This window comes from Panicum virgatum, chromosome 9N (assembly GCF_016808335.1).
Source record: "Panicum virgatum strain AP13 chromosome 9N, P.virgatum_v5, whole genome shotgun sequence".
NCBI classification, from domain to species: Eukaryota; Viridiplantae; Streptophyta; class Magnoliopsida; order Poales; family Poaceae; genus Panicum; species Panicum virgatum.
In genome coordinates this window covers 46,627,792-46,692,613 of record NC_053153.1, presented here as the reverse complement: position 1 = coordinate 46,692,613, position 64,822 = coordinate 46,627,792, and the positions used below count along the sequence as shown (strand labels likewise).

At 46.2% G+C, this 64,822-nt stretch overlaps 3 protein-coding genes, 1 long non-coding RNA gene and 2 pseudogenes across 15 annotated transcripts; 3 read left to right on the top strand and 3 right to left on the bottom strand.

Moving 5' to 3' along the window:
• Positions 1–3,782: 3,782 nt before the first annotated feature.
• Positions 3,783–9,404, bottom strand: LOC120691564 (U1 small nuclear ribonucleoprotein 70 kDa-like). The gene is made up of 11 exons (XM_039974659.1): positions 9,172–9,404; positions 8,973–9,087; positions 8,743–8,822; positions 8,159–8,234; positions 8,006–8,070; positions 7,835–7,897; positions 6,005–6,086; positions 5,746–5,908; positions 4,887–4,952; positions 4,119–4,802; positions 3,783–4,031 (listed from the first exon to the last, which is right to left on the bottom strand). Exons 1-10 carry the CDS (start codon positions 9,268–9,270, stop codon positions 4,127–4,129), a joined length of 1,485 nt encoding a protein of 494 aa, XP_039830593.1. The 5' UTR covers positions 9,271–9,404; the 3' UTR covers positions 3,783–4,031; positions 4,119–4,126.
• Positions 9,405–11,655: 2,251 nt separating this feature from the next.
• LOC120690861 lies at positions 11,656–14,619 on the top strand. Of its 10 annotated transcripts, none has more exons than XR_005681979.1 (6): positions 11,715–12,535; positions 12,657–12,786; positions 12,920–13,018; positions 13,837–13,904; positions 14,048–14,142; positions 14,293–14,619. XR_005681979.1 is itself a non-coding variant. In XM_039973721.1 (6 exons), exons 1-5 carry the CDS (start codon positions 12,499–12,501, stop codon positions 14,082–14,084), a joined length of 279 nt encoding a protein of 92 aa, XP_039829655.1. In that variant the 5' UTR covers positions 12,335–12,498; the 3' UTR covers positions 14,085–14,142; positions 14,293–14,619. The 10 variants fall into 10 exon arrangements, 2 of the variants coding, with proteins under 2 accessions (XP_039829654.1, XP_039829655.1); XM_039973721.1 differs by having other exon boundaries at positions 12,335–12,535; positions 12,657–12,694; XR_005681978.1 differs by having other exon boundaries at positions 11,718–12,535; positions 12,657–13,018; positions 13,837–13,959.
• A 5,865-nt stretch (positions 14,620–20,484) lies between these two features.
• On the top strand, positions 20,485–28,399 carry LOC120691677 (annotated as a pseudogene).
• A 9,950-nt stretch (positions 28,400–38,349) lies between these two features.
• Positions 38,350–39,836, bottom strand: LOC120689049 (annotated as a pseudogene).
• A 2,583-nt stretch (positions 39,837–42,419) lies between these two features.
• LOC120693078 lies at positions 42,420–55,384 on the bottom strand. 3 transcript variants are annotated; one of them, XM_039976482.1, is made up of 10 exons: positions 55,140–55,384; positions 52,046–53,896; positions 51,839–51,957; positions 50,944–51,739; positions 43,754–44,074; positions 43,533–43,628; positions 43,182–43,347; positions 43,005–43,092; positions 42,836–42,929; positions 42,420–42,753 (listed from the first exon to the last, which is right to left on the bottom strand). In XM_039976482.1, the coding sequence occupies exons 2-4, from the start codon at positions 53,886–53,888 to the stop codon at positions 51,278–51,280; spliced, it is 2,424 nt and encodes an 807-aa protein (XP_039832416.1). In that variant the 5' UTR covers positions 53,889–53,896; positions 55,140–55,384; the 3' UTR covers positions 42,420–42,753; positions 42,836–42,929; positions 43,005–43,092; positions 43,182–43,347; positions 43,533–43,628; positions 43,754–44,074; positions 50,944–51,277. The 3 variants fall into 3 exon arrangements, with proteins under 3 accessions (XP_039832416.1, XP_039832415.1, XP_039832417.1); XM_039976481.1 differs by having other exon boundaries at positions 43,182–43,332; XM_039976483.1 differs by lacking the exon at positions 43,182–43,347.
• On the top strand, positions 55,282–57,205 carry LOC120693081. Its single transcript, XR_005682858.1, has 2 exons — positions 55,282–55,419; positions 56,594–57,205. It is a non-coding gene; the product is annotated as an uncharacterized LOC120693081 (long non-coding RNA).
• The last annotated feature ends 7,617 nt before the right edge of the window (positions 57,206–64,822 follow it).

The window sequence follows — 64,822 nt, the reverse complement described above, 5'->3', positions numbered from 1 at the left end:
GCACACGCCACCCCTCGCAGCCCCAAACCGAGCCGCAGCCACCCCACAACCTCGACGCCCGGAGCAGAGCCCTGCGCCGCCGCGGCCACGCCGCTCCGCCGCGCCGGAGCCCCAGCCAAGTCGCGCAGGAGCATCGCTGTGGGACAAGCGACTTCCCCGAGCCCGCTGCCCTCCGCTCCGACCTCGGCATCGATCTCGTCACCAAGCTCCGTCGTGCGCCACCGCGGGATCTCATCGCCGGCGCCGCCACATCACCTCCCCGTCCGATTCCACGCCCGGTGAGCACTGCCCGGACCTCCTACTCCTTTTGCGCTAGATATCCTGGAACTTGGCGCGCTCTAGGTGCTAGGACACCGATCACCGGCGACCCTCGCCGCGAGCCCGCCATGGCGGACCGTGCTGCAGCACAGTTGGCCCGCACGAACCTTGCCTTGGCTTGCACTAGCTCGGCGCACACACGCAGAAGCCACAGCCCCAGTTCCTAGCCCGGAGCAGCACGCCCGAGCGCGCATGCCGGCGGGTCACGCCACGCAGACCAGCCGCCACCCATGCAACCGCGTCTCAGGGCACCCCCGAGCCCAGATGAGTGCTCAGGTGGATTACACATACCGCTCCGAGCACCCCTGACCCAAACCTTGGTCTAAATGACCCTCGGAGCATCGAATATGATGAAGTCCGGCGAGGAATCGACGAGCGCCGCCGCAGAAACCCCAAGTCCGGCGACTCGCGCTGCCGCCTGCGCGCCCTTCCTTCCAGAACCGTCCGATCCGTGGCCAACGGATCAGATTAGATCCCGATCCCATCCGCTCCGAGCCACTAGATCAAGATCCAACGGCCCACGCGCGTAGATACCGGTTCGCCCTGGACATTTTGTTAAAGACCCCCCAGTTTTCCTAGAATCAATCCGCGCTCCGTCCAGTTCAAAAGAAATTCCAACCAGGCCCAGTTTTTAGCTTTTAGACCCCTGACTTTCTTGGTTTTTGTACCCGCCGTCCAGACTGGTAGATTTTGCGAGTTAGACCCCAGAACTAAGGTTTAATTATGTTTTAGTCCTCGGTTTTGCCCAGAAACCCCCTGAAACTCTAGTTTTCTTACAAATAGGTCCCTGGATCTTGTTTTTGGCCTAGATTATGCGTTTTAGCTCCGTTTTAGGCGTTCTTTATGTCCACGCGATCGTTGTAACGCGTAGAATAGTTCTAGCTTAGTTTTGTCTGCTGTTTTCATGTATTGTTATACTGTTTCTTAGTTTTTGCTATTGTTTGCATGTATGTTTGGTTATGTTGTGCCTTGTTTTTGGCCATGTGTTCGTGAGTAGACGTTGATCCATCTGAGGAGCCTCAGTACCAGTACCAGGAGCCATCTTCTGAGCAGTTTGAGCAGCAGGAACAGTTTGAGGAAGACAAGTATAACATGAACACCACCTATCACTTTAATTACAATTTCATACTGCATTTTAATATTGTATGCCTATAAGGACTTTCCTAGCCACTTTATATCCTTTATATATATCCTTGGGTTGCATTTTGGTTAGTTGTGCTAGGTGCCGCGCTATAACACACTTGGTCCTTTTTAATTAATTTGATTAATGGTACATGCAACTTAATTCTGGGAGTGGCCCGTTTGAGGGGCTCACGTCTCGTTATAAAATGGTTTTGTTAGAAACATAGTTTAGGAGGCCAGCACGGTGCTTACTGTTGGGTTGGCCACTCTCCATAAGGACCGGTTCATAGAGCGACAACCTGGGACAACAGCGCTACCACAAGACTGGAATGGGACGGTCTTGGCGTAATAATTAAGTCTTTTTGGTTTGGAGTAACTTACCTGCGGGGCAAGGGTGGTAAGCTTCTATGTCCCTCGTACTGAGTGGCCTCGTCTGTGGTATTCTTGACGCCCACTAGACCTGCTCCATAGTCGCCGATCCAACCCTCGCGGTTATTCCTTACCAACGAGATTCTTTTTAAAGGCCTCGTAGTGAGTCTGCTAGTCATCTCACCTAAGGAAGTGTGATGAACAACTAGCGTAGCTCACGACTTGTGGGTAAAGATGTACAATCTCTGCAGAGTGTAAAACTGGTATACTAGCCGTGCTCACGGTCATGAGCGGCCCAGATCCTCCTTTTGATTAGTGGGGTTATCTTCCTTTGACGAGGCGGGTTTCCCCGGGTGGCTTGGTTTGGTTTGGATCTCAGTAGTTTTATAATTTAATTCTGATTAATTACTATGTAACTGGGGTATGGTAACTCATCCACTTGTAGTAATTAGATTTAATAAAATTTTGCCAAGATTAAAAGCTAATGCAGTTAAGCCAACCTTAGAGCCTCATAGTTTGTGTTATACTTATTGAGTACAAGTTGTGTACTCACTCTTGCCTACTCTACTCTTTTTCCTCTTGGGACACTCTACTGCTGCTCAGTTCCTGCCGACGCGAGGGAGTTCGCTCAGCGCTACCAGGACTACGAGGACTTCTAGGTGTTCGTCTCCCAGTCGACGTCCCTGTGGCGCCCTGCTCAGCTTCGGAGAGTATTTATCGTATTTTGTACTTCGCTTCCGCTGTATCAGACATTTTTGTCATTAATATATTAAATAACATCTGTATTCGCTTTATTATAACTTTTACGTGATATGTGCTGTGATATATTGTTCATTCTGTTATATATACGTGTGACTTGATCCTAGCACGTATATGATTGCTCGGTTTATGTCCTTTTATAAACCGGGTGTTACAATTTGGCACGTCCGGTAACAAGAGTGCTCTGCTACAGAAGCATCAATGTTTGGAAACCGCGTGTATCATTACCATCTGGTACACAATCATCTCGACATCATTGCATATACATTCTCGGAGTTGGTATCCTCAATATGGGTCAATTTTCAGTCCTTGTAATGCTGTTTGTTATGTTATAATGCTACTTTGCAAACTGGGTGTACCCCATCTAGTAAGGTTTCTTATGGTGAAACCTGTGTACTTGAGTTTAAGTCCTCAACTTGGCACAGATTTTTGCATTTTTCTGAATTTATTCTAGAATTTAACCGGTGCTATTTTTTCAGTGGTTGTCTACTCAGTAAAGGGAAACTTGATTTGGTTGCCCAAGTGAATCCCTTTAGATCGTTTAGAGCATCTCCAAGAGTATTTCTAATTTTCACTCTTTAAATTATCATTTGGAGAGTCATGTACATAAAACTCGCTCTCTATACATCTTCACCCTCCAGCAGCTTTTCTATATCTTGTTTACACTCTAGAGAGCCATTTTCACTATCTATCTTTGGCTAACAAGAAATTTGGAATAGATGATGGTTATATTCGAATAACCACTTAGAGAAGTTCTTGAAAGCTATGTTTCCATCAAAATCTCTATTTCTAACAATTAGGATGAATATAGTCTCTTGGAGTTGCTCTTACTTATGGAATGAGTCCTTTGCAAAGTTCAAACACTTCTTTTTCATATAAATTTTGCAATACAATGCTATTGGCGGCTTCACCGACGTGACATAGGTTTCGGACGTCAATTTGCATGATTTAGTCTTTTATCTATATACATGCAGACTAAATCTTTGTTTAAAAGATGGACACCGAGAAAGCTTCTTTACATCTTAATATATAAGCTTTATTTCAAAGTTGAGCACCTATGACAAGGTATGTGGCACTTCAAATCGACTTTTGAAACTCATGTCAGTAGAAGTGTGCGACACAATGATCTTTCCTGATGCATTTACGAGCGAATTCCCACGAAACTGCTAACGTCGAGCAAGGGATCAATGTAAACGTATACCAAGCTCCACATCTTGCGACAAGATGAAACAGTTTTTAAGTATTGAAAAACAAATTGTACTAATAAAATTTAAAACATTCCATAGAAAACTTAAACACACAAGAGTACAAAGCGAGGCAATCATACTGCCCTCCCCCAATCTGATTACAAAAACATCTTATTATTCCGGAATAAACTGACTGACAGTCACGTCCACACTTCATGCGTAAAGCCATGCTTTTGCTTCTGAGGTTTGGCCAACATGGAGAAACATTCCCTGAAACTAAATTATACAAAGAACCAACTGAGAAATCATTAGCGTTTTGAAAAAGAATCTCAGAATATAAAGCTGCAAGTTTGCCAATCTTACCGCTGCAATCAAGCCTCGTTCATGTGCTCACCAGCTCGGTGGTACTGATAGTCGCCTTCCTCATATGCCTCACCTTCCTCAGGCCCTTCAGGTTCTGCATTGTTAGGCTGCACCTGATAGTTGGTTTCCATTTTACTGTACGAGTCAACACGATAGTACTCATGGTCATGCCTCTTTGAGTGCTCAGATTCATGCCCACGTCCATCTTGACCATAACCATATGCCTCATGACCTTTGTGTTGCTCATAATGTCCATAGTCATAATCCTGCCCGTAACTGGACATACTTTTGTCATGTTTTGGCCCACCATTGCCATAGTCTGCATCCCTCTCATGATGCATGTGGCCACGTTCCCGCTCGTGACTGGTGCGCTCATAATCTCTTTCACCACGGTCCCTGCCCCTCTCACGATGGCGATCATGAGAGCGGGCACGATCCCTTTCTCTATCATAGTCCCTACTACGATCCCTGTCCCTATCCCTGTCACGACGATCACGGTCACGGTCACGGCCATGCTCCCTTTCCCGATCTTTCCCTCTCTCCCTGTCACGAGTCCTCTCACGGTCTCTATGGTGGTGCTTCTCTTCTCGTGAATCACGATCACGAGTCCGGTCATGTGAACGTTCACGGGGTCTCTCATCACGTTCTCTTTCTCGTACCCTTTCACGAGACTTCTCCCGATCCCTGCAGTGAAAATTATTTGCACAAAGAAGCAACTAAGCATCAAAGACACCAATTCAATAATCCCTCCTATTTGACATGGCTTACCTTTCAGCACGCCTATCATCCCTCCTAGGCTCCTCTGATCTGGGACGCCCACCATGCTGTTGCTCCCTGATAACAAGAATCACACAAGTGTTAACACGACAACCAGATGACAAAAAATAACTTAAAGGCCCTCAAAATTTTCAACATCAACATTGAGATGTCAATGCATCAGATGGCAATGTTTTCCTAAACGTTAAACGGTAAACAGTCGGTCACCCTTTGTTTAGTGTTTAGACCATTTAAACAGTGTTTAAACGGAGTTAAACGGTCTAAACGGTTTGGCATATTAATGTTAAAATATGCATATTTATGTACGTAAATGTCAAATATACTAGAAAATCTACATATTTGCACATGTAAAAAGTAACTATTCTGCTAAATAATTTTTTGGAAGAAATCTAAATCCCACAACATTTCATACACTTATGATGATACTTGGTTCGGTATTGATTGTGGTAGTTGTAATCCTCCTATTGACTAAATTATGAATTAAATGATCATTTAGCTCATTTAATCATGATTAACTCGACTCTGTTTAAATGATTTAGACGAATCTTAACGGTTTAAACGGGTTTAAACGGTCCAACCGTTCAATTCACCGTTTAGGGCCTAAACGACACGGGTGACCTCTGTTTACCGTTTAAACGCTGTTTAAATGGACTAAACGGCCGTTTAGGCGAACAGAGTCAGATGGTATGAAGGGCGTCACTACAGAAAATCACAAAATATAAAAGGAACAGAAAAACATTGTAGCTAACAAAGTGCCAGAATAAGCATTATTGACAAGTTGTATAGTGCCTCTTTCTAAAAGATTAAATAACTTTTTATAAAGGTGATCAAAATGAGAAAATGAATGTACCTAGCAGAATCCTTTTTGTCAGTATCCGCACCACCCATCCTGCTTGATCCCAGTCCACCACCCAATCTCCTGGGACGCCAATTTGGAACTGTTCTACCACGCTCAACATCAACTAATACCCTTTTATTGTCCACTTTTCTCCCATCTGCTTGCTTGTACGCATCTGGTGAAAACACAAGATAGCAGAGAAAATGTAAGTTATGAGGAGAGTTAAACACTACCAAGTGGAAAACATGCAACAAACAAAAAAGAACCTTACTTTTCATGTCACGTGTGTGCATGTACTCTATGAAAGCATATCCTCTAGGTTTACTTGTATCCTTCTCAGTTACAAGCCGAACCTGAAAAGACCAAATAAATCAAGGAAAGTTCAGTAAGAAAGGTCCACTGAACTTGACAAGATATGTTAGTTGTCATTGTGTTTGTTGTTTGTCTATTTTTAGCATATTCTATACTGCACGACAGACAGGCACAAAGCCTAAAACAGCCGTGCTAACCTTGCATATGTAGAGCTTCCACACGAGGAGTGAAATCCAGCACAGATCAACACAGTTGGAGGAAAAAGCGCTGTCTGGCCGGTTGGCATATGTTGGGAAATACATTGGATATCCCCTTACCAGGGAACTTACACTAAAGAAAAAGGGTGTACGATAGCACTAAATACTATACCAAGTCGCGCCTCCACTGGTGAAATTTGTTCAGCTTCGTATTCCAAACGAACAAAACAAAATTACAGAAATTAAGGTGATAAATACCAAGTGAGTGATGTATACCCCTTGTGCACAAATTGACGAATCCTCAACTCTAGGAGTTGAGAGAAGCACTTAGCATTGTATTGTGTTGTCATTTCCTCCATAGAAGAAGAGTTTGGCAGTGCCACTACCTTTAACAGATCAATGAGAGTAACTACAAATGCTATACTCACCAGTGAACCTACCTAATTAAGCCCAGAATGTAGAAATTGTTGCTCAGACAAGCTGCTTTTTTAAAAAAAAAATACAAAGTGATCTATGATTGCTTGTGCCACAGTCAGCATTTTCCAAGCTTGTTTACACCAGTTAATCATTATGGGAATTGGAAGTGTGTGGAATGAGAACCAACTCAACCTTTTACTACCTTTGTTTGGAGAAATGGTTTGCTCTGCTCCCCAAAAGATTTCTCAACAACAAAAATGAATTATACTAGGAAATAGAGCACCTGGGCAACACGCAGGTGCAGCCAAAGTTACCTGTTTGTGCACATTTGTGTTCCCAATAATGCCTTGTAATTGGTTGTACAACTATGCAAACATTAAAATGGCTTACCAAAGAATCAGAGCAAAAGAATAACTAATTTACCACGAAGCATACATGTATGCCTGTCCCATCTAACCCCCAAAAGGTATAAAGATGGCTTACAAAGAGAACATAATGTGTGGAACTTCTCGCAGAGATGATTGATATTTCCTAAGTTTAGCATAACACAGCTGACAAGAGTAAACAGACACCCCACGTCCCCACCAAATTCTTTTCTTGTCTGATGTTTTTATACCCTAAACAATCTAAAATTTGACATCAATGTGTTTAAGTGATTAAAATTACTGAAAATATTTTATGCTATAATTAATTTCATATTATCATAATCTTATGAAAAATAAAGTACCCATAAAAGGTTAACAGAGAAGTATTTAAGAGCAAACAGTGTGTTCTCCAATGTGTGAAACAGAGCAAAAAAGTCATTAACTCCGAAAACTAGAGTTCAAGTAAAATACCAATACCATGTTTACCAAACAATGACTGAAAATACAGAAAAGGTGCTTCCTAATTTTCATTAAAAAACATCTGCACGAAAATTCAGAACCCACAAAGAAAACAAAACAGTGCAGTTTTCAGGAAATTCTAGGTCAGAAATGGCGCAACAGAGACACATAATGACCCCAGATGTCGCAAACACTTTTCAGAGGAAGTGAGGAACATAAAGGGAGCCATATACTAGTGAGGCAACTATTCCCCACAGTTTTGGCCAACGATGGTTTGCATTTAAAATGACTGAAAAACCTTACCAAAGTGCAATAACTTCACCTGCACAGGAATTTGCCACATATACTTACCCTCTTAATAGGCCCATAAGCTTCAAACTCCCGTTTAATCTTGTGTTCAGACGTCTCATAGTTCTGCAAGAATTTGGCACAAAGTAAATTAGCATTGTGCAACAAAGATAACTTCCCATCTAATGATTTTCTTGAGTAAAGAATGTGTCAATTAGTAACAAAATAACTTACAAGTCTTGCAACAAAGAGTGTTTTGTATGGGTCACCAGTAGCATTGGGATCACTTTGCGGGTCATCTACACAAAAGCAAATCGAAACAACAATGTTACTACATCCATCATTTTGAAAGAAACAATGAGAAGCATGCCTTAAGAAAAAACTTACACTTCTGAAGCTCTTCAGCAACCTTAGCTGCACCTTGTTCAAGCTTATTATTGCGAATCCTAGCCTTCTTTTCAGCCTGTATACAGAGCATACAATACTGAGACAGGAGGTAGAATAATAATACATTATGCCTCCAGAATGCATTAATATATTATCCAATGAATAGTAAAAGGGGCAGAATTTGAGCAGTTGAAGCATGTTCTTCACACAATCAGAAACATGATAACATTTCTCAAAACATTAAGACATAGTTATCAAACTGGAACAAATTCAAATATAGGGCGTTTTTTTAGTAGAAATAAATATCAACGTTTACATGTAAGAATGCCCCTAAAATATTCTCCCAGAGTGATTTGAATTACAAGCAGGGTTTGGAAGCTATTCTTTTAACCAGATACAATTCTTTGTAAACAAACACTACACCCCGTAACAGACTCCAGCTACCTCAGAAACCCAATCCAAAAAAAAACTGTAAAAACCAATCCCAAGCACATCAATAACATACACAGCTACGTCAGGTAACTCAGAGCACAGGGAAAAATTCATGGCAGCATGAACAGGCAATAGAGAAAAAGAGAGCACACCCTTGTCTCACAGGTGGGCACGGGCGGAGCATATTCCGGATCCCCAGGCTCGGCAAATTGCGACACAAACTGCGCCATCCCTGCAGCCATATCAACAGCCAGAACATCCATCAGTCGGTCAGTAAGCAAATACCTTCGGAACATCTACTAAGACAAACCCTTCAAAACATGTATATAGTGTAGTAGAGAAAATAATGAAAGAAGATAATCCCCAGATTCGACGGATTCACCTGTGTATGCCGGCAATTTGCGCTTCTCGAGCGGGGGCTTGTACTCGAGCGGCGGCCGCGGCTCAAAGAGCTTGAGCAGGTTGGGCGTGAGCCCCGTCGGGTGGATCTGCCCCATCTGCGAGAGAAGCGAAATCAAAGCTCGGATCGGGCAGCTAGGGTTAGGGTTTAGCGCGGGGTAGAGGAGGGGATCGTGACTTACGAGCTTGAGCTGCTGAACGTTGGGGCGCTGCCCCTGGCCCCTGGGGCGAGAGTCCGGGTTGCCCCGCATCTGCCCCCCGCCGTGGCCGTAGTCGCCCATCGTCGACGCCGGCGAGGAAGGCGGCGGCGGCGGCTCGTGAGAGAGGTGCGAGGCAACCCCTCTTTGTTGCGGTGGAGGCGGGGCAGGGGACAGAGGACTAGGTCAAGACTCGAGACCGGCGCGGGGCCCACGCGGCAGCGTCCGAGTCGATATCCCTCCTCGGCACCGACCAATCCCCGAGTTCGAAACCGAACAGCTATGGCCGTCACTGACGAGACGGACCCATAACGTCCGCATTGCGTGGGACCCACCTGACGGTGACCGTGTGGGAGGCTGCGAGCTCCCACCTCACCGCCCCCGGGTGCGTTCTGTACGGCGGGCAACCAGACGCAGACGCTGCAGGCTTGTGGCTGTTAATAGCTCACTCGGCTCGGCTCGCCTCGTTGTATTTAGGGTGTGTTTAGATTATTTTGTATTTTATATTTTTGTGTTTTTAGAAGAGAATTTTCAATATTTTTAATATTAAATATAGACTAATTACAAAAGTAATTACAGATCTCATCTATAAACTACGAGACAAATCTAATTAGTCTAATTAATTAATCATTATAGCATATTTACTCTAGCACTGCTGTAGCAATTTAGTGTCTAATCACGTCATAATTAGACTCATTAGATTCGTCTCGCAATTTACAGTCTATTTATGTAATGCGATTTATTTTTTTACTACATTTAGTATACTATGCAAGTAATTTATAAAAATTTTGTATTTTACGTTTTGGGATTTAAACAAGACCTTAGTTAACAAGCTGAGTTTGATTTTTAGCTCAATTATTATAACGTTATTATATCTCGAGCTGCTCGAGCTCAACGGGCCGAGGAAGTATAACAGATTAGAACCCAACAACAGCCCACGAGCAAAGCAGCTGGAGCCCAAAAGTCGACATCTCCATCCGGAAGAAACCTTATCCATTCGCTCACTCCAAACTTGCATCGTCGGATCCGCATCGGCATGGGCCGCTGCTCCCAGCTTTGCTCGTGGCGTTTTTTCTATTTTTATATTTTTTAAAAACATTTTTTTACAGAAATATATTTTTAGTTTCACAATTTACAGTTTTATACCACCACCGCCCGGCAGGGGGCGGCAGTCGGCCGGCCACCTGTCGCCCCCTGCCGGGCGGTAGGGACCTATATATAATTAAAATTTAAATTTTATCGCATGGAGGCCCCTACCGCCCGGTGGAGGGGCGGCAGGCAGGCCGACCGCCTGGCAGGGGGGCGGCAGGCAGGCCGACCGCCTGGCAGGGGGGCGGCAGGCTCCCCCAATATAAAAGCTGAGGTCCCCCCACCTACATTTGCAGCAAACAACATCCCGAGGCTGGACCTTCCGAGAATCTGACGGATGGATCGGCTCCACCTATAAGAATTCGCCGCATCTAGTTGTGCACGCAACAACTTGCAATGTATTTGTGTGTACGAAACTAAGTATATTATGTATATACTATATCTAGATGTTTTGTTTAATTAGTTGGCAGTGCGTATTTCTCTCGAATTTGGTTGTAACGAATGAAACCTTCAATGTAATATGTTATGTGGTATTTTGTTTAACGTTCTATTTATATTTCGTTCATTGTATCTTATGTGGTATTGTATCATAGAGGCACACGAGGTTCAAGATTCACAAATAAATATAATCATTACAATCAAACATAGCAAACATGTAAGTATTGCAATTAAAGGTACAGGAGGTCTGACGTCCCGTCACAATTTACATCACATTCTAAAACCGATGAACATCATATGTTATAGATCATGTCATGAAATCATTTAGGTCGTCATCCCAGTTAACAGATGGTGGTGCTGCAGGTGGTGTAGCGTGACTTGACGAACCTCTCGACTTTCCATTTCTCTCTTTTTCTGGTTCTAGGTTCATGTACAGGGGGGACAAACATCATGTGTTGGAGGCCATGGTTTTGGGGGCATGAAGTCATCCATATCGTGTGGGTAATACCTCGAAATAATGTGAAATCTTTAAACTCAACTTTTAATTACATATAGGTCCCTACCTGCTGTGCGGTCGGCCTGCCTGCCGCCCCTCCACCGGGCGGTAGGGGTCTCCATGCAATAGAACTCAAATTTTAATTACATATAGGTCTCTACCGCCCGGTTGGGGGGCGGCAGGGGGCCGGCCGCCCCGCAGACGGGGGGTAGGGGTATAGAACTGTAAATTGTGAAACCAAAAATATATTTCTGTAAAAAAAATTTTTAAAAATATAAAAAATGCTTCCTCGCGTAGCAGGCTAGTAGCTCAATGTCAATTTCCCCATCCACAAAGTTAACAAGAGCAGCGGAGGAGGCAGCGTATACTCTAATACTCTAGTTACTATGCACCCTGGATAATCCGGCTTCTTAGCGCTCCAGCCCCCCGCGGTCGACACGTGCACGGGTGGGGCAAAACCGACGCAGGTCGTCGAATCCCAGGCCCCGCCTACGCTGAGGTTCCGCGCCACCTTCCTTCCTGTGGGGCAAACCGGCCCGCTTGGCTCTCCTCCGCGGCCTGCTCCCCTATCGCGCTGCGGTTCCTTCCCTTTCCGCCGCCCTGTTGCCCTCCGCCCCCGCCGTCGGTCGCCGTCCTTGGCCGCTGCCCCCTACCGGGCTCCCCACGTCTCGACCCCCGCCGTCGCCGCCCCTCCGACCCCCGTCGTCCGCTCTGCCCCTCCGACCGGCGGCGTGCGGGTGACGGATCTGGTCCGCTCCGCCCTCCGGCGACGTCGTCCTCCGATCTAAGCTGGCGACGTTGAGGCGAAGCAATGGGTGGTGGATCCGGTCCAGCGGCGTCGAGGTGGATCGCGGGTGGCGTCGTCGAGGCGATGCAGCGGCTGGCAGATCCGGGCGGCGGCATGGAGCGGGCGGCGGATCCAAACGCTGGTGTTGAAGAGGCGGCGTCGGCGATGGCGGTGCTGTCGAGGCGTCAGCGCGAACGGCGGCGGGAGCAAGACGAACGGAGGCGACATCCAGGCAGAGGCGCGGGTGGCGAGAACGCCGGTGCCGTGCACCGGCTGTCCGGGAAGACCGCAACCACCCTCCTGCAGGTGCGCTCCCCACGTTTTTCGTTTTCGTTCCTCATGCGCGGAAGCGGTGGAGGGATTGGGGAGAAGCCTCGGCGTCGTTGGAGGGGGGGTCAGGCCGACGGGGTCGACCGGCCGCGGCCGGGGCCGGAGGCCGCCAGCACAGGGCAGGGCAGGTGCGGCTCCTGTGCCGTGCCGAAGTCGAGATTTCCCTGCCGCCATGGCCGACCTACAGCCCCACGCCCTCTTCTTCTCAGGTTAGTTCATTCCCTGCTTAGTTCGTCGCCATTCCTACACCCCTCTCCAGATCCGCAGCTGATTCAGCTTCCCTCGCACTTTTTTTTCTTTTTGCCTCTTGCTTCATGTTGCTGCACGCAGCTCCGGCCTGTCCCGCAGGTCATCTTGCTTCTTTTGTGGTGAGATCCTGTTCCCCATTCCTTTATTGTTTCTGAGATTCCAGAGCTGGAGCTCACCTGCTGGTACTGGGGCACCTCATCACGAATGAATCGTAGGAGCCTGATACTCCTTGCATCTTGCAATCTTTGTTCTGTGTTCGGCTCGAAATTCAACTCTGATTGAATGCATGTTCCAGTCAGAGAGGTAACATTTCAGTTGTTAATTGCTAACTGTGCTTCCTTTAGGTTGAACTACTGGTGCTACGCCAGCCAATCAATAATCTCCTAAGTGATTCCTACCCGTTTCCACACCTGGGCATTCTTCAATTTAACAATTATGCCTCGGTTTGTCTTTCTAAGCCTTAAACTTGCATTACTCAAAATGTTTGAGTAGTAGTCTGATGCAGTTCAGCGGTGGCGGTGAGCTAAACCCCAAACTAATTAGTAGCTTCCTAATCTATTTGTCTCCATGCCCCCAAACTGTTATGAAATGCATTGTCAGCAAACAAAATCATTTTTTTTATTCATTGGCAATCTGGTTCACACTTAATACATCTTATCTATACTAGCTTCACTTCACCAGATTAGTAGTGGTTGGTTATTTGTCGATGTTTACTTTCAAGGTTTGTGCAGACAAGTTTTAATGTTTGCACTTAATCACCCTACATAATTTCTTTTTTGGCGAGAAGAACCCTACCTGATTTTGTTACTATGATGACAGTCTCACTAGATGAATGTTATCTCAACTGAACTCTTAACTGTGTTGCAGATTTAAATTTAAATTGCCATGCTTCTTTATCTCCAAAATATCTTTTTATTGCTTCCCTCCATTTCACAAAGTACAGGTTGATACAACTTGATACTTTTAGAATAGTAGTCAGCTGTACTTTATTGGTGATGATGAGCCAAACTAATTTCAATGAACAAGCTATCAAGATGTAGTTTCCTAATCTATTTTTCTCCATGCCTCCGCACCAAACAATAATTAACATTGCCTTTTGTCCCCCGTTTCCTAAGTGAGAGATAACTTTTAATACTTTAAGGGTGTAGAATTATTAGACAGAATAGTAACCTTGACAGCAGGTTTTGTAATTGAATCTGTTTCTTTCAACTGAACTTTTCATTAACTTGCGCTGTGTTGGTTCTTCCATTTGGTGACCAAGGGTGGCTTCGTTCAAATAGCTAGCTGCATCTTCGGAGGGATTGTTTGCAAGATTCTGCTAGCAGCTTGGTTAGTAACTCCGATTTCTTCCCCCTTGTGCTGGCATAACTGATGACCCGTCAAGGTTGAGTTTGTATGTTTCACTACTATGCATGTAACTATGGCGTTATTATGTATCATTTACCCATGATTTGTTTGTTATTGCGTTGTAGGTTAAGGCTAAAACAAGTTGTAATGGGTGTGCTTTAAGTGGCATGTGTTCATATTGTCAGGTTAGTTGAAGCCCAACGATGAACAATGGGAAAAGGTAAGTGGACACGAATATGTTCATCAAAATGTAATGACTGGCTATTCAGCTCTGTCTTGGCAAATAGCAAGTAGATATTTTATCTTCAGTTTTTTCTTTACATGGTATACAATTAATATTGGAACTTGCATTGTCGCTCCCAATATTCAGGTGAATATTTATCTACATTGAAGCATTCACATGGATGAGGGCCCATGATTGTCCTGAGGTTGCTTTTAAAGCACTACCGAGCTGCCTTACATGGAAAGAGAAAACATTTCTCCAGCCTTTTTCCTACTGTTACTTCATCTTGCAAATTTCTCATCTCTAACTTGAAAAAACAAGTAGTAGGAGGGGTTTAATCATGAGTCCTTCGATATTTTCAATATTGCAGAGGCTTATCATGGAGAGTTGTGACATCAGAGGCCTCCTTAAAACTATTACGAATTATTCATAGTAATAATGCATATGGTGATTATAATTTGTTAGTCATCTTTATGATGCTTCTTGTCAATTCTGTATTGGCTCATCTTTTGACTGGAAGAGCAGTGACAATGCTAAAAATATATAAATTTACTATCTGAGCGACATTGGAATAAGTATGCAAATTTATATAGAAGTGATTTATTAGTGCCCTGCACTGCAATGTTTTTATTTGTTCTTTTGTTTAGTGACCATGCTCAGTCGATTGTATCTGTACATATTGACCAATCATTCCTACTATGTTATAAAAATAAGCTATACCAGCATTTCAGAAAAAAAAACTAATAGCCTTTCATCTGCTTATCATTTTTGCTGTTCTGCTTGCCTTGCGCCCTATCACGATGCACAGCAGCACAGAACCAGAACGAGCGCGGCGAAGCGCGCTATTTACCTAGTTGATGTTTAGCTCTCCTCGCCTCCTCGGTGGGGCTATAGAGCTAGAGGTGGCAATGGTTGGATTCGGATTGGATGGAGTCTATGTGCGTTGAAATACGAAACCTGAAGTTGGAATCCAAAACCGCCCGGTGATAATCCATCACCATAATCAAATCCGCGGATCTCCGGAACCCAATTGGATATCCGAAACTACTTAACGACATAGTTGAAGTAATAAATCCATTCTACAAACATACATATATATATATATATATATATATATATATATATATATATATAATAAACTAGCTTCTGCCTTGTTATATATTTTGCAATAATCTCAATATTTTTAGCTCGAATTTTCATGTGTACCGGTAAGGTAGGGCATACACATAGGTGACGAACCATAAACGTAATGCGTCACCTTTCAAGGATTATAGGTTAAAGCGTTTAGGGTTTAGGTGATCTATGTGCTCTAAAAAGGTGACCGACTTCATTAAGGACCGTCACTTGTACCTACGAGAACAACACCTATCACCTATGACACAATTACAAGTGAAAAAACAAATATAGCCCGTCACTTATATTATAGGTGACGGGCTTCATGAGCCACGTCACCTTACCTCTATCAAAGGTGATGGGCCACTTTTTGCGGTGGTATAATCGGGGGCCTAGGAGAATAAAAGGTGACGTGCCTCACCTTTGCATGTCATCTTTCATATTAGGGTAACGCGGGACATAGTGGTGTCACCTTTGTGCGCGTCACTATAGAGCGGTTCTTACATAGTGGCAGTGCGGGAAAGCCTACGACACTGGGTGTGCCCTTTTCCAAGTTAAAGACAAGAGGTCCTATGTTGAGTCTAATATTTTCCTACACTGGCTTTCTATGTTGAGTCTAATATTTGTTCATTGATGATAAGCTCTGTTCAAGAGACACCCTATGTTCTGCCAAGTTTGTAAGATTAATGTTGTTGTATTGATCATCTGCGCACAGGCTCAAGGTGCACATGCGGGACTCACCTTCCCTCATTTAACTCTTGGGGGGTTGGGGCTGACTACTTCATATCATAGCAACTTGCATTGCATTGATATTTCATCATATATATGATTTAAACAGAAGGAAGACTTCTTATTGAACAAGCAGTGGCGGATCTACAAGGGGGGCTGGGGGGCTCCAGCCCCTATAGAGCAGCTACTCACTTTTTAATTACTATAGCAAAAGCCTCAAATCACCATTAAATCTTCATGCAAATTAACATCTCTATTGTTTTAGCCCTCTGGTCTCCCATTCTGCATCCGCCACTGTGAACAAGTGATATGCATATGTAGAATATTGTCCAAATGGAATTAAGAGTGTTGTATCGTGTACATAAGATAAGATGCCAATGGTTGATCAAAAAGACACAGCCCAAAGTGTGCATGCATCCAATTCCAGATTTCTTATACGGCGCTCATGCGCTGCTACAGGAAGCAGCGCACGGCCCGTCTTCAACCTCGTGCCGGGATGGCGGAGCGGCGGCGGTGAGCTAGGGGAGGGGAGGGGTGGCCCGGAGGGGTGGTAGGTGGCCGGAGCGGCCGGCGGCGAGGTCGCCGCCGGCCGGGGTGGCGGTGGAGGCGGTGGATTTTAGGGTTCGGGGTTGTCGGCGTCGGGGGAGCTCTATGTCCGCCGGCCTTAGAGGAGGGCCGGGGGTGGCGGCGGCTCGGCGGTGGAGGTGGATTGGCCGGCGGAGGGCGCGGGAGCGCTGCCGGCCGGCCGGGGCCGGACAGCCGATGGGCGGTGGTCGGCGGCGGGGGCGACGGGACGGCGCGACGGCGGCGCGGTGGCGGGCTCAGTTAGGGAGGGCGGCGGCAGGGGCGGCGGAGGCCGGCGGAGCCGGAGGAGGCGGTCGGCGGCGGGGGCGAAGAAGAAAGAAGGAGGAAGAAGAAGAACAGTACCGTTCGCTGCGACGGGGTCCTGGCGAACGGGCGCCGTCCAGTGTCCCCCATCCAATTCGGACCCTACGTCCAAACTGCCAATTCTGAACTATGTATTAGATATTTCAATGAAGCCCCGTACAATGATCTTTCAGTCACTGTGGTTTATTCCTTATTCATATCAAAAGATAGCCCTAGTACCAGGGCTGAGATTCTTACATGCTACGGGCATAGAAAATTATACATTGGTAGAATGCTAATAACAATTGGTAGAACATGCTAATAAACAAGTGGCTGAAAGTGAGCCTAATATCTTGCATGTGAAATTCTTACGCTGGTAGAACATGCTATTCCATGCAATAATAAATGATGATTCAACAATACCATCATGGAAAAACATATAAAGGGCGCTCAAAAAACAGGCATCGGGATTATCATGGAAAAACATGTCGGGCTCAAAAATAGGCATAGAATGGTTCTGTACCATTGCACTTAATGGCACAGAACTGAACTTCATTCAAATATGTGCAATCCTATGAGTTAAGATAGTGAGTCGCCTATAAAACTTTCTTATTTTCGAGGGAGTCTTCAAAGATACTCAGAGATATAAGGGCATGTACAATGCTTATTAAGGAGCCGTCTGCAGCCGGTTTATTCCTTTTATCGAGGCTAATTAATCTCATTTTCCATTCGAACCGGACGTTGCCGTCGTCTCACGAGACGACGACGCCGGCTCGTTGCCCGAGTTGTTGCCGACGACCGGTGACGCGTTGTAGGAGGCGCTGCGGGTGGGCGACGACAGCGTAGATCCGATGCTCCCGCTCCCCTTCTCCACGCGCATGTGCTCCTGGCTGGAATCCGTTGATGGCGGCAAAGTTCCCTGCGCGCATTTTTGCCTCCTGCAGCGGCGGCAGAGCAGGAGAAGCAATGGGGGCGGAGCAGCAGTCCGACGCGGCGGCGCGGGACATCCTTAGTGCGGACGCGGCGCGCGAGCGCAAGACTGCGGCGGCGTGAGCTCGGAAGCTTGCGACGGCGACGACGAATGTGGCACGGGGCAGGAAGCAGACGACGGCAGCGTGGGGCGCCAAGGCCGTGATGGCGCAGGAGGCGGCGAGCGGAGGTCCAGATGATGGTGAAGTGAAGACCTCCTCGATATCGACGCCTTCAAGCTTGCTGATTTTTTTCTTTCATTTTAATATTGCAAGCTGTAATTGTTATGGCCTTCCTAATTGATATGGCCTCACCGGTGGTCATCCGGCCATCGGAACAGCCGAGCAGGGCTGTTTACAGAGTACTATTTCATAGATGCAACAAAAAGGCATACAGAGATCCAATTTGAATTTGATCACCTTATGTTATGTGCTCATCCATGTATTAAATAGTTAACAGGCACACTATAGACACCCCACTGTATGAATTGTCTATTCTGTTATCTGTGTGCAGTGTTCTAAATACTTTACAGACATCAAGCCTTCTATGCATTATACATGCTCTAATTTATGTATGTATGTTTATATGAATGAGCGTACGCATGTTGTTGTGAGTATCCAAGGCATAGAAATTTCACTCGTTATGCGTATCCCGGAGGTCCGTAGCATTGCGCCCCGGACAAGCAGGTCCCGGAGGTCCGAAGCATTGCACCCCGACATGTGGGCCCTGCCTAGGAACAAGGACGGGATGGCAATTGCACCTGCGGATTTCAGACCCGGTGGATGCGGGTGCGGATCTCAAATTTAACCTACGGGTGCACCCGCAATATGCGGGTGCGGATCTTGACTTTCACCCGCGGATGAACCCGCACCCACACCATACCTAAACTCTAGCCCATATAACATTTTGGCCCAGCCCATTTATCCAACATATAAATACCAACATGCAATCCTAACTTTCATTTTTCAATCTTCACCAGTGCCTCATTCCTCAGCCGCCACACACAGGCAGGAGGCTACCCGCCACACACAGGCAGGAGGTAGCCTGCAGGCTGCAAGCATCAGGGCAGTCCCAACCCATGGTGTCTACGGGTAGTGTCTAGAGAAGAAAGAGAATAATTAATGTTCAACTAGACACTACCTCCCCAATGCAAAGTGTCTACAGTAGTTTCCATAGAGAAGAAAATTTAATGGCTCTTTGCATGTCAACTAAACAGTGAAGGATCAAGTGTGGCATGCATTCTGTACACCAAAAAATTAACAAAAGCAAATCAGCACACGTACGGATTTTAGCATGAATAGATAAGAGATGGCTTGTTGCAATCATCATTGTGAAGACACATGAACAAAACAGAAGCTAATCTAGTAGATATTGATTAATTAGTAAAGAGACTAGTTTGTACGAGCAACTAAACTTGGAGAAGGCAGCACCTACCAATTTGAGCTACCAGGAGACCCCTCCTAGCCATAATGGATCAATGCTAGCATCTGGAGCAGGAACTGCTCCTGGAGCACCACTACGGATGGTCGGAGGATGGAAGACTGGAGCTCTAGCGGTGGAAGAAACACCGGCGATTGGAACACCGTCGGCTCTTGGAGCTCCACCGGCGGCCGGACTTGACCTCCGCTTCCTTCTTGGGCACTACTTGGGTACGGTTCTTTACTCGGGAATGATGGATTGAGAATGGATTTATCAGATTGTAGCTGGGGAGTATAGGGATTTGGATCTATCAGATTGTAGCTGGGGAGGAGGATGGATTTATCAGATTGCAAGCACCTCGCGCGTAGGCGTGGGTGCAAGGGATCGGGATGGCAAGGGAATCGCTGGGGGAAGAAACGACGCGTCTCTCCAACCCTCTTTTCGTTGGTTTCCATCGTCTTGGTGCGAGCGACGAGCTAGTTTTCTACATGCGACTCGGTATCCTTGTTTTTTCTTCTCTTCCCTCTTTAATTTTCTTGCCACATCAGATTTTTGCTGAGATGACACCTTTATTAATTCTATGGATACCAGCTGACTAAGAGGGTTGGGACTACCCTCAGCAGCCCGCCCCCTCCGGTCACAGCCATCCCTGGCCCTCCCCAAAAGGGATGGCCCTCCCCAAACCAGACCTCATCCCCGCGACCGGCGGTCCAGGCGGCAGGCCGCAGGCGCCCAGGTGGGCAGGCGCCAACCCTCGTGTCCTGTGCCTCATGGCCTGACCAGAGCCCCTCTCCCTCCCTCGCCACTTCGATCTTGCCCCCTAGTTGCTTCGTTCGCTGTCGCAGGCTCGCAGCCAGCTGCCGGGATTGTGATTTGTGACTTCAAACTTATGGATTAATTGTTAGTTTGCTCTTATTACTTTAAAATGTGTTATTTAACTATTCAAATTGAGGGATTTGTGCATTTTTATTATAGCTGTTGCAAAACCCGCGGGTGCCCAAAACCCGCCCGAAACGTGACAGGTGCGGGTGCAGGTGCAAAAATACATCCGCAGGTCTGCCTGCGGGCGGGTTTTTCCCAACTCCGCGGGTTTGCCTTCAGGCGGATTTTTGCCGCCCGCACCATCCCTAAACAAGGAAAGCAGAGGAAAGGACCAACTCCCCCCACGACATGAATGGGAAAGTGGGCCCACGCGAAAGGACGCAGCAGGGCAGCAGGAGCCCACCGCCGGCCGAACTCCGCTCGTCTCCGGCCGTCACGTCACTGTGCGGGCACAGAGCTAAGAGCTTCCTCGACCTCCACTTCTCACCCCAAAACCGCCGCCTCCGCCTCGCCGCCCGCCACCTCCAGCTCCGCTCCGACCCGCCAGCTTCCAACTGCCCGTTCTTTCCACAATGCCCTCGTCGCCGCCGCCTCCGGAGCCCGGAGAGCCTATGGACACGGCGTGGGCGCGCGCGCTCCGCAGGCTGCTGCCCCCGGGCGCGCCGCTGCCCGACGAGGACCACCTCGACTACTCATTCTCCATCGACCTACCTGACGCCCCCGTCGCCAGGGGCCCGCCGTCTCCTTCCGCCGCCGTACCGCCTCCCCTCCCGGTCCCGCTCCCGCGCCACCGCCGCCGCATCTCCCGCCTCCTGTTCCGCACCGCTCCCTCGCCTCCTCCCCGCTGCGCGTCCCCCCCGCCACCCTCCTCCCCGGACGCCGCTCCCACCCCCACCTCCTTGTCCTTGTCCACCTCGCCGCCGGGCGCTCCGGAGTCCCCTTCGCCTCCTCCTCTCCATCAGCTCCACCCGCCGGCTCTGGCCCACGGCGGCAGGCGTCGCGCCTGCGAGAGGTGCGGCAAGGGGGGACGCATCGCGGTGGCAATGGGCATCCTGGGAGACCAGCGCCAGGAGGAGTGCCTTGCCTGCGGCGCGCGTTACTGCACCGGATGTGTGCTCCGCGTCATGGGCTCCATGCCGGAGGGCCGCAAGTGCGACGCCTGCATCGGCGCGCCGGTAGTCGATCCGCGCCGCCGGGCGCGGCTTGGGAGGGGTTCCCGGCTTCTCGCGCGGGTTCCTGACTATCTTGCCATCGGTCATGCGTGCTGAGCGCGGGTGCGCGGCCAACCAGGTGCGGCCGGATGAGGTGGTCGTCAACGGTCGGGGGCTCTCACAGGGGGAGCTGGATCTTCTGCTCGGGTGCGCCGTGCCGCCAGACCACCTTGTGCCGGGCCAGTACTGGTACGACAAGGACTCTGGGCTGTGGGGGAAGGTACAACAACCTAGAACCTCAAGCTGCAAGTTAGTCCTGTTAGTGCCATTTTGTTGCAAAATTGGGAATTTGGGAATGAAATTCATGCTCTACAATGTAACCACTGCTACATACGGATAGCACAAGGACCTTTTACTATTCAAAACTGTTGATTGCTGCACAAGATTTTGAATATTTGCTAGCCAGCATTTAAATTGGTCTCTTACTATCATCTCATCTGTATCACATTTGGTAAGTCCAAAAATTGAACCTTATATCTCGATTTGATGCACCATTAATAACTGAACTCACGACCCGAATATTTGTTAACACCAAGCACAGATAAAAAAAATCCTGAATTGTGCTAAACCAGAAACTAAAAGGACCTATTTGTTTCTGGGGGGAAAAGGAGCCCATTTTGCACAGCCATGCCTGATATGTATTGTACTGACCTTTATCCGGTAGAGAGAGAAAAAAAGCAAGACATTGTCATGAGGAATGCCTGGTAATAAGGAGAAATTTCTGTTTTCTGATAGATCAATATTCTGGAGCTGATAGAGGACACAAAATCAATAGAGCAATGCATGAACTCGAGATCTAGGTTGTATTTTTTCATAGTACAGGCTCAGGTTTATGATTTATGTATGGTTCAAGTCCATTTATATTGACCGGAGCACCGTATATTAAATTCTATTTAGCAATAACTCATTATATATCTCAATCCTGTTGTCAGGAAGGTGAGAAGCCAGATAGAATTGTTAGTTCAAAGTTAAGTGTGGGAGGAAAGCTGCAAGCAGACGCTAGCAATGGCACTACACAAGTATTTGTAAATGGGCGGGAGATCACGAAAACTGAACTCAGGATGCTTAAGGTAAAACATTTATTTGCCAGTATAGTTCCAAAATGTAGGTCGTTTGAGCTTTTTTAGATTAATAGTATCAATAGTATTTGCTATGTACCTAGATATAATGTATTTCTATGTGCATAGCAAAATATATGAACCTATAAAAGTCAAAACGACCTACCACTAGTGGAAAAGGGGCTATTGGTCCACCCCAAAAGTACCAGTATGTCCATACCGATATTTTTGGGAGTGGACCAAAGGGTCTAGAGCCTTTAGTACCGGGTGGTAACATCACCCGGCAATAAAAGGTCTCTTTTAGTACTGATGGGTCCTTCCACATTAGTACCGAGTGGAAATACCACTTGGTACCAATGTCTAGCCTTTTGTATCGGGTGGTGTTACCACCCGGTACTAAAGGGTTATCCACGGGTTACTTCAAAAGGAAAATATCTCTCTTCCCTCACAAGTGATGTGTGGGTGAGATGGTAAGGAAGGTACGCGCGAGACAAGAGGTTGCGAGTTTGAATCCCATCCACCGCACGCGTGCGTATTTCGCGTGTGACTTGTGACTTCCGACGTTGTGAGTGTGTGAGCCTTTTTCTAGGTTTAATTTTTTCTTATTGACAAAAAATGCTTTGGTACCAGGTGGAACCTTCACCCGGTACTAAAGAGAGACTTTGGTACCGGGTGTTTTACCTGGTGATGAAGACCGAGACTCCCTTTTTCTACTAGTGTACATTTTGGAACTGAGGGAGTATCCATTATCCCACATGGTAATTTTGGTGATCTATTGAATGTTGCAACTTGTTATAGTCACTTCAGATAATATCTTTAGATCAGTAGAGCTATAGAGCATTCTGGATACTTGGAAGTAAGTTTTGACTATTGGGTGAAACAATTGGTGCGCAATCATATAAGTAGCGTGATCCTGCTCATGCAAATGGTTATGCTGATTGCTGAATAGATGTTTCAGATCTGAGTGTGGGCTTAGACGGAGATTTCTAATTATATTATCTCCAATGCCCTTTGAGCATTTGAGCTAGTAGTAACAGCTTTATAGTGTTGAAACTTATAACAATTTCACCATTACATTATTGTGTATTACCTCATGAAGTGTCTGCTCTGTAACACTCATAAGCAGTGCAGCATGAACCTGTTTATGGTTGTGCAATGTATTGAGAAGTTTATATTACTTAACACGGAATACAAGTTCTTAACGCAGTATAAATCCAAATCCGAATAAATTGATCCAAATGAGATCCAATTTTGAGGAAGTCCCAAATCCGTCCAATCCGATTTATACTAAGAAAAAACAATCGAAATCCAATGCAATCACTGGAAAGCCCCAAAGCCATCTGATTATCCAATCTTCATAATGCCCCCCTCTGGTACTATTTAAAAGCACAAGCTTTTTTGTCTCCCCACTCAGTGTTTTCGATGTCGCATGCTGCTACTGCCTACAGGTGGCCAGGGAGAAGAGAAGGGCGACATTGGGACTCTGGGCACCAGAGCGAGCCAGCGAGCTTGACCTCGGTGGTGACTGCGAGATCAGCTTGGCTGCACAGGATGGTGTTGACCACCGGCTCCAATGTGAAGCGTTGTAGTGATGGTTTGAACATGCTGAAGCAGCAAGCTCAACCTGGCGGCATTATTGAGTTGGATCTACGTGTAACAGAGCAGGAGCCACCGAAACCCCAGATCCACATGTAAGCTTGACTGTGGGTTTTACCTCACTTTTGTGTGGGGTAAATGTTCAACATTTCTGCAATTAACTGGGAATTTTGTTGATATCATCCCCAATGTGTTAGCTGACTCAAAGTATTTTCAAAAGATTAACTGTTGGAATTCAGTTCTGCTTGTGGTAACAGCTGTATAATGTTGGAATGACTTGCTTTGCTTGACATTGAGTTTTGCTTTAATTAGTAGAACACCTCCTGAAGTGGCAGTTCATGTTGCTCATATAAATATGTGACTCAACATGTGAGTTGCATTTGCCAGTTTAGCTTACTCTGAAGTAAGGCTATGTGACTCAACATGTGAGTTTATGCTAAATCAGTAGAAGCCGCTTTGCGGGTGCCATAGAAAAAAAAAGAGAAAACTTGATATGTGCTAAAATGCCATGAATAAAAAGAATTAATTGTGCTGTTTCAACCATTACACTTTTCTGGAAGAGGCAATGATTATGTATTTGATTTAGCAAGTAAGCTATTGTCTGCTGTTAGCTTATTTACATTGCGATGGTGATATGGGTCCAGGACAAAAGGTTGCAGCTTTCTTTTTGATGGGTTTCCATGTTAGATTATTTATTGTACTGCTGCATGCAGAAACATCTCTTTGATGCTGTGTCCTACAAACTGAAAATTATTTGTCTCCCATTAGTATATTTCCTTTAGTGGCTTGCTTCTTTTCCTAATTTTCAATCTAAGAAATGAGCTTAAATCCTTTTAGGAGATCATTTGTCACCTGTACAAGATCTTGATCAGAGTTTTACTGGCTTTTCAGCTGGCCAGTGTACAGTGTCCGCGAAATACTCATTTCTGGTTATATGATGATGGATCCTACGAGGAGGGACAGAACATAATAAAAGGAAACATTTGGCAAAAGGTAATAAATTTCTTGTAAAGTTGCTTCAAAGTCTGCATGTAAATCAACTAACTATGCTTTTTTTTTGTTAGACAGGCATCGACTCTGGGGCTTAAAGACAACCCTTCCCCAGACCCCGCACAGTGCGGGAAGCCTACGGCACTGGGTACGCCCTTTTTTTAGGCATCGACTCGTCTTATTGCTAACCTTTTTTCGCTGCCAATACCTCCTGAATATTCTCATGGTTTCAAAGGACATGTGACTGGAGACTCAGGTAGGTTTGTTCCAGATTACCTGGGGCAGAAAAGCATTCAGAAATTTTTACTGATTGGACTAGAAGGATCTGGATCGAGCACAATTTTCAAGCAGGTTTTTGTTTCTACTTGCCCATAATGAAGCATGCCTGTATTTAAATCCTTCCAGTTTTTTTACATACTGTTGTTCTTATGCTACAGAACAGGGCAAAGTATTTTTCCTGTCAAAATTTGTTCAAGACCGCAAATTAGGATGTAAATTATTTATGTTCTGTGTCAGCTTGCAAATATGATTACCTTCAATATTTTTTAAATATTAAATACTAAAGTCAATTAAAAAATGTTCTGTTCGCACAACACACATGCGCCAAACTATATTTCTAGGATGTTATACTTGCATATTCTTTCAGAATGGGAACCATGAACCATCAAGTCTAATGTTATAATATAATTAACTAAATTAAGACATGATTTTGAAATTACTACATGATATTGTTTAGTTACCATGTAGTGATGAAAGTATGTAAAAAGAGGAGCAAAGTTTAAAAGAGACTGATAGTGTACCTTTGGTTTTGAGTACTAAGATGCCCATTAGAATATTTGAACGGTTTGGAAAACAAACAGGGTGCAGCATCTGAAATTGAAAAATTAATACTACAGTCTCCACTTTCATTTCAAGATTGCTGACTAGATAATGGTTTACTTTTTACATGTCTAATTAGCATGTTGGCAGTGCCTATTGTTTATTATGCCATGATGTGAAACAGACTAATTCTATGTATGTGACTGCATATTTGAATTTTCTCGTGCAGGCAAAGTTTCTATATGGAACCAAGTTCTCTCCAGGAGAAATACTTGACTTGAAGCTCATGATACAAATTAATGTTTACAAATATCTCAGCACACTGCTTGAATGGCGAGAATGCTTTGAGGATGAAGCTTTGAAAGAAGAGAGAGAACCTTACACAATTGATAAAGCTGCTGGTTAGATTTAGTTCTGTTTTTCTTCATATTCTTTATGGATACTTATTGACATCTTTTGCTGATAACTATTTAATTCTGGGGTCATTTATCTCAAATCATCTTCAAATATGATGCTGGTTCAAAGGACAAATCAGAAAAGTGAATATGATAAAATTGGAAATGCTACAAACAATTTTACTGGCTTCCATTGAGTTATTCTAAATTTTAATCCTTGTCTATATGCTCCAAGAAACCTGTAAGATTTTTTATTGTATTGCATCATTATTTGCATTATCCCCTTAGTGTTTTATAGAATTACATGCTGAAAGTTAAGGATACATCTCATACTTATAACTTATTCATGCTTTGCATTTTCTTGTAATAATTCAGTGTTGAATACAGAATTAAGGGACCAACCATTAGTTTTTTTAACCACTTCCATTTTACTAAACGACCTATGTTTCCACTTCCAGTGCCATCATGAAATGTTATTGATCTAAACATTGAGATTTGTTGTATTAAACATTGAAATTTGTGATAACCAAAGGCATGCTCAAATCATTGATTTATTGGACTATACTACTATTCTATTCCTCGACGTCACCAATTGATTTCTGTGTTTATGGAGGAAAAACACTTACAGAACATGACTGTTAACAGGTGAAACAGGGGTAGCTCAGACCAGGTCATCTCTATATTCATTAAATCAAAGACTGATGCAGTTTGCTGACTGGCTATTGGAGATAGTTGCACTGGGTGATCTGGATGCCTTCTTTCCTGCTGCAACTCGAGAATATGCACCAATTGTTCAAGAGCTTTGGAAAGATGCTGCTATTCAAGCAACGCACAAAAGGAATAATGAGTTCCATTTTCTTCCAGATGTTGCCAGCTATTTTCTGGATAGGGTAAGATTGGCAATTACAACATCAGAGGTCATAGTAAGATAGTGACTTTCTCATTTTTCAAATCTTCCATTTGAACCCTTTTGTTAAGTGAAGTTTTATTTGTACTTCGCTTTTTCAATTGTAATGAACTTGTTAATCCCTCCAGGTTGGACATGAACAAATATGAACTGCATAAGTACTCAAGTGATTTTTTTTTTCAAATCGCGCTGACTGGAAATTTAACATGTTTGCAGGTGGTTGAAGTATCAAGCAACGAATATGAACCAACAGAGACAGATATTTTGTATGCAGAAGGTATCAACCAATGGAATGGTCTATCTTTGCTTGAATTTTCACTTGACGATCGATATACATTTACTGAATCTTATGTAGACAAGCCTGATGATCCATCCATGCAAACGAAGTAAGTTCAATGAGAATCCAAAGATGCTGTATGTTTCGGACTTTCTGATTGTTGATTTGTTGAACCTAGTGTTCCACATTTTTCATGGTAGAATCTTCAAGTTTTTCTTTAATGCTTACAGTACCTGTCCTTTCTAAACTTCGGCAGGTATCAGTTAATTCGTATCAATTCTAAAGGACTTAATGGAGGCTTGAGGTGTTTGGAAATGCTAGAGGAGGTGCGGGCCATCATCTTTTGCATCTCGCTGGCAGACTACGATCAGATGTGGGTGCAGAGCTCAGGAGAGCCTTGCAACAAGATGATCACCAGCAGAGACATGTTTGAGGACCTGATCAAGCACCCTTCCTTTCAGGACACCACCTGCGTGCTTCTCCTGAACAAGTATGACACATTCGAGGCAAAAATCAACCGTGTGCTCCAAACAGTATGTGACTGGTTCGCCGACTTCAGCCCTGTGAAGCCACACCACATGCACCAGTCACTTGCCTGCCACGCCTACTACTACATTGCGTTGAAGTTCAAGGACCTGTACTCCAACATTGCCAACCGAAAGCTCTTTGTGTTCCAGACCAAAGCCCTAGAGCGGAAAACAGTGGACGATGCATTCAGGTACATCAGGGAGGTGCTAAGATGGGATGATGTTAAGAACAGCGATGCTTTCTGCAGCGTTGATGAGTCGTTGTGTAGTATGGACATGAGCTCATCGTCATAGTTTGGGAAATTTCGCCACCATCACTAAATTTTGCCTTACCCAGATTTGACTACTGTCACAAGATGTGACCAGGAAAGCTGAGCCATGAATCTTTGATCCTGGTTTACTCACTCTGTTAGACAACTATATCGGTCGGACAATTTAGAAGTTAGCTATCTGTAGTCACTAATGATTGTCATGTGCATATAAATGATTACAAGGCCCTGTTTGTTCCCCTGTCTGTATTATATAATACAGCTTATATGTGCAAGCTTTTTTTTTTGGAAAGGAAAATTTATTGACTTGAAAAAACTCCGAAGGTCTCATCAGTGTGCTAGCTTATTTATCATTAGTGTGCTAGCTTATATGTGCTGCACGGTATAATCTGGATTCTGGTAGGATGGAGGGAAATAAGCTGCTGTTTGCAGATCACCAAAATGGATTCGTCAGGAGATGTAGAAGAGAGTACCCTGATTAATTTGATCTAATTAATGGTCTGTGCCGTGGATTTCGTAAATTTGCGGCTACCATTTGGTCTGTGCCCGTCGCCAGCGTCAGTTCACCGCAACGCGCGGGTCGCCGCCTCCGGTCTGCTTGCCCGCCTGGCGCCTGGCAGCAAGGCCCGTCGCCTGCGGCCTGCTGCTTACCAGGTGCCCACCCAACCCAGAACCTACGCATTCCCTATCCAGGACCAGACCAGGGCAGGGACGCAGGGCTCCGTCCGTTGCTCCAGGCCAAGTGGCCAACATAGGTCCTTGTGATGTGTCTACTTCATAACTTTTGTTCACTACTAAGGTCTTTGATTTTCCATATTTGTGCTGGCCCCCGTTAGGTCTGGGAACATTCGAGGTTTTAGTCCCGTGTCCAAATGCTAGGGCCGGGAAGAGGGTGGGATTTTTTATCCCGATCAGAGCCACCAACTAGAGCTAAAGACCACTTATTTGTCCCGGTTAGTGGCTCCAACCCGAACCAATGACCCCTAGGCCCATTGTTCCAGTTGGAGCCACCAACTGTCATTGGTCCTATTGGAGCCACCAACCGGAATAAATAAGTTGACTTTAGTTCCGGATGGTGGCTTTAACTGGGATAGAACTTCCCTAGCCCCTTATCCCCATCTTCCTCCCCTGCCCGAGCCATCCAACTCATTTGTTCTCGTTGTTCTTCACTCGGGTGGGGGTAGTTCATGCCCATCTCATCCACGATTTGTGAAGGCTCTTGACTCCCCCATCCATCCAACAACTCTAAAGGTTATAAACTTGATCCTCTCATCTTATATTGCTTGTGTAGCTCAAATAGAGAAATTTGAGATTTTTTAGATTGGGACAATATTGGAGTTTTTTTTATTTATACACCATTTGAGCTCAAATGTAGTACTTAAGGTTTGCATATGTAGATGTGATTTACTTTTATTAGTTGATCTAAATGAGTATGTAGAGTAGATGTGATTTACTTGTATATATATGACCATATGACAATGAGTATGTAGTAGAATTTTTTTATTTTAGAATGAGTGTATGTATATACGACCATATGTGGATTTAAACGTGAAATGTTAAATTGAATAATCATTCAAAGTGAAAAAAGATGTATACTTGGTATTTATTTTGTATCACATATTTTGTATTAGTTGATCAAATATGATATGACAAATGAGTATAGTACAATCTTTTTATTTTTAGAATAAGAGTATGTATATATGACCATATGTGGATTTAAACGTGAAATGTTAACTAAATAATTATTGAAAGTGAAAAATGATGTATGCTTGGTATTTATTTTGTATCACAAATGAATTAGTTTGTATTAGTTGATCAAATATGGATATGACAAATGAGTATAGTAGAAATTTTTTATTTTAGAATAAGAGTATGGATAATGACTATACTTGGATTTCAATGTCAAATGTTAAATGAATAATTATTAAAAGTGAAAAAAGATGTATACTTGGTGTTTATTTTGTATCACGTATGAATTATTTTGTATTAGTCAATCAAATATGGATATGACAAATGAGTATAGTCGAAATTTTTTATTTTTAGAATGAGAATATGTAGATTTAAATGTAAAATGTTAAATTGAAAAACTATTTATAGTGAAAAAAAAGATATATGTACTTATTCGTATCACGAATGAATTAGTTTGTATTAGTTGATCAGATATGGATATGGCAAATGAGTATAGCAGAAATTTTTTTATTTTTAGAATGAGAGTGTGTGTAATGACTGTACGTGGGTTTGAATGTCAAATGTTATATTGAATAATTATTGAAAGTGAAAAAATTTATACTTGGTAATTATTTTGTATTACGAATGAAATCACAAAGCCTAAAGATAAGCACAAAGAAAATCACGAACACTTATTATTATTGATAAGCATCTGTCGAGGTACAAAAAGGCAGAGGGTGCCGGTGCCGGCAAATCGGCACCTCCAAAAGAAAGTGAAGAGTTGATTGAGTTGTGTGTGTGTCTTATTTCTCACCCCCTCCTCTAGTATTTATAGGAGGGAACAGGGTGCTTCGGCCAGCAAGGAAACTTGGGGCGCCTGAAACCGCCTTCCAGAGCTAATGGGGAAGCGTCACGTGGAAGTTGAAGATGATAGGGCCCACTGGCGGTTCGGTCGAACCGAGTGTTCGACCAACCGCCACGTTGCACTAACCGTCTCTAGTTGACTGGTAAGTGGGCCCCAAGATTGGTTGTCCGTGCTCAGGCTATTCTAAGTCGGTTTGCTTGCTTTGCTCTGGTGGGCTCATGGATCCTTATGCTCGTGCTTGATTGACCGAGAAGGTGTAACCTTGGATTGATGATGTGTTTCTCTTGCTCTCAGGGTGTGTTTTCTCCTCATTTCCAAGGATAAGCAACCTGCACACAAATAGTCACCAACACTTGGAATTCGATAGTAATAACTCCTACCACTAATGTTGATAGTTGTCTTTTATGCTTTCATGCAGGAGATGACGGCATGGCTTCGACACTTAGGAGCCATCAACAACAACCCAGATGTCGGACCTCTGATTCATGGGAGGCTAAACGGCATGCTGTGATTGGTCGGATTTTGCAGCTTGGAGCCTGGAGCGCATTTTACCTGCATTTCTGCTCAAATTCTGATATAGCAATATTTTCCCGAGGATACGAGGAATTGGCATTATTTTGGATAAATATGCAGGCATGAGATTTTAATTCTCATGATTTTTTACTCAAATTGATGCTTAAAATGGGTCGTTATCGAGCATCAACAAGCTCCCCCACCCTTAGTCCTTTGCTCATCCTCGAGAGAAAACTAGGACTAAGGCGGATCTGGCTTCCTTTCGATATGACACTTGCATACAGATTATTCTAGGTCTAACCTTTACCTGTGAATTTTGATGCCTCTACCACAATAGTTTGAGAAGTTGAATAGTGGAACAGTGTTGACTTTAGTCTCCTCCATTTTCCTGTTATATTACTGAACTTTTTGAAAATATTTTTGCAAAGACCAACCATAGCTTTACTTCTACATAGGGTCTCTCATGTCACTCAGTTTGTATATATCCTCACCAAAACACTGCTTCTTTTCATCCTACTTCTAAAGATAGCTTGTGTGGAGCTCATTGTAGGAGAAATTAAAGCATGCACTTGCGACACATATATTACAAAATCAAACATTGGATCCATGGAGATGACATGTCATACAAGCTGATCAATATTGTGCACATGTGTGGAAGGTGGATGATGAAAATACAATACTCCTTTTATGAATTCATGTCTCTATTTGAAAGGCATGAGGACATGAGATTCATATATTCCTGGACATTCATATGTCGATTTTTTCATGCTTGGACCATCATGGGACCTCCCTCTCTCTCTCTTCCCCCCTCTCTCTTCTTTTTTTGAATATCCCATGTCTCTTTCGAGGAATATTAGAGAGAGATCATCAAATATAGAGTTTTATTTTGTGGCTGGATGGAATGGGATAGCTAACGTCGAGTGTAGAAAATTAGCATGTGGAGTGTACCTGATCTTGATCCAAAAAATATGAAAGATATCTCACTTGGGATCACAAAATTTGATGAAACTCAAAGAAACAACAAGGCACATATGTCTAACGTTCCTATCAAAAAGATCGACATATGGCTTTGGTAGGACACAAACACATCGAGTTGTAAAGCTATGGAGGGATCCCTTTTTGAAAAATAAATTTTTCCAGACATATAAACAAATAAAGCGAGAATTCTTACATCAAACCATATCTAACTTTTCAACAAGTTAACAATTATGGGTTCCCTAAGATATGATTTGCAAGTTCAGGCTTAGCAAAAAATAAAATGTATGCAATCCAATCATAAAGAAGCACATTACCAGAGGATAAACTTGAGTTTAATTTTAGTGATTAACAATGACATCCTTTTAAACTCATGGATTAGGGAGATTGAGGGGGAGAGTGCACAAACCATCGCGATGGAGAACGACCGGGGCTAGTGCTGGTTGGCCAAATCTGGGGTTCCGCCGATCAATGCTAGCACCAGTTCGTCTTGGCCTTTTGTGTGCTAGTTCATTTGGTGTTGTGCACGTGGTGTGGGTGATCTCGAGTGTATGTGTGTCAAAGTTCCGAGAGATCTTCCCCGTACTTGTTCTTGTACCTGGTGCTTTATTCAAAAATAATAAAAATGTGGAAATGATATAATGGCTCTGCTGGTTGTAAGAACCAGGGAGCCCTAAAATTTGTTGGAACTAAATTTCTCTCACCATTAGACTTACTCAAGTAAGCCTAAATTGAAGCTGCATCAATATGAGCAAAGAGGGGTGCACTTATGGTGGACCCTTGAAGGATGGTGTGTACCACCTTTGTATGTTGCGCAACATGAATCCAATGCATTGACTTATCTTTTCATTTGAAGAGCCCAATGACTTACCCATTTGGAGTTGAAGATTTTCCTGCAGGAGTTAGTCCACCAATATCCATAAAAGTATAACTTGGCATGCTTGAGAAGCTTGGGGCGTATTACTTTTTTTTCATCACTTGAGGAGCATTTGCTTGCATCCCCTTCTTCCTCTTCACTTGAGCTTCCTTTGATTGCTATCTTCTTCAACATCTTTGCTTGCTTGCTTGTAAGAGCACTATGTGTTGGTGAAGAAGGTGGAACTCTTAGCTTGATGTCATTGCGAAGCTCATGGGCAGTCACCTTATCGAGGACTTGCTTTGGTGTCATAGTGCTTAATTCTTTCTCAAAGAGAATTGTTGTCACTAAATCATAGTCTGGTCTTCATAAAGAGTAAAGGGTCTTGCGAATGAGTTCCGTTTCTCCAATTTGCTTCACACCTAAGAAATTAATCTCATGCGCAAGAACATTAAATCATGAGTACATAGATTCGGCATTCTCATCATTATGTTGCTTGAAGCTATTAAGCTTATCAATGAGAACATGGTATTTTTCATTAGCAACATCCTTTGTGCTCTTGTGGTTCTCACTGATAGTCTTCCATAGCTACTTAACATTTTCATAAGCAAAAACACGATTGAACACATTTTTTTTTGAATGAAAACCGTGGGGCAAGCCCCCCCCCCCCCCCGACAGGAGAGGAATATATTAAAAGAGAGCAGGCAAGTTTACAAGAACAAGAGAGAGGAAAAGGCCCAACCGGTAGTTAGGCAAGGAGAAAGAAAAACAAAATTACAACGCATTTAGCCAACAGCGAATGGAGTGGTGAAGTGCAGGCTTTAATCTAATAAAGTGATTCTTCACTTCTTTCTTGAAAGCTGATTTCCAGGAGGCAAGTTTGGGTTTCTTTCCATTGAAAATGAGAGCATTACGTTCATTCCAAATGCACCAGGCAGCAACCATAAAGATTTCCATGAAGAAGGGCTTTGTGAAACTTTGCTTAGCTAAAAAGACCTTCTGAAGTACGATAGCATTCTCCTCCCAAGTGATTCCCAGGGCAAACCAGCGACTGACAGCAGAGGGGCAATCAAAAAATAAGTGTTCCAAGGTTTCTTCTGCCCCATCTAAGCAGAGAACACAGTTATATCCTTGCTCAAGAAATTTCTTTCTCCTCTTTAAGATATTCCTGGTATTAAGCCTGTCATTAAGGAGGAGCCAAGCAAAAAATTTGGTTTTTGGGACGCATTTTGTCTTCCAAATCCAGACAATCACCCTATGAGGCTGTAATTCTCTGAAATGATGTTGATAGAACTTGCTGGAGGAGTAATTTTGCTGACCCCATATGAAATACCCTTTGTCTTTTCAATCAGTAGTTACTTGTGGGAGATTTTGTAATTCAGAATGAAGGACCAGCAATTCATTGTAGGCCTCTCTAGTCATCGGGATTCTGAAGCAATCAACAAGGAAAACAGCAGACCTTATCTTCCAAAAGGAGAGACGTGGTTCCTTTGCAAAAGGGTAAAGGTTTGGAAACCTATTAGAGTGAATATGACCATTGATTAAATCCTCCCAAAAACTGACCGTATCACCCTTGCTAGGTTGGCAAAAGGCAACCCCTCTAAACTGGATGTGCAGTATGAGAATATCCTTCCACCAGAAGGAACCTTTCTCTCTAGCCAAGTGTGGGACCGAGTCTGAATAGTAACTATGCCAAATAGGATTCACCCACTGAATGTTTTCCTTTCTGTAGAACTTGTCAAGCTATTTTAGGAGTAAAGCATCATTTTGTAGGCTCAAGTTTAAGACCCCTAAGCCTCCCTTGCTTTTAGGTCTTTGGACAAGATCCCAGGCAGCTAGATTGTAGCCCTTGTTTGTCACATCCTTTCCACGCCAAAGGCAGTTTTTTCTGCGCTTGTCAATGATATTAATAACTGCAACAGGTAATTTTAGGGAGCACATGTAGTAGGTTGGAAGGGATGAAATGACAGAGTTCACCAACTGCAGTCTACCAGCGTAGGAGAGAAACTGAGAAGAAGCAGAAAGCCTTCTTTCAATACGGCAAATCAGTGGGGCATAATCTTTTACTTGTGGCTTTGTGAGTCCCATGGGTAAACTGGATAAGTGAAGGGGTAGGATCCAACCATACAGCCAAAAAGAGCAGCCTATGCATTTGCTTTATCTTGACAGACATTGATAGGAAGAAGACAAGATTTGTGATATTTCACCTTCAGACCACTTGACTGTAATCTTGGCCAGGATTTCTTTAAGTAGTATAATCTGACTCTCATCTGCTTTCATGATGACAATAGTATCATCAGCATACTGAATTATTGGGAAAGGAGCAGTCACTCTTTGAGGGAAGGGAGGCAGTAGATTTCCTTGTTCATATTCATCATTGATTGCACATTGGAGAAGGTCAGCAGCAACAGCAAATAAGAGAGGGGAGAGAGGGTCTCCCTGTCTGACTCCTCTCTTACATCTAAATTCCTTACCCAGGGTGCCATTAAGCAGGACAGAATAGGTGGCTGATGAGAGAAAATCAGCAATCCAGGCATTCCATTTAGAGGGGAAACCTTTTGCAGTTAGCATTTCCAAGATAGTAGCATGCTCAACAAGATCAAAAGCTTTTCGAAGTCTAGTTTCAGGATCACTATCTCTCTCTTGGAATGGTGGCATTGATGCAAGAATTCAAAGGCCCAGCCCAAGCAATCTTGAATTGTTCTCCCTTTTATGAAACCATACTGATTTTCATGGATGACTTGCAAGATCTTTCTTTGTAACCTATTGGCAAGGAGTTTGGCAAGGATCTTTTTTTTTTGGGGGGGGAGGAATTCAACGGAGCAATAGGTCTAAAGTCATTAACAGTCTCAGGGTTGTCTTTCTTGGGGACAAGAGTGATGTAAGAAGAGTTGATACTTTTAATATCAGCCTTATGACAGTAAAAGTCATTACATAAATGGTAGACATCATGCTTAATAATGGGCCAAGCTTTTTTGTAGAAGAGATTATTTAATCCATTAGGGCCTGGGGCCTTATCATAGGGGAGGTCAAGAATGACAGCATCAATTTCTTCAGTACTGAAGGGATCACAGAGAGCCTCTAGATCATGGCAAGGTTGGACTATGTTTTGCAAATTGAATTGCGTAGAGGTATCTACTGAGACAACAAATCTTCTTTTGAATTCTTGGTAAAAGAGGGCGCTTTTCTCACTGTGATCAGAAACCATCCTGCCATTTTCATCCATAATTTGACTAATAACATTTTTCACTAAGAGAATACAATATTATAAATTTTGCGGTGACATCATATTGTTTCTCTTATTGACCATTGTTTTTCATTCCTTCACTAACTACTCTCCAAACATTTAGGCTCGTAGCTTGGAGATGACCTTGCATAAGAATTTTCCAACGTTGAAAGCCCGTGATATCAAAACATGGAGCATTTCTAAAGGGATTCATCTCTTCCCCGACGAGCTAACTCACTAGGTGGTGAAGCCTAACCGTTTCTATGAGCCATTTTTCACAATTTGCCAATGGAATTGGCATTTCCTTGTCAAAGAAATGAGTTCTAGCTTTGATACCAATTGAAAGGAATCAGGTGCTCGTAACTTAAGATAGGGCTCCAACTAGTTTGCGCAAAACTTTAAGCTAAAACATACTATCTAAATATGCAACTACGGTTCTTCTAGTGTGAAACCCTCATTCCAAACGAGTTTTGCAACTTATAGTCAATCCTAACTTGATGCTACTCTAAGAAAGTAAAGGCACACAAGTTATAAATATGAAATGTAGAAATATAAAGATGGAATGAAAGAAAACAAACTCTCGACATGAAGATTTATCCCGTGGTATCGGTAGGCACTAAGCCACCCATAGTCCACGTTGTTGAAGCACTCAATCGAGAGTATTGCTTCTCAGCAATCAAGTCTCTTCCAGGGACACCTTGTCTTGCCACAAAGGCTATGCCACCAAGACTCACGCCAAGTTCCCGATCACCTTGATCCGGCTTTCCACTAAGGAGATTCTCCATAAAGGATGGGGGTCTCCACATCCCCTACACAAAGCCGTCGACGCCGCTCCCACAACTGCACAAATCTTCACTGAGGCGGGCAAAAAGCATTAACTTAGGCGGTTTTTGCAACCACCTCAAACCTATCGTCACAGTTAATGTAGCATTAACTGAGGCGGGTTCCTACCTGCCTCAGTTAATGGAATAGACAAAACAAAAAAAGGACGGCCCGCCAAGCCCATATAGAGCCCTCCAAGCCCATCGAGGGCACTGCCCGTCTGGCACCGCTGTCAGCCACCGCGCCGGCCGCCGGCCACCGGCCACCGCTGCTGCCGCCGTTGCCCACCGCCTACCGCGGCCGCCGCTGATGCCCGCGTCCGCCGCTGCCCCGCCCATCACTGTCGCTGTCGCTGCCCGCGTCTGTCGCGGCTCGCCCGAGGCCGACGCCGCCCCGTCCACCGCAGGCCACGGCTACCCCTCGCGCCATCGCGTCCCGCAGCCACCGCACATGCCTACGTCCGCCACGGCCCACCCGAGGCCGCCGCCGCCACTGTTGGCCATGGTCCGCGGCCGCCGCGCGCACCGCCTTCGCGCCATCGCGTGCCCCCGCTGGACCCGCCGGAGTCGCGGCGTAGGAGGGGAGGGAGGGAGACAGAGAGAAAGAGAAAGAGGGGACAAAGAGTTATGGTTTGGTGAAAGAACCTGTCTCATTTGGATTTATTGGATCCGGTCTGTTAACTAAGGCGGGCTCATATAAGTGAACCGCCTTAGAAAATGGGAGTATTAATAGAGACAGTCGTAGTCGTATTTACGTTGATCGCCTTTATTAATCGATTTTGCGAGGCACTTTCTATAACCTCCTCTGTTAATGCTAGAGGCGGTTATTTTTTGTGCCCGCCTCAGAGCTCCTAAAAAAGGTCACTGTTAATCAATTTTTGTAGTAGTGTCCACACCAAGCCGGAGGGTCGTAGACTTGCTGGCACGCCTCCAAAGCAACAAGGGGCCGACGCACCAAGATACAAGGTTGAGCTACACTCAAGCATAACACACCTCTCTAACCTAGCACAAACACTCAAAGAGGTGTGCTAAGGACTAATAATTTAATCAATTCACTCTTGGATAGCTTGGAGACGTTCTTCAATGTGTGCGTGGTCTCACTAGACTCCAGCAATCTTAAAATACCCGGGGTGAGGCTCTTATATAGCCCTTAAACTCGAAGGAGCCGTTCATTGCTCCAACAGCTAGTAAAATCCCGTAGGTGTCGGTTGAACCAACGCCTATGCCAAGAGGGTCTTGGTTTAACCGATCACCCTGTTCAAACCCCAGATAGCCTGTTGGACTCTTCTGACATGTCTTTTTTTTTATGATGTCATTGCACCGATGCCTTGAAACGATTCAGTCGGTTCAACCGGTCCTTAAGCATTTGCTCCTGCGCCCTTGACAAGCTTTCTGTACAAAACCAAGGAGAATGTACCATCAAGTCAAGGAAACTCTGAGCTTCCGTGACCAATCCTCCATTGCAAAAGTTACGCATTACTGTGGTGAAAAATGTGGCATTGGGATGGATCCCTTGAGTCAGCATTTCAGAAAATAATTCCCCGATTTCTCCCATTTGTCAACCGTGCACAGTCCATAAGATAGTGAGTTAAAAACAACGATATCAGGAGTCACCCCTTCATGGATCATCTGATTGAATTTAAGCATAGCCTCATCCACTCTTCCCAACTTGCAAAGTGCATCTATTAATGTTCCATAGCTGACCCCGTCAGGACTCGACCCTTGCTGCCTCATTTGGTCAAATATATGCATTGCCTGGTCTATCATACCACCTTTAGTATATGCCCAGAGAACTATGTTAAAGGTATAATGGTCAGGTGAAATATCATTTCCCGCCATCAATTCCAAGAGACCATGCATATCAGAAAGAGCTCCTTTGGTAGCCTATCCATTAAGCAGAGTGTTATATGTAGTTAAATCAGGTTTTGTGCCCTTTTCAATCATAGAATCAAAAATCTTTCTAGCCTCTGTGCATCTTCCATTCTTGCAATGATAGTCCAGCAGCAAATTACAAGTGACAACATTAGGCACATGACCATGTGCGGACATTTCTTTGAGCATTCGAACCACCTCTTTCCCCTGTCCTGAAGAGCAATATCCATGGATCAGACAAGTATATGTTCGAATATTTGGCTTGACACCTTTATGAATCATCTGCTGAAGGACACCCTCGGCCCTGTCAACTGCTTGAGCTTTGCACATGCCATCAATTATTGTGTACAGGTCACAACAGTCGGAAAAATCTCCCGGTTATCCATTTCATGAAATAGGCTGTAAGCTTTGTCCACATGGCCATCCCTAAAGAAGCCATTGAGGACGGTGTTATACGACACAACATCTGGCATACAACCAAACTCGGGCATTCGTCGGCTCAATATCTCCATGGCCTCACCCACCCTCTTTCCGTCACAGAGACCTTTGAGAAGCAGGCTGATGATTGCGGCATTCACCCTAAAACCCATCTTAATGACAAGACCAAAGGCGGCGAAACTGAGCTCCTAGCAGCCCATGCTACAGAAGCTGCAGATGATGATGCTGTAGGTATGCAGGTCGGGAGCTACAACTAGGAGGCACGGACCATCCGGTTGAAGAGGGAGACGACGAGCGCAGAGGTTGAGGAGCCCCTTCCTTGGGCGTGAGAGATGACGGTGAGGAGCTTGCTGAAGGCGCGAACCGAGGCGGGCCTGGCGACAAGGAGCAATTCGTCGAACAGCTTGACGGCGTCGTCGAGGCCGAGGCTTCTCGAGTGGAAGCGGCGGGTGATGACGTGCTCCAGCTCCAAGCATCGGTCGCGCACGCGGCGGGGCATGCCAACGGGGTACAGCACGGCTGGCGGGTCGGGTGTGGCGGCTCGGCTCGGTCGGTGTGGCCTGAAACGTTGTTTTGTTTTGGATTCTAGACAGAATGAAATCGTCCGAACACTGCATTATTGGCAGTTGTAGCACTAATGCTCGTTAGAGTTCTATTTGGATTACAAATGTGGCAATAATGTAGCCGCTCTGAAACATGGGTTGGTGGTGCAATCCTTTGCATCATCAGATATTCAGATCTATGCTATGTGAAATGTAAGGTCTCACCGACTGACCATGGCTTGGAAATCTGATGAACCAATTACTCTAGAGAGAGGTTCAGAGTTCAGTTCATGTGAACGATTCTGACTATTTTAGACCAATGGTGGCTTTGACTTCTTCCTGCTTGTGTTGCAAGCACGACTCTGAACGGTGTTCCATTTGCATAATTTTTTTTTTCAATTCGTGTTGTTACAAATGCTTGAAGTTCAGTAGCACAGAGTTTCTGGTACAGATTTCTGAACATACCTATTTACTGATATCTCTGAATATCACCGTGTTTGAACCAGCCTCTTGGACCAAATTCATTCCTCCTGAACCTAGAATAAAAACAACATGCAAGTAACTGCAAGTCACTTGCTGTATGTTCTTCCAGTGTGTGCTACCTCTGGCTGTTGCAAAACTGAAACACAGGAACATGCGAAACAAAAGAAAAAAAATGATAAAAACATGGGTCGCCATTCCATTCTCTTCAGTATTCTGTCAAGAACAGAGTCTCTCTTTCCTTTGCGCTTTCAGACTTTTGGGTGCATATGTCTCTCGACAGCTGGGTCCTTCAGTTTCTTCAAGAAAGAGGTCAAATTCTTTATGCTGAGTGTAATATTTGTCAATATATATAAGAGCAAGCACTTAGCCATGCATAGAATGGGAATGCACTTTAAAACATCGATCCTGTTCCATGTTTCATGGTCACTATAACATGCAAGTGAGGTATTGTTTAATTTATATGTGTGCATCTAGCAAGCCATATATCCTCCCAAAAGATGATTTGGGTCCCACTGTTCAATCTAAGGCAAAACTGAAAAAATTAAATCGCCCAGTTTCCACTACACTCCAGCAACAGTTTCATCTCTTGTTTTCTTCCTATGAAGTTTTTGCCACTGAATCATCGTTTGTAAGCTTGAAATTGATTCAGTTAATAGAAATTTATTTTGTACATCAAGGTCTCAAAATTCCCAATTCACTTTTGTTCATTTGGTCTGCATAATATTTTCCATTTAACGAGTTTGTACTTATGATCACCACTTTGCTAGAAATATATCTGTCATAATCTAACATTTTTAAGAATTTTCTAGAGATCTAAAAAGAAAACGGTATAAATGGATAGATTAGTCAACACTGACTTCATGAGAACCACTGATGCCATTTTTGTTACTTTCTTTTCTTTCTGTGTTTATAGTGAAACACTTAGGCGGATCTCATATGTTGCTTTCTTCTATAAAGTGGGCATGGTTGCCATTAGCAACGTCCTAATGGTAATTCTTTTCCTCACTTATTGGATTTTATGATATAGTTTTAAAAACTATATGGCACCTAAATTACCTTTTTCTTTTTCAGCATTAAGTAAAGTCGGTATTTGGCTATGACAAGAATCAGTTCTCAGAAATTCTAATGGTGGTAGGTGTTGGTTCGATCTTTTCTCAGGTGTTCCTTCAAGCTTTTATTTTTTACCAAATTAAGTGGAATAAATATTTACGTGGCATATTGTCTAGTTAATTAACTGGACTTTGTGGTAATGTTTTCAAACTGCAGATTTTGGTCCTCCCCTTTCGTAGCCACATAATTGGTGGAAAAGGTGTCTTATGTATTTCAATACTCGCCTCCATTGCTTATGTAAGTAGCAAGAGGATTTTTACTCTGCTTTTACTAATATATTTGATATATACTAATTTAATATCTTTCTCTACTGTTTTCTGCCTAAATAATTCTAGGCCTTGCTTTATGGTGTTGCACGTGCTTCATGGGTATGTATGCAATCAAATAAATTTACCTTAAGTCCTCAACATATTTGCTAGTCTAAGGAAAAGTACTGCATATTGTTGGGCTTACTACTAGGTACAGTTACAGAAGTTTGTTTCATTTCCATTGAATTTATCCTGCAGGTTCCATATTTTTTGTTAGAATAGTTTTTATTTGTTGAAATTGTTCTGTCTGATAATAATAAGGCTCGTGGCCTTTTTTTTCTTATAGTTCTTACGTAATACCAGTAGGAACCAAAATCCCATCTTTGAAGTAAGCTGTTGTATGATCATGCTCAAGGCCCACGTCCTACTTTGTGCAGGTTGGGAATGAGTGAGGTCCTACTTTGGGGTAAGAAATATTTAAGCTATAATCTTTGTATAGTTTATTGTAGGAGAACTGTCATATGATTCATAGTTTCTCGAACACAATAATCAAATTATAGTCCTATCAAGATTTTCTGTTTGTTATATGTTCAGGAAGCTTTTGATGTCGTGAAACTAAAGGGTTCTGCACTGATGAGAGCATTTAAGTAGTGCAAAATGTGGTTTCATGGATACGAGGCCCCTTTCTATTATCATCAAGATCAGACAAGCACTAGATTTCATATAGTCACTCCTTGGCAGACATACGGCAAAGCAAACCACTAAATTAGGATTATGACAACAAAAGCCACATGGAAGAGAGCACTGGAGAGTAAGAGAGTATGAACTATTAAAACATATCAAACCGAACCTCCCTCTGTTTTGTCAAACACTCTCAAATATGTGCTAGTACCAAAGCCAATTACCAAAGCCATTGCGTATACGCAAATACTCTTCTTTTAGCGAGATCGGTTGCGGCCAAGTGTTGAGTTGAGTCACTTCCAGAGATTATCCATTTCTTCAGGGATGGTATAGTGGCCCAACCTGCATCATAAGAACTCAATTAATGGATCTCGGCAGAGGGGAAAGTTTGGAATTCTCAGGTGTAGTGTTTGGGGAATTGTACCCATTGTAGGGCTTCAAATGAAGATATGCGAATCCTGAGGACCTCAGAACCTCAGCTGATCTCTCGCCATTCCTGTAGGTGACAACCTCATCCGCTGCAAGAACACAAAATTTAGAACATGTTAACCAGTAATATGTACTGAATTTTTGGGTATCAACATCATTGTTACCTATTCCATGACAAAGCAGGATGGGCAAAGAGGCAGTAATTGAATTCTTGTTACAATGTGTGAGCTCTCCATCTAGCTCCTCAGGGTCCTAAAAGAAATAACAAGAACATTAGGATTCAGGAATAGCTGAAATACAGTAGCTAACGCCTGACAAAGATTATCTCTCCAATGCTAAACCTCGAGCAAGGGAGTCAGCCACTCAAACTGATGACTGCATTGAGGGTGATTGGATAGGGAATGCCGCTTGTGAATTTGCCATGAGCATAGCATGCTACGGAGTGGAGGGCAATGGTGGCGCCCATGCTGAAACCACAGATCCCAAGCTTCACTGCACTCACGTGTTCTGAACATTAATGGAATGAAAAATAGAGAGCAATTGTTTCATCCAACTATGTAAACCTGTACACATACTGATAAATATGTTTACTACTTATGGGCTCATGGTCTAGCAATCAGAAAAACAATATTATGAGGCCTAGCAATTTCTTCTTCTTCAATGATTAGATGATATGAGCCTGGGATTAGTACCATCAGATGGCTCGGATGACAGCAGATTTGCAATGTGTGCAGCGAAGCATCCAGTCCCTCAATGTCATCTCTGCCATCTATTGATGTGTCCTCTCCCTGTTTCATTCCCGAAAATAGTGATCGGACATTTTTCAGGCTTCAGAATTCAGAGAAACAGCAATACTACCATGTTTCAGAGTATTTAGAGCAGTTCTTTGATAAGTTCCATGAAAGAAACTCACATGAAGTGCAAGGGAATCCACCAAAAGCAGCGACAGGATGGGTTGCTGCTGTGGAACATATTCACTTGATCTACATGAACATAAACTTCAAGGTAAACAAACTTTGTTGCAGTGAGAACAGCTGCCATGCCCTACTGCTGAGCAAAATAAGCTACACTATTCTCATTTTTGGGACACCATTGCAAATGCTGATACTGTTGCATGATGGCTCAGGAATAAGACAAGGTGTATGTGTATCCATATCTATTGATGCTTGCTTCAAGTACACAGCATGGATGCTTAAAATTTGGCAGAGAAAGAGAATCCAGGAGCTGGGACCAGCTGAAAAAAAAATGCAGAATCATTAAAAGAAGGAAAAGGAAACCAATCACTTCACTGTATCAGGACAAGCATTGCAGCAGCAAGTGGTAAAGATATTCCATTCCAGGTCATCTCAATTTTTGTACATTGCACCACAATACATAAGCTTCACGTGTTGTCTGAAAGTACCAGCAACACAATAGATGTGCATAGTGGAGAAAAGAACATCTGGAACTAAAGGTTGACACACAAAACACTAAGAGGAATAATTCAGTACTGAACCAAAATTTTTAAGACCAAGTTGATGAGGTTGCCTTCATTTCTTAGATTATGTGGAGAGCTTAAACAATAACAAAATAATAAAAGCGTTACATGCACGGAGCCCAGACGCTCATGTTTGCTTTTCCTTGTGATATCAGAAAATTAAAAGTGGGTAAAGAAAATCTGAAGCTGAGCTGGACAAATATACAAACTTGGAAACGACTCTTAAAAATGCGTCGTACAAAACCAAAAGGCTTACTATCAGCTGATTTTTCTCCAAAGCTCCCATTAGAAATTCTGATAGTGGGGACACGACAAAGATATTGCAATTCAGTCCTTTGTCATAAACTGGAACTGTAAATTCGGATTCTTGCCTAATACAAAATTTTAATCATGCAGTATTAGTGTACTATTAGCCTACTTTATATGTTATCATCTCACATCATTAAGTATTTGACATTCCTATCCGTTCTCAATGAAAAGTGAAAGCATTATCAGTGTCCATAGCATGGTTTTTAAAGCGGTAAGGCGAGGCGAGGCGACAGGCCACCGCTCAGCCGCCTAGGCACTTAAGGCGCGAGGCGAGGCGACGCCTTACAAACTTCCTGTTGGAGTATATTGAGCCCATGTGTATAGAGGCCCATCTAGAGGCCCATGTGTAGGTTATATATATACCCACCCTTCTAGGGTTGGATGAATACAACAATTATTCTCTCCATCATGGTATCAATAGCCTAGGGTTTCTCTCTCTCCTCTCTCTTCTCCCCTACCACCCCTGCCGCAGCAGCCGCCGCCGGCGCCATGGCCGGCCGCCGGCGCCATGGCCGGCCGCCGGCCGCCGGCGCCGCCCCCCTCCTCCTCCTCCTTCCCTCCTCTTCCCTCCTCCTCCTCCTCCCCTGTGCCGGGCGCTGCCTCTGCGTGGGCTGCCGCCGCGGCTTGGCCCCGCCCCGCCGCCTCTCTGCAGCCCGCCGCCGCCCCTGCTCCGGCTGGCACGGTGGGCGCGGGGCCCCTGCAGCCTGCCGTCGCCACCAGGGCCTGACCCGAGGGGCCCCGATCCGCCGCCGCCCTCCCTGGATCGGGCGCAGGCGCGGCGGGATCCACGGGATCCGCCCTCCCTGGGCCGCGCGCGGGCACTGCCGGAACTGGACCCGCCGACGCCGCCCCAGCGGTGGCCCTTGCCGCCGTTCTTAGGCAGGACGCAGCCCTGGACGCCGCTCTCCCGGCTCCTGGCGCGGGCCCAGGCGCAGGAGCTGCCCCTGGCGCCCCCCTGCAGCTGGCCCTGCCTCTGCAGCAGGACCTGGCTATGGCCTCTGCAGGACCTACTTCAGCCCTCCCTACTCCAGGCACGGGCCCAGGCGCGGGACCCCCCGACGGTCCCCTGCAGCCGGCCACCACAGCCCACAACACCGCCGTCGCCGAGATCGATCCGGCCGTCTTGCGGGCCGCGGCGCAGCTGCTGCAGGCCGCGGGCGCCGATCCGGCCGCCCTGCAGGCCGCGGCACAGCTGCTGCAGGATCCCGTAGCCGCCGCCGCGGCCCACCACGCCGCTGTCGCCGTGGGCAAGCAGCCCGCCGCCGACGCCGCGCCTGATGCCACGTGGACCGGGCTCGGGATGTCGCCTGCGGATGCGCCGCTCTCCGCCGCCGCCCTCGCCGCGACCCTCCTCGCCGCCAAGTCGGAGGCTTCGGCGGCCCAGGAGCGGGTCCGCGTGGCTACCCTCGCCTGGGAGCGCGAGCGCGCCGCGGCCGACGCCTCCGCTCTCTGGGTCGCCGAGGAGGAGCGTTTCCTCCGCGCCTCCTCCGGCCAGCTGCCCGTCGACCCCGAGCCAGGCGCCTCTTCTTCCCGCCGTGCCCCGCCCGCTGGATCTGGAGCCCGGTACGACCCGACCGACCCCATGGTCGCCCAGCTCCACCTCCAGGCCGCCGGGGTCCAGAACATCAGGGCCCTGGTCTCCGTCCTCCTCGACCCTACGTCCTCCTCCTACGGCCGCTGGCGGGACCAGGTTCTGCTCGCCCTCCACCGCTACGCCCTCGACGACCACGTCCTCGTCGACTTGCCGATCGAGGCGCGGGACGTGGCGTGGCTGCGCCTCGACAGCATCGCCATATCCTGGATCTTCGGGACCATCTCCCTGGATCTTCAGGACCTCGTCAGGGTCCACGGCGGCACCGCGCGGTAGGCCTGGGTGGCGCTCGAGGGCCAGTTCCTCGGCAATGCTGAGTACCGCGCCCTCCAGCTCGACGCCACCTTCCGCACCTTCGAGCAGGGAGACCTCTCTGTCGGTGAGTACTGCCGGCGGATGAAGAGCATGGCCGATGCTCTTCACAACCTCGGGGATCCAGTGTCCGATCGGGTCTTGGTGCTCAATGTCCTGCGGGGCCTGAGCAGCACCTACGACCACCTGAAGGGCTGGATCACTCGTCAGAGGCCCTTCCCCACCTTCCTCAGGTCCGGGACGATCTCACCCTCGAGGAGATCACCAGGGGTCTCGCGCCCGAATCGTCCTCTCCCACCCCCTCTGCGCTCGTTGCTACTCCACCGACCTCCTCCGCTGCTCCTGCCACCTCCCTGCTCGGTGCTGCTCCCGCCAGGCAGACCGGAGGAGGGGGGGCGTGGACGTCGCCGGCGAGGGGGAGGTGGTGGCACTGGTGGCCCTGCTTCTGGGAGCACCAGTACCGGTGGGGGCCGTCGAGGCGCGCCGACACCATCTCCGGCTCCCGCTCCTGCCCCTGCCGCTGGAGGTACGCCCTGGCCATCCTTCAGCAACCCATGGTCAGGGCGCATCTCGATGTGGCCGTTCCAGGGTCCGGGAGGGGGGCCCCGTCCTCAGCTACAGCCGGCAGCCATGTTCACTGGCGCTGCTCCACTCTTCGCGCCGTCCTGGACCCCGCCCGCACAACCCAGCCAGCAGCCGACCTGTCCTGGGGGGTGGGACCAGGCCGCTCTGGCACAGTCCTTCAGCACCATGGGACTGACGCCGCCGACCAGCACCGAGTGGATCGCCGACTCGGGTGCCTCGTTCCACACCACTCCCGATGCTGGTATCCTCTCTTTTGTCCGACCCCCACACCCCTCTTGTCCTTCTTCTATCATGGTTGGTGATGGGTCTTGCATTCCTGTCACCGCCGTGGGTTCTACTCCTCGTCTTCCTAATGTTCTTGTTGCTCCTCAAATGGTTCACAACCTTCTTTCTATTCGCCAGTTTACTGCTGACAACTCCTGTTCTATCGAATTTGACTCATCTGGTCTTACTGTGAAGGATTCGGCTTCCCGGCGTCCGCTCTTCCGATGTGACAGCCCGGGGCCCCTTTACACTCTTCGGCTTTCTGCTTCCGCTGCCTCGCCTTCGGCTTCTTCGTCTTCTGCTTTTGCCGTGACACCTTCTTCCACCACCTGGCACCGCCAGCTTGGTCACCCCGGCCGCGACGTTTTGGCTCAGCTCCGCCGTAGTACCGATGTTCCATGTACTAGGGCTTCTGCTGAGCACCTCTATCATGCGTGCCAGTTAGGTCGTCATGTTAGACTTCCTTTTTCTTTTTCTTCTTCGCATGCTGCGCATGCTTTTGATCTCATTCACTGTGACCTGTGGACATCTCCTGTACTCAGCATGTCTGGCTATAGATATTATCTGGTCATTGTTGATGATTTTTCTCATTACTCTTGGACTTTCCCTTTGCGTGCCAAGTCTGAGACCTTCCCCACTCTCCTCCACTTCTTTGCCTGGGTGTCCACTCAGTTCGGCCTCACCGTTAAGGCCGTTCAGTGTGACAACAGGCGGGAGTTCGATAACTCCACCTCCCGGTCTTTCTTCCTGTCTCGGGGGTATTCAGCTGCGTATGTCTTGTCCGTATACCTCTCCTCAGAACGGCAAGGCTGAGCGGATGATTCGCACGACGAACGACGTTGTGCGCACCTTTCTGATCCAGGCTCCCCCCCCCGCGCTTCTGGGCTGAGAGCATCCACACCGCCACCTACCTGCTTAACCGCCTTCCGTCCACTACTTCTCCTACTCCCACTCCACACCACGCTCTTTTCGATACCCCTCCTCGCTACGTCCACCTTCGGGTCTTCGGGTGTGCGTGTTACCCTAACACCTCCGCCACCGCTTCTCACAAGCTGGCGCCCCGCTCGACTCGTTGTGTGTTCCTCGGGTACTCCCCTGACCACAAGGGGTACCGATGCTTTGACCTCACCTCTCGCCGCGTTCTGATCTCCCGACACGTCGTCTTCGACGAGTCGGATTTCCCCTACTCCACCTCCTCCACACCTTACCTGTTGGCGACTCTGTTTCTGACTGACCCGGTGGTTCAGCCACCGTTACCTGTCTGTCCTTTTCCTGCAGGATTTCTCGGCGCACCGGCACCACTTCCGGTGATCCCTGCTGCGCCGAGCGCGGCCCCGGTGCCCGCGGTCGCGCCACGCGCGGCACCCGGACCTCCGGTCGTGCCACGCGTGGACCCGGTGTCTCCCACTGCGCCACGCGCGGCCCCAATGCCTTCCCCTACACCTGAGCGGTACGCTCAGCCGGTGCAGGTGTACCGGCGTCGTTCGGCGTCGACACCGGCGCCGTCTCCTGCTCCGGAGGCTCCTGCGATGCCGACACTGGAGCCGTCACCGCTGCCGCCTCCTCCGGCTCCCTCTCGAGCCGAGCCGGAGGTGTACCACCCGCTAGTCATCTATCGGGATCCTGGCATATCCATTCCATGGTGACTCGGCGGATGGCGTCCCAGGCCGCGACTCTCTCCGCCACTGAGGGAAAGCCGCGGGTCTCTCCGGTACCCTCCTCTGTCCGCGACGCTTTGGCGGATCCTCACTGGCGTCGCGCGATGGAAGAGGAGTACGCGGCTCTTCTTGCCAACCAGACGTGGGACCTCGTGCCGTGTCCGTCTGGTTGCAATGTGGTGACTGGCAAGTGGATCTGGACGCATAAGCATCGGGCTGATGGCACACTGGAGCGATACAAGGCTCGCTGGGTTCTCCGGGGTTTCACTCAGCGGCCTGGTGTGGACTATGATGAGACTTTCAGCCCGGTTGTGAAGCCCGCTACGGTGCGCACGGTCCTCTCACTTGCGCTCTCGCGCTCTTGACCAGTGCACCAGCTGGACGTGAAGAATGCGTTTCTTCACGACACCTTGTCAGAGACTGTCTACTGCTCTCAGCCAGCGGGATTTGTGGACTCGAGTCATCCAGATATGGTCTGCCGGCTCAACAAGTCTCTCTATGGTCTGAAGCAGGCTCCTCGGGCTTGGTACTCTCGGTTCGCCATGTTCTTGCTGACATTGGGGTTCACCGAGGCCAAGTCTGACACGTCTCTCTTCATCTACCGCTGTGGGGATGAGACTACCTATCTGCTACTATACGTCGACGACATTGTGCTCACAGCCTCCAGTTAGCAGTTACTTCAGAGTGTCATCTCCTCTCTACAGCAGGAGTTCGCTATGAAGGATCTCGGTTAGCTCCACCACTTCTTGGGCGTCACTGTTGAGCCTCGCCCGTCTGGTCTTCTCCTTCACCAGCGGCAGTACGCCCTCGATATCCTGGAGCGGGCTGGGATGACTGATTGCAAGCCCTGCTCCGCTCCTGTCGACACTCAGGCGAAGCTGTCTGCTGATCTGGGTGATTCGGTGGCTGATCCTACTGCCTACCGGAGTCTGGCTGGCGCTTTACAGTATCTCACCTTCACCAGGCCGGACCTCACCTATGCTGTTCAGCAGGTCTGTCTCCATATGCATGATCCCAGGGAGTCACACCTTGCAGCGCTGAAGCGTCTCCTCCTGTACGTCCGTGGCACTGTGGACCTCGGCCTGGTGCTTCACCGCTCGTCCTCTGCTGAGCTGGTGGTCTACACCGACGCTGACTGGGCTGGCTGCCCGGACACTCGTCGCTCCACTTCAGGCTACGCCGTCTTCCTGGGCGGCAACCTGGTCTCCTGGTCGTCCAAGCGGCAGCCGGTTGTCTCCCGCTCCAGTGCCGAGGCGGAGTACCGGGCTGTCGCTAACGGAGTGGCGGAGGCGTCCTTGCTACGACAGCTCTTGGCGGAGCTCCACAGCCCGCTGGCCAAGAGCACGCTCGTCTACTGCGACAACGTCAGCGCCGTGTATCTCTCCACCAACCCCGTCCAGCATCAGCAGACGAAGCACGTGGAGATCGACCTACACTTCGTGCGCGACAGAGTCGCCATCGGCGATGTTCGGGTACTCCATGTCCCGACTACCTCCCAGTTTGCTGACATCTTCACCAAGAGGCTGCCCTCGTCGACCTTCTCAGAGTTTCGATCCAGCCTCAACGTAGCCGGTGGCTAGTTGTGGCTGCGGGGGGTATTAGCCCTTTGTATTCTACTTGTACTCTCATCTTGTCCAGTCTTGAACACCGCTGCGTCATTTGTTCAGACTGCGGGGGGTGTTAGCTTTCTTGTTGTCCAGTCTTGAACACCGCTGCGCCGGTAGTTCAGACTGCGGGGGGGGGGGGGTGTTGGAGTATATTGAGCCCATGTGTATAGAGGCTCATCTAGAGGCCCATGTGTAGGTTATATATATACCCACCCTTCTAGGGTTGGATGAATACAACAATTATTCTCTCCATCACTTCCTAGCCTAGACTTTAGGACCAGTGTGCAGGCATATACATACCTTGCTGATGTCATTTGTTGTGCCCATATTCCATCCAGTTTTTTGCCTTCTTCTCCAAACAACAGCCTACACACAATAAGGAACAGATCAACAAAGCACTCAGCAAAATCACAACAAATGGTCACATATGTCCACAAATTATAGCTGAAAAATAATTAGCCATAAGCCAACAACTAGCAACCAAGTGCACAAATAACAAACTGAACAATACTACAGTACATGAGTACAATACTGCATCAATCCACAAACTCAATAGTCTTTAGTCTAACAAATCAACTAGTGCTGGACAGGTTCACAAAAGTAGCAAAAGCACAAATCTGAGATCTTTTAAATCTCAGTATCCATCATCAAATTCATCAACGATGCTAGCAGCACCATTGTGTTGCCCTTCATCACTGGAACCAGCTCGAGCATCCTCACAATCGCTCACATCAGCATCATCATGTGGATCTGCTTCCTCTTCATCATCATCAAGGGCTTGAGCTGATGTTGAATTTCTTGCACGCCTTGGTAAATTTCGGCCTTGAAGTGCGTGTGATGCACCAACAGCTTCATCCACTTCCTGCCATGTAAGGTCTAGGTCACAATCACACCCACGACCACCTTGAGTCGGCACATGCAAGGAGTCAGCCCACTCATTGTCCCAATCAAAATTCTCAAGCACCAAAGGATCAAAGCTTTTCCCTTTTTTCTGTCGCCTCATTTGGAACCTACTTTTCATCTTCCGGTTGTAGGAAACAAACACAATATCATTCAATCTCTTATGCAGCAGCCGGTTCCTTTTATTTGTGTGGATCTATAAAATTGAAAAACAGCAAACAAATACAAATGAATAACTTGCATATATCAGCAGGTTTTGTTTTCCTATGATTATCTTACTGAAAATGGAACTTACAAACTCAAAAGTACTCCAATTCCGCTCACAGCCCGATGATGATGCACAAAGGCTAACAATATGCCTAGCAAATCTTTGTAACTCAATGGCACGCCCACCATATGAGCACCACCAGTCGACTAGAATAGCAAGGAATAATTAAGAGTTGAGAACAAAAATTATTTTCTGAAATCAAGAGAAACATGGACAAGTAAACATAGAACTTACTAGGGTTCATTGACTCAATGTTTTGTATAGCAATTTTATTTGAAAAGCCAGGTCCCCTGAGCTTTTCATAGTCATTGGCTTGAGCATCAATCTTTTTTCTAGTTTCCTCATTCTCCACCATTCTTCCTAGGACATCAAGGAAGGAACCCTTTAGATCTCCAACAGCAGCATCATCATTCGCTGCTACCAGGGCAAGGAATTTCCCTGGATTTAAAAAAAGTGCAGCACCATATAATGGATGGTTCATTTGGTTCTCCCAACGACGGTCAATGATGTCCATTATCTTCCTAAGTAAAGATCTCTTGCTTTGGACAGCAAAGCTTAGCTTGATCTTCTCCTTTGCATGCTTCATTAGTGCTGCAACTTCTGGCATTGCAGGTTTTTCATCACCATCAACCACCCTAAGAACAATCAAGAGTGGTCCTGAAGCTCTAAGGCAGTCCTCAACTGAATTCCAAAACTCTGTAGACAGCACAATGTCATGCACATGCTGACCAGCCCTAGTTTTTGCCAATTTGTTCCCAATCCATGCCTCACTAACAAATAAAGACTTCAAAGGATCCTTTTGTTTATGCAAACTCTTCAAAGTAAGGAAAGATGTGGCAAACTGAGTGGCTGCTGGTCTCACAAGATCACCTTTAGTCTTCTCCCTCATAGTGCTAAGAATTCTTGCATGCCTATATATGAAAGTTGTGACACGCCTTGCACGTGCAATAGGTTTCTTGAATGCTTGCAATTTTCCTATGTCTTCCAACATCAAGTCCAAGCAATGTGCAGCACATGGAGTCCAATACATTGTAGGAATCTTTTCCATTAGAAGCCTACCTGCTGCCTTGTAGTTCGCTCCATTATCGGTGACAACTTGAACGACCTTGTCTTGTCCAATTTTCTGAATCCTCTCCTCCAACAAACCAGCAAGAATATTAGCATCATGCACCTCATCTGATGCATCAACAGACTCTAGAAAATAAGTACCCTCTGGGCTGTTCACAAGGAAATTGATTAGGTGTCTTCCCCTCCTATCGGTCCATCCATCAGACATTAAAGTACATCCATAATGATTCCAGGCCTTCTCATGGTCCCCCCTTGTGGTACTTGTCAACTTCACAGCCTCCTTAAGCAATGGCTCACCAAGCTTGTAGGGTGTAGGAGGTATGTAACCCGAACCATACTGTATGCTGGCCTCAACTGCAATCTGAAATTGCTTTGCTGCTGCTGTGTTAAATGATATGCCACATTCATAAAACCATAAGACCCATTGCATATCAACATAATCATTTTCCTCCTTGGGCTTTAGGCTGGCCCCTATTGTGGGCTGATAGCTATCTGAGTACCTTTCTTCAACCACCTCTTCAGGCGTCTTTCGAAGCATCTCAACAAATGACTTGTTCGCTGCCTTTGGTGCTGCCTTTGTGAATTGATATGTTGAACGCCTTTGTTTAGCTGCTGTCCCTGAACTTGGATGATGGATAGCTGAGGCTTCAGCCTCCACATCTGCCACCTCCACCACTTTTGTTGGTTCATCTTCTTCGTCTTGAAACAATGATCTCTTTCTCTTGTTCTGCACCAAGTATTCTCTCATTTCCTTTCTCAATGTAGTAGTTAGATTCTTACTCTGACACAATTTGGCATCACCATAGCCACCTGCAATATGTTGCTTCAGCCTTTTGATCCCTCCCTTCTGTGGGATGCCACAAAGAATGCATGTCACCTCATTTCGGTTTGAAAGGTTTGCCCAATAACCATATTTCCAGCCTGGGTCATCTGACTTTGCCTTCCTAGCTTTATCAGTAGTGGGATCATATTCACCATTGACAGAAGCTGGACTCTCAGTTGCAGCCATTCCTTGTCGACAGTTCATCAAAAAACAAAGAGCAATGCATATTAAAAGGGAGCAGCACAAAGCACAAGCACATGGAATAGAAAGCAGGATCATTGTGCTAGCAGATTTGCATATAAAACAAGCCGTGACCCAATTTGGCACACTTTGACACACAATTAACAAGTCGTGACCCACAAAACAGAGCAATTGACTCACTTTGGCACACTAGCAGGCAAATAAACAAAGCACTAGTAGCGCACCTAAAGGGGCAAGAGAGGCACTAGATTCAAGAGGGGTACTCGGCCTGCCAGAGGGGTTTGGTACGCCTACGGGGTACATTTGCTTTGGGTGAGGGTGCACTCACCTAGCGGCTGAAACCTTAGCGGTCTACTACTAGTTACAGTCTTTGTAAAGGTCTCGTAGTGAATCCCTACCACTCACCAAAGGAAGTGTTTAAGAGCCTTGCAAACTCGAGCATCAACGGAGACATGACTTGTGGGTAAAGTGTGCAACCTCTGCAGAGTGAAAACTAATATATCAGTTGTGCTCATGGTCATAAGCGGCTCGGACCCTCACATGTCTACTTAAATGAAATTATTGCTTTGATTCAGTTATTTAATGTTCCAAGTTATTTGAATATTCGGTAATCAACTTCATTTTCATAAATGTGGGATGATTTCGTACATGCTAGTAAATAGATTGTTAATGCTCAGCTGCTATTTAAAATACTTACCGCTTTATGCAGCCAGCCTTATTCCATGTTTAAGTCTTTCATGTCATTTATTTCTAATATACTTGCTAATTACCAACCATAAGTGTACTCACACTTGTTAAATCAATATTTCTTAGAACAAAACTAGTTTGAGGACTTCCCTAAGGACATTCATGATTTCTAGGCGTATGTTCCCCAGTCAGCTACCTGTGGAGTTTAAATAATCTGCTACTAGAATAAATGCAAACCGAAATGCGTATTTATTTATTCTTATTTATAAAATTTGTTTTGATTTGTAATAAATATATGTGGTACTTATGACGTTGCTATGATTATTTACTTATATCGTCATATGCGTGTAATTTTGATCCTAGCGTACCTATGATTTATTTTTTTAAAATCGAACATGACATTTATTGTTCGATTTATTCTTCCAAAATTGGGCCTGACAGTCCGGCGATGTGTTCCTCCATTCCAAGCTACGCCACGAAGCCACACCAGGAGTTGCGCGCGCACGCTCGTGATCAGCATGCCGTACAGCTCATCCCACGGGACTAACCTGCTGTGGCGACCTTGCCATCCGCTCAATCGACATCACCAGCCTAGCGGCGATGCGGTCCTGGAGGGGGCGGGGGTGGCGCGGACCAGCATCCCCGGCGGCGGCGAGGCCCTCCAGGGGACAGGGGGCACTGGGTGGAGCTCGCGAAAGCGGCGGCCGAAGGCGTGGGAGGGGGCCACCCCTCGGTGCCACGGACGGCAGGTGAGGGCGGCAGGGACGAGCGTCGTGAGGAAGGGGAGGTGGAGGAAGATCTCGAGCAGGAGGTCCTCGCCAAGAGAGAGGTATGGATATTTTCCGACCGACCGACCGAGAGGGTCGTATATTAATTCGGATATTATTTTAGAATATTCGGATGTTTTTTCGATATTGGATAGGAATTCGGATATTTTATTTGGATATCGGATTGGGATATAATATGGGCAATATTTGTCGGATATCGGATATCCGGTCAGATAATTCGGATAGATGATTCGGATATCAAATTCGGGTAATTTTATAATATATATTACTAAAATACTAATTTAATATCTAAAAATTTATAACTAATTCATTTCAAATAAAAAAATATAAATTTTTCTAAAAATATAATCTACCTAGTTCCACTACTCTGGTTTTACAATGTAAAATATATCCATTAATATAAATTGAATTTGTCTCTAAAAGTTTATAACTAATTCATTTGAAATCAAAAAAACATCAAATTAGCACAAAAATTTTTCTAAAAATATAATCTACCTATTGCCACTCTATAGAAGTTGAATCTTATTTATTTTTAGTCTAGTTTAAGAAGTAAAGTCAAACTTTAGCAATGATTTGACGTTCAATTTTAATAAAAACTCAATATCGTATAATAATTCAAACTCTAGTAATAAATTGATATCTCCTACATATATTATGCATGTAATAAATTAGAATGTCAATGTCGTGTAGTTGAGTGCCTAAAATGGTATGTCATCTATTGTTATAATCACGCATGATTTTAATTCAAATCTAGCCTCCAAAATAGATGAATCGATTTGAGTGCAAGTTAGAATGTCATGTAGTTGAATCTCTCTTATCTATATAATCGTTGAAAAAGTTATTTATTAATTTGCTTCGTTAAGTATAATTTAATTAGAATTTGGAATCTTATGATGTTCGAGTGTTACAACATGTGCGATATGAATAAAGGTTGTCTTTACTCGATATCCGAATAAACATCCGTGCCCGACATGATCCACATCCGGTTCACTCCATATTCGATACACATATATTCGTATTCGTAACCGAAGCAATTCGAATCCGTATTTGTATCCGAGACTATCCGTGTTCGAATTCGAATCTGATAGAAAATGTGAAAATAAATACAATATCGACAATATCCATTCGTATCTTATCCGTTTACATCCCTACTCGATAGCATTGGTGATTTTGCCAACGGTGACTCGATTGGATCACTACGTCGTGACATTGCAGTGAGCAAGAAACCGGCACTCAGCGGCGAATCCTAACAACTGTGAGTGCTGAGTGCCCGGCGGCGGCGCAGCCCTGCAGGGGGCAGGGGACGGGTGACACGAGAAAGAAGAGGAGGTTGGGGTTGAAGGCTAGGAAAAATAGAAACAAATGGGTAAGTTGTGTAATAAGTGGCATGGTGGGTAATTAACTCCCAACTCCACGAGAAGGTGTGAAACTGATGTTTTTGGAGCACTCATCAAGGCACTCCAGGAAAAACATGGATCTAACCCTTTAGCTCCATGTTTTTTTCTAGATCTGGAGTTCCTGGAGCTAGATGTGTTGGCAGCATGTTTTGTGGAGTTCGTGGAGCCGACCTGAAATTTGTGGAGCAGAGCTCTACCAGACACGCCCAAAGTTGGAATATTTTTGGTTAAACTGGAACATTTTTCTTATGAAAGTAGAATGTTTTTTTAATGTTTCCCAGTCACGCCCTTGGATGTTGATCATGTGGCCCAGATTACAAGTTTGCACGGTTGCACGAAGAGGTTGGTTTGCACCTGATATGTTGCCGTTTTTATTCTATTCAAAGATGTTCATGTATAACTATATAAAAGTCAATTGTCCACTTGTTTCTATCTGTTTAAGTTTTTGGATTGAATTGTGAGATATCTCGAGTTCGAATTATGAAAGGACAATTAATTTAAATAATAAAGCATGTTTCTAATTTTCACGTTTGCCTACATTGTCTCAACTGTTATATGTGATCCAAATTCTGTACAAGAAAAAGACCAAATTCCGACGGAGCGGAGCGGAGGCCCGTCGCCGGGAGGCTTGGGCTGGTCAAAGTGCTATATGCCTCACCAAAGATCAGATGTTTCATGAAACGACTCGGGTTTCCAAAAGGAGAACCCGAATCCCTGTATCGTCATGATAGTCCCTGGATTAGTAGCTATCACATACAAAACTCATTTCAGTTATATATCATAGACATACAACATTGAAAATCATTACATGGATTTATTTATTACATAACCCAGAGGGTTGTGGTACGAAAATTAGAATACAAGCCCCTTGGGCTAAAAGAAAGCAAACAGAAATCGAAAGCGGTAGCTATTCTTCTGGGCATCCTTCGTCTTGATGTCTCCTCTCCACAGGCAGCACTTGAGCGTAGCACGAACCGTCCTTAGCTTCATCCTTCGTCTTCTTGGTTGATCCTCCGTTCTGATCCTGCATCTACCAGGCTATCCCCAATGACGGGATAGGTTCACGTCACCATCTGTATGCAAGCTTTAAGTGGATGCAAAAAGGTATAAAAGTAGCCAATAGATAGGCTGAGGTTTCCTATGCAAGCATATCAATAGGTATAAATATATCTCTCACCCATCCCAGGTCGGTGCAGGAACTCCCTCTCCCTGCACCTCATCTGACTCCACAGGGGGAAGTGGACTAGAGGGAGGTAGAAATATAGCAGGTGGATCTACTCTAGAATGTGAAGCCGAATTCAGAGTTGTACATGACCGTGTACGCAGCTATACGTATAGTTTTCACCCTGCAAGGGTTGTACACATGTACCCACTCGGGCTGCAAAGACGGTCGTCGTCGTCCTGAGACACAACCCACAACCATGACTCCCTAACTATGACGGTACCATCCTGCTTCCCTGGGGTGGGATACATCCGCCACAATGAATGTCCCGGGGTTGTGAATCTCTAACCTGGCCAACTGGCTTCGAGAGTCTCGGAGACTAGGGTCGGGGTACCCGACCGGGCCCAACGCACCCCGAATTCCCATGGGCGTGCATGGCCTACCCTCTCCTGACACAAAGCTCCTACAGTCCTGGCACACAGCTAGGAATGGCTGGAACCCCCGCCCATGCAGGGGTAAGTGGCGTGCACGTTTGACATAGTTCCGTTTCCAGGTCCACAAGCTCAAGTCCTTAATCTTGCCGGGGTAAAGCATCTTCTCGCGCAATCCTCCGCAGTGGTCCGCCAAAGGCACCCATAACAGGTATCGCCTCTCCTTGGGCACCCATAATAGGTATTGCTCCTCCTCGTCCTACACCCGCCACAGGTGCTCCTTAGGATGTGCCCACTACACATCCCCGGCCAGTCGCTTGCCCCCGCAAAAAGCCCTATCACTGGCAGGTTCATCTCACACACACAAAGCAATAGCAATTCTAGCAAGCAATGCCTAATAGGAATTCAAGTCGTAGATGGGCGTGAACCTGGTATCTCTTCGTAGTATTCCTGGGTCTCCTAGGGCTTCTGGCCTCCGAGTACGTCCTTCTGGATCCTCTGATGGTCCAGGGCGTCAGTCAGCTCCTTCTCGCAGGGACCTATTTGTAATTACATATAATTATAGGGACTAAAGTGCAAAAGTACACAAAGCTGCTCAAATAAGATCCAACCACACAACAAAACCTACTCTAACGTGTAGATGATGATTTTAGAAGAATTATGAAACTGGTTTCATAATTTTTTGGAGCTCCAGTTGATTTATTATGAATTTTCTAGTGTTAAATCATTTTCTAAAATTAATAAATAATTTTCAAAAAAAGAAAAACACACAGGCTGACACGTGGCTGCCTCTGGTTGTGCCACGTGTCATGCTGACGTCAGCATGGCGTCAGCACGGGGTCAGCAGATGCTGACGTCATCGTTGACCTTGTCAACATTGACCAAGTCAACGGTCAACGGGTCCATGTCCATGTGGGGTCCACGTGTCAGCGACACTGTGTCACTGACTAGTGGGTCCCGTATGTCAGTTTGGTTAAAAAGGAAAGAAAAAGAAAAGGCTTTACGGTTTCTGGGCTCAAAGGGGAGGCTGGCTAGCTCAGTTTGGCCCGAACGTGCGGCTGGTCGGTTCGGTGGCTTGGCCCACGGCTCCGCAGGCCGGTTCAGGTTTTTTATATTTTTATATTTTTCAAAATCATTTTCGGTTTCACAATTTACAGGTTTATACCCCTACCGCCCGGTAGGGGGGCAGCAGGGGGCCTACCGCCCGTCTGCGGGGCGGGCGGCCCCCTGCCGCCCCCCTGCCGGGCGGTAGGGGCCTATATGTAATTAAAATTTGTATTTTATCGAATGGAGGCCCCTACCGCCCGGCCATGTTTAATTGCAATACTTATATGTTTGCTATGTTTGATTGCAATGATTATATTTATTTATGAATCTTGAACCTCGTGTGGCTCTATGATACAATACCACATAAGATACAATGAACGAAATATAAATAGAACGCTAAACAAAATACCACATAACATATTACATTGAAGGTTTCATTCGTTACAACCAAATTCGAGAGAAATACGCACTGCCAACTAATTAAACAAGACAGCTAGACATAGTATATACATAATATATTTAGTTTCGTACACACAAATACATTGCAAGCTGTTACGTGCACAACTAGATGCGGCGAATTCTTGTAGGTGGAGCCGATCCATCCGTCGGATTCCCGGAAGGTCCAGCCTCGGCATCAGCAGTGGGTACTGAAAGCTGTGGTCACTTCTTGTAAGTGTGATCGTCTGCTTCACACAAGTTGCAACGTTTTTTCTTCTTTCCAACCTCGGACTCGTCCATTCTGTTCTGGATACGACGCGTCTGCCGTTGGCCTATGCCCCTCTTCATAGCTGGATCTGGGATGAGCATTGGATTGGAATTTTTTTGAGTGAATGGTCCTAGAATACCGATGCCGTATATCTCATGACACCAAGTCTGTGCAGCGGCTTCCTTTGTGAAATAGTGAGAAACATACAACGCAGCATCTAACCCAGATACAGAACAAGCCGCGATGACATGGGAGCATGGTAAGTGATGCACCTTTGGCTTCTGGCATCTGCAGAACACCCTCCCGTCAATGGTTATCAAAACTTCTTGAACTACCCTTTGTCTGCGGACACCTTGTCTGGTCCTGTCCCTGCATGATACCTCAAACCTTTGCTCTTTTGTGCCCATCAATATAACTGTGTGAAATCGAGTCTTTTCCATCTTTTTTTCCATGTACTCATTGACCCTTTCGCAAAAACGCACTCCTGGATCATTAAGTAAGGAAGCGGCTGATGCGTACCGCTCCCTAAAATACCTTACATATCCATATATGATGAACTCAATAATGCCAACAAGAGGAAATCCATGAACACGACGCATTACCATATTGTAACACTCAGCATGGTTGGTCATCTCGATCACATAACGCCTCCCATCTGTATCATACAGAAGTGACCACTTCTCTTTAGGTGCACCATCAATCCACTGTGTAAATGGTTTGGCACCTCGAACTAATGATTCTGTAGAACGTCTCCTGTTGGATGATGAGGCCTGGCTCTTAAGCAATTCGGCGCTCATGTCATCAATTATACCCCACAAAGCATCGAACTTCCTCTGCTGATTTTTGAGTGCACAATCGCTTGAACAAATTCACCAGATCCTTATTATTGAACCGCTCATAAAAGTTAGCAGCCATATGCCTCACACACCACCTATTGACAACATCTGGCCATATAGGAGGTGAAAATTGACTACCTTCTTGGAGCTGCCTTATAGCTGCAAGTAGACCTGCATGCCTATCACTGATAAGACAAACATTAGGCTTTCCAGCAACAATGTGAATCTTCAGACATTCAAAAAACCAGTACCAACTTTCTGTGTTCTCATTTTCAACAAAGGCAAAGGCGATGGGAACTATCTGCTTGTTGCAATCAATTTCGATCGCCGTCAATATTGTTCCCTTATATTTCCCTGTCAGAAAAGTGCAGTCAATACACAGAACAGGAAGGGAGTAAATGAAGGCCCTCACACATGCACCAATGCAGAAGAAAGCTCGCAGCAAAATGCTTGGCCCCCCTGACAAGCTCGGTACACTGTATGTATCATAAGCACTTCCAAGATTTCTGTGCACAATTGCTTCAAGCATACGAGGTAGGTTGTCATATGAAGCCTCATAAGTGCCAAACCGCATCTCAAACACTTTTTGTTTAGCCCGCCAAGCCTTTGCATAGCTGATCACATACTGGAAATTCTGTTCAATGTCCCTAATTATCAATGCAGGATTGTAATCCATTTTGTCAAGAATCACCCCATACATCTTTTTGGCCACGAAAGTAGATGTGATATTACGGTGATGTCCCACAACACCTGTCAATCTACAAGTATGTGGTGTAACAATTGAACATTCCCAGTGTGTTTTGAACTTCCCCTTGTAGGCATGCACTCGCCATGTACAGTCTCTATCTGCACACCTCACCTCGTATTCTTTGCTGCTAGACTTCAACACTCTGAATTCCTTCCTCAGAGATATAGCCCAGACCTTCACAGCATCCTTCACATCTTCAATGGTACGACACTTTGCCCCTTGTATGACCTCATTCACTCTGTATTCAAACTCCGGACATCTAATATCTTGTACCACTAGATTCCCAAAACCCTCTTCACGCCATTCACCTAGCACTGGGAAGCGCTCATCGTCCTTATCGTCCGATGTGTCCCCACATTGCTCTATTATTTGTGCATCCTGGTCTTCTTTCTCCATGTCCTCCACAATTTCAGGTATCCGCTCGCCTTCATCTGCTAAACCTTGTGGTTCTGGTTCTGGTTCTATAACTTGTACGTTCTCTTCTTCTTTATCCTCTTCCAACTCTTCATTCCAGTCATATGTTGTGTGTGTTGATCCTTCACCTAAATCACCGACCTTCTGGTGAATCTGAATTACCATTGCGAGAGACCACCCTCTTTGAAGAGCTGCGTGCATGTAATAGTTCCATTCTTCCGTACTACTTATAAGCGTCAACTCCCAGAAATCCCTATTTGTTTCCCAGGAAGTCACGGTATGAACCGTAAGCAAATGAGTCTTTGGATTCACATTGAACTTCCCGTGAAGCCATTTGCGTATGGAACCAAAACTCCTCTCTAGGGGTTTATCTAGACTGCACTATCTTCGTTCCAATGATGATAGATTTACTCCATAGGAATCACGAGTAATTCTATAGAAATCATCGTAATGAACTTTGAAACGCCACCTTGCTCGATATATCTGGCCATCCAAAGACTTAATTTTAATTAAACAAGTTTCTAAAACCATGGTATGGCTTCAATTATAACTACTAATCCAAACCCTAAGCGGTTATAATTATAAAAAATACTAATTATAGAATTAAAAATACAAAAAAATTAGAATGATAAAGTTGAGAAACATTGGTTACCTGCGGTCGGATCCAAAATCCGGCAGGGCTTCGCTGTTGCAACTCCCTCCCTCACCCCACGTCTCTCCTTTTTCCCTCTATGGATGTTGTTTGCTGCAAATGCAGGTGGGGGGGACCTCGGCTTTTATATTGGGGTGGGGAGCCTGCCGCCCCCCTGCCGGGCGGTAGGGGCCTCCATGCGATAAAACAGAAATTTTAATTACATATAAGCCCCTACCGCCCGGCAGGGGGGCGGCCGCCCGGCAGATGGGCGGCAGGCCCCCTGCCGCCCCCCTGCCGGGCGGTAGGGGTACAAACCTGTAAATTGTGAAACCAAAAATATATTTCTGTAAAAAACGATTTTGAAAAATATAAAAATGAAAAAAACGCGTTGGGCTGGCTTCGCTTGGTCAGCTCGGCTCGGCTCGGTGGTTTGGGCCTTGAAGCGGGTCTCGGCCCGGCAAGTCTCCCGTTCTTCTTTCTTCCTTTCCTCCGTTTCTTCTCTACGGCGAAATGGCGTTGAACGGCGAGGCAGCAACGGCGACGGTGGCGTTACTTTCCCCCTCAGCGATGGCTCCTCTGCTTCCTTGTTCTCGGCGGCGGCGTTCGAGGCGAGGGCAAGGCGCGTCGACGGCGAGGTGGACGCGGTGGGGTGGAACAGAGGAGTGGTGAGGCAAGGGTAGAGCAGGGCAAGGAGGACGGAGGTTGGCGTGCGCGCGCGCGCTCTCAACTTCCCGAGCCCGCGGCGACGACGAGGCCAACAGGGGTAGCGGCAAGGCTCCGACGAGGTCAAGGAGGGGTCAAGGTGGACGGCGACGAACGGCACCGGCAAAGGCATGATGCACGTGGTGGGGTTCGTGTTCTACGTGGCCGCGTGGAGATCACGGTGTGCCGGCGGCACTTGGGTCAGGGGCCGATGGCATGAGCAGCGCACGCGTGCAGTCAGGCACCAAGGCGTGGCTCGTGCGGTGGTGCGCGCGGAGGGCGGCTTGGCCGTCGCCGCGCGCGGACGTGACGGCGGCTCGGCAAGGCTGCGCGATGTGGTGCGTGCACGGGTGAAGGCCCAGAGCACGGCCTTGGGTTGGGGTGCGACCATGGCAAGGCAATAGCGCAGCCATGGCGCTGCTCAGGGCAGCAGAGTCTGCCGCGGCGTGCCAAAAAGGGCGACGCCTTGGCTTGTCCAGGCCCAGGTAGCTCGCGCACGCGCAGGGGCGTGGGCGCGCCGGCTTGTGCGTCTGTGTTCGGCTCGGCCGTGGCGAAGGCCATGGAGGGGTCGAGCGCGGCGAGGCTTACCGTGACGCGCCAAAGGACGGCGACGCAGCAAGCAGGATCAGGTGGCGGCTTTGCTCGGCGCCAAGGCAAGGCAAAGGTCTAGCCCTGGGTGCCGGTGTGGGGGCGCACGCCGGTCTGCTCATGGCAAGGTCAAGGCAAAGCTTCGGTGGCGGCGTGGCGAAGACCGGGGGCGGCGTCGTGGTTAGGCGAGGATACTAGATCGGGCTAGCGCCGGCGAGGCGGTGGCCTAGGTCGGCATGCACGCGGGGTTCGCCGCGGCACGCCGAAGGGCGGTGCCCTAGCTTGCCCGGACACGGGCTAGCGCACGCGTCGGCGGGCTCCTGGCACTCCAGGGTCGCGGCGTGGCCTTGCCGAGAGGGCTCGGCTCGGTGGCGCGGGTAGAACAACGGCGGCGGTCTGTGGGCTATGGTTGCGGGGGCAGGGAGGTCCTAGGGCCATCTAGGGTTCGGCCATGGCGGCCAAGGCTCACCGGAGCAGAGTGAAGGCGGAGTGAAGGGTGCGGCGGCGGAGCTCACCGTCGAGCCTGTGGACGACGGGGCTTGGTGCAGCGTTGAGGCGGTGCAGGAGGACGTCGGAGCAGTGCCGTGCTGCACAGCTGCGTCGACGTTGACGTACGGGCGCTGGTAGACAGAGATTCCCGGCGGCGGCGACTCCTCCTTCTCTCCCTCCTCTGTTTTCTCCCTTCCTTTCCCGAATTCGGCGGCAGCGTGAGGGGGAAACTCTAATTGGGTGTCTATGGTCTGGGTCCGCGGCAGTGTGGTTCTTATAGGCGGCTGCTA

What these genes read in the sequence shown, in the direction of transcription:
- LOC120691564 (XM_039974659.1), bottom strand. Translation starts at nt 9,270, where the DNA reads ATGGGCGACTACGGCCACGGCGGGGGGCAGATGCGGGGCAACCCGGAC. An exon ending in TGCCCACCTGTGAGACAAGG is followed by an intron (nt 8,235 to 8,742) that starts GTGTGCTCTCTT and finishes CTCTGTATACAG; the next exon opens with GCTGAAAAGAAGGCTAGGAT. An exon ending in GATGATAGGCGTGCTGAAAG is followed by an intron (nt 4,803 to 4,886) that starts GTAAGCCATGTC and finishes TTTTCACTGCAG; the next exon opens with GGATCGGGAGAAGTCTCGTG.
- LOC120690861 (XM_039973720.1), top strand. Translation starts at nt 12,021, where the DNA reads ATGGGTGGTGGATCCGGTCCAGCGGCGTCGAGGTGGATCGCGGGTGGC. An exon ending in CCGCAACCACCCTCCTGCAG is followed by an intron (nt 12,303 to 13,836) that starts GTGCGCTCCCCA and finishes TTGGTGACCAAG; the next exon opens with GGTGGCTTCGTTCAAATAGC. An exon ending in AAGATTCTGCTAGCAGCTTG is followed by an intron (nt 13,905 to 14,047) that starts GTTAGTAACTCC and finishes ATTGCGTTGTAG; the next exon opens with GTTAAGGCTAAAACAAGTTG.
- LOC120693078 (XM_039976482.1), bottom strand. Translation starts at nt 53,888, where the DNA reads ATGGCTGCAACTGAGAGTCCAGCTTCTGTCAATGGTGAATATGATCCC. An exon ending in CATTGAGTCAATGAACCCTA is followed by an intron (nt 51,958 to 52,045) that starts GTAAGTTCTATG and finishes TTGCTATTCTAG; the next exon opens with TCGACTGGTGGTGCTCATAT. An exon ending in ATTGGAGTACTTTTGAGTTT is followed by an intron (nt 51,740 to 51,838) that starts GTAAGTTCCATT and finishes TCAATTTTATAG; the next exon opens with ATCCACACAAATAAAAGGAA.